This window comes from Seriola aureovittata, chromosome 10, assembly GCF_021018895.1.
Source record: "Seriola aureovittata isolate HTS-2021-v1 ecotype China chromosome 10, ASM2101889v1, whole genome shotgun sequence".
Classification (NCBI taxonomy): domain Eukaryota; kingdom Metazoa; phylum Chordata; class Actinopteri; order Carangiformes; family Carangidae; genus Seriola; species Seriola aureovittata.
The window spans coordinates 27,102,614-27,173,757 of record NC_079373.1 but is presented as its reverse complement, the minus strand read 5'-3'; the positions used below and the strand labels follow the sequence as shown (position 1 = coordinate 27,173,757).

Sequence of the window (71,144 nt, the reverse complement as noted above, 5' to 3'; positions counted from 1 at the left end):
TGATGGTTTTTATAAAACACATCTGGTATGAATTTTCACAACAGTTACACGTACAGCATTTTGTGACTATTTCTATGTTAGCTTTAATTAACAACATAAATACTAGAAATATTTAAATGTTGTCCGACAACACTGACAATGAAGGATCAAGAAACATGCTGATGTTAATCGGTAAATACTTTCACCTGTGGAGGTGGTGACAGTGCTCGAGATGATCCATCACTTATCACTGTTTAATATTTATAATTTATAATATATTATAATTTGAAAAATGAACATTAAAAAAACTTGAAACTAGCGAGTCAGACCATAAACACGAAACGTTTACTGAGGAAACAAATCAGGTGACAGGTCGGGTCATTTCCCCACAGACTTCAGTACAATCAGACTTGTTTCTGCAGCCAGTGGAGTCGCCATGACGATCAGCCGATAGAAAGCAGGTTCTGGCACTTCCCTGTGTAAACCCATAGGTATTAATAAAACTTTACCATACATTATTCAATTTTTATTCATACCCTACAAAATCAGTATTTGACCTAATTGGTCAAAATGAAACAGCCTACAAATAAAACTAAATACACACATTTCTTTCTTTTAAAACAAATCAGCAGTAAACGGTCCGTCACTGCCTTTAATGAAAGGTGATGTACTCTGAGTGAACGTGTTACTGCGGCACATTTTTAAAAGGGGAAGAGGAGGGTAAAACATCTTATATGGGGATGATAATAATAATATATGATAAAAGTATTAAACAACATCTTTAGGCTGCCAGGGAGCCAGTATCAGTTCATTCCAGCCTGTGCACACAGCTGATAATTATTAATGTGCACTCAGTTGACAATTTATTAGGAACATCCAGCTAAAACTAATATAGTCTAATACAACAGTCCTTCATGAAGATTATACTGTTTATACAGAGGTGTTTCTGTTATTCAGCCTCTTTGTTGATATAAATGGGTTGGAAAAAATAATAGAAATTTTTTTTTTTTTTAAATGGAGACATTGTAAGATGTGACATATATTTTTGTCGACAATATATTATAAGTATCACCTCGATCTCCAAAATAAGAGGTGTTCTCTTTAAAAGAAAAAATAAAAGAAAAAATAGCCGTTATTTATTTTCATATTATTTTATTTTTTCAAAGCTACAGGGAGCCACTGCAGAAGGGCTGAAGAGCCGCAGATTGTCGACCCCCGGTGAAGGTGGACAGGATGGAGGGATGAAGGACAGAGGACATGAGAATGATGGACTATTGTAAGAGATGAGGAGGGAAAAAGAAACAGAGAGGAGAGATTGAAAGGAGGAGCGGGAACGAGGACAAAAGGCAATTAGGACAAAAAGACAGATGAGAAAAAAGAAAGGAAAGGATGACAAACGAAAAACAAGGAGACAGAAGAATGGAAAAGAAGAAAGGAGGAGGAACATGGAGAGAGGAAAGAGACAAGACAAGGAATGAGGTAGAGGAATAGAAGCACATACAAGAAGCAGAGGAGGAAAGAAAGGAAATGAAAGTGAAGAAACAAAAGCAGAAAGAGGGAAGGATGTGGAGTAAAGTTAAAGGTGGAGGAGAGAACGACCAGGTGAAAGAACGTAGAGGAGACAAAGAGGAGAGGCGAGGAAAGGTAGAAGACAAATGGAGATGGAAGGAAGAAATGAAACCATTATGTGTGCGTACCTGTGTGGGCGTGGCTTCCACTCCCCCCTCCCCGCTGATTCACCTGCACAGCTGTGTCTCATCACCTCGTCAGCTCACCAGAAACCTGCAGCGCTTAGTCTAATCCTCTCTGAAACCCCTCCCTCACCTGCTCACCCGTCACCTGTCCAAGACTTTTCACAATAAACTGCAAACGTTTGAACTTTAACTTTGCCTCTGTGTCTGGGTTCTGCCGTTGGGCGGGAAAAGTTGGTCAAGGGAGAAGGAGAACGGCGTGATGAACAAACGTGTGGAAAACAGAAAGTAGAGAATGTGGGAATGGAAACAGAAAATAGACGGAGATAAGAACAGGAAGAAGAAAAACAGAAATAAAAGAAAGGAGTGAGGTAGTGGTGAAACGAGGCAGGTGGAGGTGCTGAGTTCACCACTAATCAGGTTACCTGCCTTGCCCAAGGGCATCTTGAGAAAAGTAGTTAAGAGCAAGGCATCGTTTGGACAGGAGAGGGGGAGGGGAGGAGTCACACCTGATGAAAAGTCATGTCTTTGTTGTGTCACCTTTCCAGGATCAGAGCCCGACGCCCGACGGAGGAACGGCGGTCCACAGGTGAAGCTGTGGCGCAGCCTTTGATGTGACGACGCGTGGATCAAAAGCCTCTCCACGTCAGAGATTAGCCGCCTCGCTTTGATTCGCTCTCCAGCCCCTGAGAGCTGAATATATGTGACGCGTGGGCAGAGGTCAGCGAGGCACATGAACCCCGCCGCACTCTGAAACATCGTCGTAAATTCTCTCACAGCTCCACAGCAAAGTTTTTGAGACTTAATTATTAAAGAAACACTCCAGTTCAAAATTAGAAGTCTGTTCAGTCTTCTTTTAAAACTCTCTTCTTAAATTGGCAGCTCAACCATAGACGAACACGCTGAGCTGGTTTCATCTCGGCCTTATTTCCAAGTATTGACTTTTATGAAGTTTCATTGCTCGTCAGCAGAGATCACAAAATGTCTCTGAAATTTCTCTTCTAACAAAAGTCTGAGTGTTTTTATGGCCACACGAAAACCCACTGGATCCTGAAGTTCATTATTTACCTCATTATCTTCTCTAGTTTCGACACGATGTCAAAATAATTCATGTGGTTCAACTTAAGTTGTTGCATTTAAAAAAAAAGTTAGAAAACTCAACTTGAAGATCAGCGTTTGTTTCAAGTTCTACAAGTTGTTTAACTAGTGAACGTTTGTTGTTTGAACTTAATCACTTGTTCAAATAAATTAGAATTAATTTTTACAGCCTTCATCTCGTCATTCAAATACACTTTTGGTTGATAATTGAGATTAGATTTGTGCCCAAAAACCAATGTAAATCTCCATGACGTACACAAGTAAACAGATGTAAACTGAGAGAAAAGTCAAAATGAAATGCTTTAAATCCTGAGACTGTGTTTAAGGTTAGCATGACATTCATATGGACAAGATTTTAAACATTAACACAGCAGCAAACAACCGTTTTCTATGTAAAGATACAGTGGCGTAAAGGCGTCCTGAGCAGAGAATGAAGCCACACCCCCTCTGTGTGTGATGTAATCTGAGTTTCTCTGTTCCTTAATAAACACACAGGCTCCGCCCACAGGTGAGATGTCAGAGTGCAGCATCAGGTGAGAGTGACCCTCCAGAATTTCCTTCACTGAAGAAAAAAACATGTTTTCATCTAAAAAGGCCTCAAACAAAGAAAGCCTGCAAACCTGCTGGCTCCGTCAGTGTCTTTACCTGCTCCGTCAGTGTCTGTACCTGCTCCGTCAGTGTCTTTACCTGCTCCGTCAACATCTTTACCTGCTCCGTCACTGTCTTTACCTGCTCCGTCAGCGTCTTTACCGGCTCCGTCGGCGTCTTTACCTGCTCCGTCAGCGTCTTTACCTGCTCCGTCAGCGTCTTTACCTGCTCCGTCAGTGTCTTTACCTGCTCCGTCAGCGTCTTTACCTGCTCCGTCAGTGTCTTTAACCGGCTCCGTCAGCGTCTTTACCTGCTCCGTCAGCGTCTTTACCTGCTCCGTCAGTGTCTTTACCGGCTCCGTCACTGTCTTTACACACACACACACACACGCACGTGCACACATGCGCGCACACACACACACACAGATCCAGGTTGTGTTACTTCCTTCTGTGCTGTGTGGAGGATAAATTTTACCCAGAGTTGAAATAAAATAAAAAAAGAGAAAATGTCAAATAAACTCTAGTATATTATATATATATATATATTCTAGTTTTCAGGACGATCAGGCAGGAAAAAGAAAAGAGGATTTTCATAGTGATTTGGAACTGAAAAGTAAAACTGAAAACAAAAGTTTCAAATTAAAATCATAAATGCAAAAGTTTCAGCTGAAGTGAGTGATGGAAAAGCTAAATGGAAAGTAAGACATAATGAAGGAGGAAAATCCAACAGTCATATCATTGTTTTTAAAAGTCAATCTAACAGATTTTTGTCTCAGACCGAAGCATCAAACCTTTCATTTGAACAAAGGAACCAGAAGAAACAAACAGATTTCCTGCTTCTCACCTTGTTTTCACTTCTACGGCACACACTTGTGAAAACATGACATCACTTTTTCTTACAATAATTAAGTCATTAATAATTAGGGCTTTTAAGAGTCAGCGACAGGAACATTTTCATGAAGCAGCCGGACCAAAGATAAATCCAAGCAGCAGCCGATCACCGAGAATTCAGCTGCTGTCAGAACATGAGACGACACGGGGCTGAAGATGCAGCCCAGAGCTAACCCACCGCCGCCACGGCAACACTATACTTCCTGTTTTCATCCCCAGCGACAGTGTCATTTAACACCTTCATCATATTAAACCGTCTCTTACCTCTCTCCACTAAATGCAGCCAGCGTTTTTGACTCGTGTGATTGAGACGATCTGCAGACGGAGGGCGAAGTGAATGTGACACTGATGCAGTTATTACTGTCACCGTGAGTCTCTGAGGAGTGAGACAGCACAACAAGTCCTGCAGCTTTTTTACATGACAAACTTTTCATTTATGACGAGATTTATTTCAGATGTTCGGGGGGTTTTTTTTTCTTTTCTTTTCCATCAGGACGGCGCCTCGACAATCTCTCCGTTTTGAAAAGAGTCAAACACAAACGCTGTAAAGACGGTGAGGCAGCAAGACCTAAATTAAACTGTCAAGTCAAATCAGATTCTCTGAGTTGATGTGTGTGTGTGTGTGTGTGTGTGTGTGTGTGTGTGTGTGTGTGTTTCACAGTTAGGATCAGCTGAATGAGGTGAGTTGTCATTGAAAATATGCTGAAGAATAAAGCTGAGGGTTGACAGTGGGGGATTGGGGGGGGGGGGGTCGCAGTAATAACCAAGCTGGATATTATTCCCGTGTTTTTTCCACCGGGACTCTGGGTAATGACGCTTGTGCTGCTCGTCCCGACTCGCTTTGTCCTGGCCAGAGTCAGAGTCCAGTGAACACGCTCGGCGGTCCGCCGGCGTTTGGCAGCAACGCCAAAACAGAAATCGATTTTCTAAACTTTGGAAACTGTCAGCTGAAGCAGTGGCAGGCGTTCCGCCACCGGAGGCAGCGTCGCTCAAACACATTCATGTTCATGTTCCCCGGAGGATGAATCTCTCTGACTGTCTGATCTCCTTCCTCCAGCTTCATCATCACCATTGGATGAAGGATGAACTGTAATAACTGTTTTCCTCTGGCGCCACCATCAGGTCAAACTTTTAATCTGTCCAAATTCATGCGAAACTAATGTCATTCCCATCATCCTCAGCTGTACGTTGTGTTAAGGGCTCTTGTGTTGTACCGCTTTCGGTACAGTCCACGTGTTAATTTATTTAGTTATTGTAACCATGACAACCAAGGTCCAAGGTCTCATCCATCTTTCGAGAAGCATGTTCCTCCACTCGTTTACTCAGTTTTTCTTTTCTTTCACTTGTTACCTGTGTAAGTCCCTGACATCTGTTCCCAGGTGTCCACACCTTGGTTGCTGTTCCCGCCTCATCAGAGAACCGGCAGAACCTGAGGAACCTGAAACTCATTCGGTTCGTCTAGCAGCACAGAGAGATCTGACTGGTTGTTTTTAATAAATCACGCCGGTGTGGAACAGAGAATCCAGGAGTCGTGTTCAGGATGAGCTCTGACGAGTTCATTGGACGCAGCAGGGAAAAGGTCGTCACAGTATCAGAGCCACAGACAGGTGCAGAGGGAAATTAGAACAGAACGAGGTGAAATGTTTTTCCCCTCGAGGAAAAGATGAAGCGACGGGACGTCGCAGGAAAAAGGAAGTGGTTTATTGAAGCACTCTATTGTGTCTAGTGTCGCATCACGCTGAACACCTGGGAAATGAGAGAGGAGAGAGAGTTTAATGGCTGCCAGCAGTTTTCAAGAGGCCACACACACACACACACACACACACACACACACACACACACACACACACACACAATGTTATGCTGGGAACACACTCAATCTTCCTACACACAGTTTACCTTGGATAATGGCCGCCAGCAGGCTGCTCTAATGATTAAGGAGACATCTGTAAATTGTAGCGTCTCCCAATAGACATCATGTGAGGCGTTTAGGGGACGTCTGTAAATTGTGGTGTCTATCAGACTGCATATCAAGCGTTACAGGACATCTGTAAACTGTATGGGGTTTCCTTCAATGGACTTCGCCTTCTTTCCTCTTTCCAGAGTCTGATGAACCACTGATGAAAACCAAGACGTTGCACAGCCGCCACGCACACGCCATGCACACGCCACGCACACGCCACACACACGCCACGCACACGCCATGCAGCCTTAAAGCGGAGTCTGCTGGTTTAAACAGGAGGCAGCTTCAGTTTGTTTGTGTTTGATGCGATGTGACAGTTTGGAAACTTTCCTGCTGCTCTGAACGTTTCGCAGCAGATTCAACACAAGAGGTTTGAGTTTGGAAACGCTTCAGATATTAAACTGAAGCAGGGAGGAGCCGTTATCTGAGATCAGCGGCAGTTTAGAGAGTTGCTGCTTTGTTCCAGTGAAGGTTTTCAAAGAGGATTTTGACCCATGATGCAGATGGTGGAATAACATTTACATGACGCTCTGTGCTGATGATCTGGGATGTTTCTGGATGGCACAGATATAAAGGACTGTGGGCTTCCTGCTGGTGTCTCTGCACAGGGCGCCTCAGAGGATGAAGACGAGGAAACTAGGCTGTCATCTTCAGGAAATCAGCAGGAGGGAGAAGAGGAGGGAGGGAGAAGAGGAGGGAGGGAGGGAGGGAGGGGGCTGACCAGTTAGATGCAGCCTTGTCTCACTGCTCTGTCAGCAGCACCTGTCGCACCTCTCCACGTGCAGCGCACCGACCCGTTTCCTGTCAGCGAATCACGACGCGGCGTCACACGGGAGCGAGGAGACAACTGCACTTCTCCCCGGCGAAGGGATTCGGTAATCGTTGTTAGTCGGGGGTAAAAATAAACTCCATCTCCTCGTCATGTGCACGGGTGAAAGCCCAGCGTGCTTCACACATCTGGAGCCACAGCTGTAGAGCGCGGTCGAGCCTCCTCTCCGAGGTCAGTTCACAGCTGAGCTCAGGTCGCCGTCGCCGTACGTCACGTCGTTGTTCTCTCTCTCTGACGCAGTTTCAACTTAACTCTCTGTTTATTCTGTCTGATGATGTCGTGATCCAAGTGATTTGTCTGTTTCTTTGAGGTTGTGGATTTTCGTCGCAGCTCTCCTGTGGGTGTAAATTTTAAACTTTAAACATCCTGAACATCGGTTAAAAAAGCGCCGGCTGACGACACGTCACACAACCGGAGACGTTGGTGCCGAGGAAGAAGAAGCTTCACTGAAGAGACTCAGACCGTGTCAGAGTCACAGTTTTCTAAGGTCCTTTTTATTCACAGTCATAGAAACGTCTTGAGTCATGGCTACAAAGTGTTTTCTGAGATCACAGTGAACTTGACCTTTGACCTTTGACCACTATAAGTGTATGTTTGTGTAAAATTTGAAGGGATTCCCTTGAGGAGTTGCGTTCACGAGGCTAAAATCATGTTTTGTGAGGTCCCTGTGACCTTTGACCTTTGACCATTTGCTACCAAAAATCGAATCCGTTTGTCCTTGAGTTCAAGTGAACGTTTGCACCAAGGTTGAAGAAATTCCTTCAAGGCGTTACAGAGATATTGTGTTTAGCGAGGTCGCCGCCATGGCGTGTTTGCATCTACCAGACATGACTGAGAAATTACCCACAAACACTAGGGACAGGATTCAAATCACAGATCACAGCAGGTAGTGTTAAATTCATATTTGACCTGAGCTTCATTAGCTTTTACTAGTTTCTGCTTTGAGTAAAAAGTTTTACAGCGTAGTCCCAAAGGTTTTGTCTCATATTTTAGTTTAGATTTTTAATTAAAGAACCGTCATTACCCATCATGCCCCTCTGCAGCTGTGATAACCGGCCACAGCAGAGAACAGACACACCTCATGTTCAGCTGTTCCCCTGACAGCAGCAGCGTCCGACTGAACACCGTCTCACACACAGATGAACTTTAAACCTTTGAACTGATAAAAGAGAAACCAGTGAGAAATGGACTCGGTGGTCCAGACCGGACCGGTCTGGACCGGTCCAGGGTTTCTGTCCTTCAGACTCAGTCTGTTAGTGAAGGAGCTGCTTCCCAGCAGGTGGACGGTGAAGCCTCAGAGACGTGTGCAGATGCTGGAACAAATAAGAAGGGGCTTGTTTAAAGATGCTTATTTAGTTCAAACATCCTGTGATTGAATTCATTTCCGAAGGGAGTCACATCCGGATTAAGAAAACTGGAAATAGTTGATTCTCATCATTTTATAATTGGCTTTACAAACACCTGTGATCGTCAAACAAATCCCCCGACAGATCCACAGGAGGATAAATGAATATGGTTGAAGCACCATCTCACACTCTCCAGTCTTTCATTATTTTTACTTCTCTTCTTTGTCTCGTCCCTAAGAACTAAATCAAACTGTTGTGTTGTCCCCGGTGAACTCGCTTCCTCAGCTCGGAGGTAAAGAACCTGAACCGCTGCATGAAGGGAAACAAAAGGACGAGGCTGAAACCAAGAAATATGCAAAGAAAACAGCCTGGGCTCCAAGTTCACAGGACTGTCAGAGGTCCACGTTCTAAACCAGCATGAATATTAAATGAGAGAATGTCATTTAATCTGAGGTTCGACGGCGCAGCAGGAAGGAGATGGAGACATTTCACCGAACAGGAAACAAGTCTCTGTGCTTTTGTTTTGAAGGTCAGCAGCCTCTCACATTCACAAGTAAAGGAGTAAAAAAATAAAATAAAAGCATCTCAGCTGCTGCGTCTCGTCAGACAGAATGAGTCTCCAGCCTCGGGCCGCCAGCGTGATGCATTCAGGAGCCTCCGGAGGAATAACAATATTATCACAGCTTCAGCGTTAAGTCTCTTTTCTGAGAACCAGATGGAAAAGGAGGGGAACTTATGTGACACGCTCACATCCATGGATAATAATGCTGTTTACTGTTTACTGTAGTTATGTGTCTTGCTGATGAAAAAACTGGTTTCCATGGTAACCTGCAAACAGCAGGCTCCTCGTGATGATACTGCCTTCCAAAACCTCAGAGCAATACCCTTTTATTTATCTGCTCTTCTACTTTTTATTCAAGGCTTTTTAAATGAGTCTTTAGAGTCTGAACAGTCTGATGTGTCGTGGATTTTTACTATTTGAGTAAAGTGCAGGAAAGATTGTTGGACCTTCTTTAAAAGTCATTTTATATGCAGGTGTTCAGCTGGACAGACAGAGACATTTGGCCTTTTGCATTTTAAGTGGAAGCAAAATTGGGGAAATCAGAAACAGATTAGGTCCCATAGATTACATTACAGGAGTTGAGTAAAAGTATAAATTCTCTGTCACGAGTTAAACAAGAATAAATAAAATAAATCCAGTTAGTATCAACAATAATTGTCAGAGAAATTAACCTGTGCGTCTAGAAGCTCGGTCTTACACCAGTTGGTGAACCGCTGTAGCTGCTGAGCTAACCGCTAACGCTCTCGTCCGACACGCTAACAAGTTGATGTGCCGCTTTTCAACAAAACAGGCCGTTAAAAGAGTTTTACATCGGACAGAAAGGCCTTGAATAAAGATATAAAAGAAACACAAGGTCAGAGTTTGTTGCTGAAAAACCAAATTCTGCTTCTCGTTAGTCTGAGATTCTTAATTTGTCTGCGCTCTATTCCCCGCTGGCACTTTTTCTCGGCATTAAACATAATTTCATTCAATAAAAAGTTTTATTGAAAGGGGAAAAAAGGGTTTCCTGACAGTGTGTGTGTTAATTTACAGTTTAATGAGCCGTGGAAACGTGTCTGTTCCCTCAGGACGGTCGCTCGCTTCTGCCGTCAGATCGACATCTCTAAATACTACAATACCCATGAGCCTCCACCAGCATCGATATGGAGATTCATATTTCATATTAATAGTTCCTGATATGGTTTGTTCACAATTTCAATTATTCGCCAAAAAACATCTCATCAGTTCCCCTCATTAAAAAATCCATTATCTATAAACTGCTAATTTCAAAAGCTTAATTCAAGACTCCAGAACTTTGTCAACTCATCCATATACGATTACACATTAACGATGAAATGCCGCTTCACTCAGGTGCTTTAATTATATTATATTAAAATATATGAGCGGCGGAAAAACAACACAGTCGATATAAGAAACACAGACAAGAGCAAAACCAGTCAGTGTTTGTCACCTGGGCTCAAACTAGTTGTGATGTCATAAATCCTGCAGGTACATGTTCATCATCATCATCATCATCATCATCATCATCATCATCATCATCATCCTCCTCCTGCTGAGTTTGAGGTGGAGGCACATTTACATTGTTTTCTACAGCTACTTTGTAAACTCAAATCCTGAGGGATGTGCTGCATGACTGAAATGATACCACAGAAGAAGAAGAAAAGGAAGAATCTGTGCTGTTGCCTAACGATGAAGCTCGTTTCAACGCGACCAGCTTCATGTGTGAGCGTGAGCGGGCGTAATTAAAGGTGTAATTAAAATGAACACTGTAAATATGTGCAGGTTGTTCACTGTGATGTGAACATTGTTTTCTGTGTCCTTATTGATCTTGTTGTTGATCAGTGATGCAACAACTTGCATATATTTCAGTTTTGAACCATTTTCCAAAGAAGCTGCAGTTACTTCCTGTTTATCTTCAGTCAACATGCAGTAACTGGAGATTTCCACAGATCCTCATATCAGAGGTGAGAACAGCTGCAGGACTTAACTCTCTGCCTGATCAGCTGTCGGAGAGAGGAAACCTGCTGCGGTGAAGGAGGATCTGAACGGTGTCATCAGGGAGGCAGGGATTAAAAACAGGGCAGCGTGATGGACGAGGATCTGCTCCTCCAGAGACGCACCTCAGGCTCGAATCGATTCGATCCATCGGGACAGAATCAGAATCAGAACATCGATGCAGCGAGGCTTCAACTAAAAATACTTTCCTTATACCGTAGATCAATCTGCCAGTTCATTCATTGATTAATTGATTTTTATGTTCAGTCAACAAAAATGTGTACAGGTGTTCCTAATAAATTGCTCAGTGCATGTACAGGTGATTTCCTCTTAATTGGGTTGCTAACATTAAGCCGTCAGGAATCACCAGGCTGCTAGTTAAACTGCTTACAAATAATCTATAAAAAAGTGATGTATTGATTATTAATAAAATCACTAGAAACTCTGTTTAACGCTGCTTTGTTAGAAAGTGGTGAAAATGGGACACAGCACAAAATAGAACTTATTTGTATTTGGTTTATCACATTGTTCTAATATCATTTAAGTTCATGACTTTGTCTATTTTGATTATGAGCAACGCTAATGTTAGCTAGTTTCTAACTTTAGCCTTAAGTTACAGTTTAGCTAATTAATGTTAGCTAGTTTCTAACTTTAGCCTTAAGTTACAGTTTAGCTAATTAATGTTAGGTAGTTTCTAACTTTAGCCTTAAGTTACAGTTTAGCTAATTAATGTTAGCTAGTTTCTAACTTTAGCCTTAAGTTACAGTTTAATTAACTAATGTTAGCTAGTTTCTAACTTTAGCCTTAAGTTACAGTTTAGCTAATCAATGTTAGCTAATTTCTAACTTTAGCTTTACGTTACAGATACTAACTAATGTTAGCTAGTTTCTAACTTTAGCTCCGGGCCCCTCTTCTGATTGGCTGACCAAAGTTCCAGTGATTCCTGTTTGAGCTGAATCCTGAGTCACAGACTTTTTAAGACATTTTGTCCTCTTGACTTCTGAAGTGGAAAACACATCTTTACAACACTGTTGTTGCATGTGAGGAAACTGTCTTTACATGCAGCAGTGAAACAAAACAAAACCAAACCCTTAAAATGGCAAAAGAAATAAAAAATAAAATAAATATCAAAAAGTTTCAAGCAACATGCTGAAAGCAGTCGGCCACGTTACAGGAAGGTGCTGAGTGAAAACATGCAGGGTGATTAATGCAGCAGAAGAACATGTGGAGGGAGATCAGCGCAGACACTTACATTTACATTCGCCACACAATCAGTTTAATCCCACTTCTTCCACATTGTTCCAGTTTTATTCAGATATTCAAAAACATGTCGTTTGTTCAGTTCAAGTGTTCGACAGTCGTCTAATCTCTCTCTAAACACACGGAGACAAAGAGACGAGAATGTGAGAGTTATATAGAATAAACGGATCATTTCCTCGCCGACATCAGGATCAGTAAAAAGCCCGAGGAGGGAAACCGGAGCCGCAGGCGCCACTTTGATGTCGCTGATCATATTGGCAGAGAGGGTGTGAAAGTTGGAGGGAAACTGTTAAAAATAAGATTATAAATCTCTCCTCTCCTCCGTCTGTCATCCTTTCCTTCTCTTCCTCTTCTCCTCTCCTTGTTTCCTGTCTTCTCTCTCTTCATGTCTCCTTCTCCCAACCTAACCTGACCTCCTCTATCTTTTCCTCCTCTCGTCCTCTATTTTCATCGTCATTTTTTCCTCTCCTCTTTCTTCCTTTACTTGTCCAGGCCTCCTTCCTCTTCTCATCCTTCCCTCTCCTCTCTTCTCTCCTTTTCCGTTTCCTTTGGGTCCTAATTTTCCCCTTTCCCTATTTCCTCCTCGCCTCCTCTCCTGTCTCACTAACCTCTGATCTTTTTCTCACGGCCTCTTCATCTTATCTTCATCTCACCTTGCTCCTTGTTTCCTCCTCTCTAATTCCTTTTCTTCTCCCAACCTCCAATCTTAATTTGTTCTCTCAGGATTTCCTCTCCATCCTTTTTGTCCTACTTCTCCTTTTCCTAATCTACCGGTTTGTTGTAAAGAATTAGATATAAATTCATAAATGCATGAGGTGATTATAAAGATCAGCTGTGATTGAGGCCGAGCAGAGCAACAGCCTCCACCTGCACTGACCTGGATTTATTCTCACTGGTACAAGTTGCCTTTGATTTTGAATTAATTCTTATTACAATTATTATTTTTAATGAAGATATTAACAATTTTTGCAATTTTTATTTTTTGTCTTGCAATTTCATAACATCCAAAAACTTCTTTTAACACAACTTTTTGTGTTTTAGTCGCAACAGTCCCGGAGAAAGCTGTGAAACGCTGGAGCCACTGTTATTGTGTTATTATCACGGATGTGTTATTTAAAGGATTTCCCATCAGCCACTGGGAGTAAAGATGAGGAGTATTGTCTGGTGTTTCTTCTTCTTCTCTGGCTCCCTCTCAGACGTCTCGGCTGCAGAGAACTGACACTAAATAAAAACCAAAACTATCTGTGTTTCCAGACACCAGCGGGAACAAGTGGGCGAATACGTTTGGATTTGGATGAATTAACCCTAAACATGTGTCTGTGCTCGGTGTGAGCGGCATTCATGGGGGGGGGGGGGGGGTTATGTGGCGGCTGCACGTCTCAGCCTCATCACACCAAAACAACCACGAACACGAACCTCCATCCTCAGACACTCACACACCCACCTCCAGCCACGATGGCGGCCATGTTGGAGGCTGTCAGAGTCAGATAAATACAGGTTTTAGTTCTTCCCTTGAGCGGACAGGAAGCTGGGTGTCCCAGTGCATCACCAGCTGTCAGTGCTTAAAGTGACTGAGTACATTTACTATCTGCCACCTCACAACAGTTGTAGGTACTTAGACTTTACCTGAGTATCTCCACTTCACTCTGCTTCATACTGTTACAGAACTCCTCTCCTGGATTATAATGTATTCTAACGGCTGGTTTACTCCCCTTTTATTTGACAGCACTAGATACTAAGTATTATTTATTATATTTATATTTCATAAAAGACACATCACCTTTTCACACATGAAGAAAAATGGTCTGTATTTGTCTTAGTCTGTGTCAAACGTTTCAGTCTGACCAATCAGCGTTCGTTAGCAGAGTGCTGGTGTTTCATGGGTAACATCATCTTCCCTATAACAATGAGGACATTGGTATTTTTCATTTCAGTTCTGATACATAATCAATACTATATTTGCAAAAACTAAAATAACATTTAGCCGAGAAGCAGGTGTAAAGAATTATTTTAGCTCCGCCCTCTCCTGCGCCCTCCAGGGGAATCGCAGCCAATTTCGGTTCGGTGGTATCGAACGATGACTCGTCAGAAAAGTCTCATTCCTGTATGGTGACAGTTTGGAAGCGGCGCCTCCCTCCCTGCGACACGAGGACGCGCCTGAACGTCTCTGGAGGATGACGAGCTCACGAGGGAGAAAATAACTGAGGCAGAAACTGCTGCTTGTTTTGCAGCTTGTTTCGCTGCGATGTTCCTCACAGCTGCTGATGAGGCCCTTTGAGGCGTCTGCTGAATGGATGCGACTGATTTCACAGCTCATGTAATCGTCGAGCACCAAAACCTCCCCAAACCCCCTGGGTCTCTTTTTTGTTATCATCTTTCAGGGCAGCGCCGGAACGACACGACTCCCCCTTTTATCCTGCTGCGCTAAATGTCCAAGGGTGAGTCGAAATGAGAGAGAGGAGAGGGATGAGAGCTCGTGGGAGGTCGGGGTGTGTGTGTGTGTGTGTGTGTGTGTGTGTGTGTGTGTGTGTGTGTGTGTGTGTGTGTGAGGAGGCTGGGGACACGGTGGGGGAGGGGTTTTGTCATCAGCCGTCAAAGCGCTCCAGTGTCGAACAGTAATTAAATTGTGTTTCTGTGTTAAACTGTGTCAGAGATAGTTTCCCTCTGAGCGGCGTGATAATCATTGTGCAGCCTTTGATGTGTGTGGCTGCATGTGCGCTGCGTGTATCAATGCACTTCACGGTTCCTGATCACAGAGCTTAAACACGACCTAGTTACAGAGTCCTCTCTGCAGGAGGCAACTCAGAAATTGAAAAGTTTAATTAGTGAAGAAGAAGCTGAACATGACAGAGTTCATGTCTCTGAGTACGGAGCAGGTACCGGCAAGTTTATACCAAACTGAAGACAACATCCAAACGTTTAACTTCCTGAAAAAAGAAACTGGAGTCACCTCCTCGTGCTCGTATCCCTCCGCCACTAGTTTCAGATCACATCCCTGTTTATCCAGAGTCACAGAAAATATGAACCATTTGTGTGATTCTTGAGTAACGGCTAAAAGGTGCAGGGTTCATCCCTCTGTCCTCGACTCGTCCTGCCTGTAAACCAACCTCCGCCACGTTCTGCCACTTCAGTCCCCTCCCCCTTCACATGCGTCATGTCCTCACACTGGCACCTGGACACGAGGACGGGCACGTTAACCGATGACACTTGTTTCTCACTCAAACGAACATTTTCATAAAAAAAAACACAGAGAAATTATTAATTAATTAATTATAAAACCCAACAAACATTTCTTTGAAGTTTGTTTTTTTTAAAGGTTCTTGTAAACGGTCGTCACTACCGCCAACAAAAAACAGTTGAGTGCTGTGGTATGCTCCACAGCGATGCTGACAGTTAGCCAGCTAGCGGTAGCAACATCACCGATACAACAGCAAGTCAGCTAACGTTAGCATGTCCACTGTAGCCATCAGTGATGCAAACAGACGTGTGCAGCTGGACCCTTTAGCACCATCTCGGTAAGCCCAGACCAGTATTGGCTCCATGGTCGGACTGGGAGAGAAATTCAGCCTTGGACTTGTCAGCACAATTGACACTGATGGAGCCGGTAAAACCTTTACGGATTAAAATTTACAGTCCACCCGGCTCTGGTCTGATCTGTTTGGTCTTTTTAGATGAATTAATCTTTTTTCTTTTTTTCTGGAGGGTCACTTTCACCTGAAGGCTCCACTGTGACATCTCACCTGTGGGCGGAGCCTGTGTGTTTATAAACATGGGGAGGACCAACAGTTTGACAGGAGGGACTCACATTCACTAACATGCACACGCAGCTGGACCAAAACAATGAATGGAGAAACTCAGATTACATCACACGCAGAGGGGGTGTGGCTTCAGTCTCTGCTCCGGACGCCATTAATCCACTGTATCATTATATAGAAAACAGTTGTTTGCTGTTAATGTTTAAAATAATATTTACAGAATCTTTTTAAACAAGTGTTATGATGGTACCCCCCCACACACACACACACACACACACTCTCTCTCTCTCTCCCTGAGATTCAGCTTTGAACATTGCCCTGAGAAACTTTCCCAAATTAAACCAGGTTTCCTTCCTAACATTTTGAGGTGAGTTTAAAAGCTCCCTGAGAGTTTTCACAGAGAGTCTGTGGATCCAGCCCGAGGTGGAGCTTCACATTATCAGCAGAGGTCGTCTCAGTTTGAGGACAACCTCAGCACTCATCTCCTTTTTTTTTCTTATTATTTTTAACCTTTCATTTTCATTTTCTGCTTCTCCTATTTGCATTTAACAATTTTCGCCTCAGGAAGTAAATCATAATTAAAGCTCTGATTGAAACTCCAGCTGACTCCTCGCGCTCTCTCTCCGCATCCTCCAGGTGGAGATTTCCTGCTCCAGGTATGAGGTTTTATATTTTACTATTGGCAGGATCTGGGCTCCAGAGGTGGTGGAGCTCCAGAGGTGGTGGAGCTCCAGAGGTGGTGGAGCTCCAGAGGTGGTAGAGCTCCAGAGGTGGTAGAGCTCCAGAGGTGGTGGAGCTCCAGAGGTGGTAGAGCTCCAGAGGTGGTGGAGCTCCAGAGGTGGTGGAGCTCCAGAGGTGGTGGAGCTCCAGAGGTGGTGGAGCTCCGCGGCGCTCTGCTGGTGTTCCCCATCCCCATTAAACCTAATGCAACTTTAAAGCAGCGTTCATGAGGAAGGTCTTGCAGAGTCTGAGGCTCGATCGCTGCCGGAGTTCTGTCGTTTTGATCGACGAAGGCAACGCACTCACTGCCAACTCTGAGCAGCTAAGCCTCAATTAGTTTAGCTAATTAGCTAAAGAGACGCAGCGTTGAGGCTCATCCATATTTCTTATGTCTTGAAGCTGGAATCTGAGCATCACTCATCATCACATCATCACAGAGATACCGACAGCGAGATCAGTTCTTTGTCACAGAGTGCTGGAATAATAAGAGGCGCCAGATGTGTAGAGACACCTTTTGTTTCATTCCTGCTTCAAAGTGACATCGTTTAATAGAATCCGAAGTCTAATTTCTGGTGGTGGACAATTGGACGACCACGACCACTTCAAAGGAGGCTGGTGTTGAACTTTTCTCTCTTTTGTCCAGTCGTCACACTGTCACTGTTTGTGTCGGGGCGACGACAGGTCATTAAGAAAAAACTAAATCTAATTATTAAAAGTACGAGTCCTGGTTTTACATTTATATTGATTCTGTTGAGTCTGTTATCATCCTCATTTTGTCCAAATTAACTTTCTTATCAGCGCTACAATGTCCCACCTTATCAACTTCCTCCTCCTTCTTCTTCATCATTGAACATTCGACTTTGAGCACCACAATCACTTCTTGTTAAAAGGACGAGAAACTCCGACAGCTCAGCAGGAAGCTCTCACCTTCAGCGGTGTTTAGAAACTTGTTGCACCGACTCGTCTTCGGGCGTCAATGCCATCAGTCAGCGTGAAGCTTTTTCATAACACAACCTTCTGTACACTTGGAGTGTGAAAGATGAGCGCTGCTTTGTTACAGGTTCAATGACTTTAAGGAGCAGCAGTTTCCTCACAAAGCCAATTTTTCTTCCACAGACTGAGCTGAAGCCTCAAACACAACGACGCTCCCTGTCTGGCTCTTTGATTTAAGCACAATGAGGGAGCTGCAGAGGATGTACACAGAAGAGGAGGGAGGAGCAGCTTCTCCCACAGTCTGTAAATCATGTTGACCTGCACAGACACGGATTTAAATCCTTTAGACAAACTCACTTTGTCAACTCGTGATAAACGCTGAGGGAGAGAACGTTTCATCAACACCACACCTCCCCCACTCCGACCATGCCCTCGGCCCAGAGGTAAAAGTTTTACCCCCCCCCCCCCCGTGAGCTGTGTGAGAGGTTTCATCATCACTCCTAAGCTTCACTTGCTCGCCACCAACTTTTCCTGCCGATTCATCGTTGAGAATATTCTGGAGCTTCCCAGCAAAGTTCGTCTGAAGTGAGGCAGCGCCGCTTCCTCTCTCTATGTGGTTTAGTTTCCTCCCATCATTTTCTGTCCTGTGGGGGTAAATGATGATTCCTGGTGCTGACGATGTCAGACTCCCTCTCTGTGAGGTGTGAGGCTGCTGCCGGACTCCAGAGCCGCTGGAGATCGTTGCTGTGTGAACGGCTCTGCTGGTGTTTCCCTGTCTTGTGCAGATAAACCCTTCAAACGCCGCTTTGAAATCTAAAGCTCATATAGCTTGAAAGCAGCGTTTATCGTGAGGATGAACTCCGGGGGGGGTCTGAGTCTGACGGCTGGGCTTCCTGGTGTGTTGATACACACTGTCGGTGTTGGACTGTGACTGTGAAAGTAATTACATGAGACGACAGTGATGACACTAAATATGATCATATTCTACAGCTGACTGATCTGACAGACTTTATTTTAGCTCAGCATGTCTCTCCTCACTCTTTGTGTGTGTGTGTGTGTGTGTGTGTGTGTGTGTGTGTGTGTGTGTGTGTGTTGTCTGCGCTGCAGGGATGATGCATCTTTTTCATCCAAAAAGTCTTAAAAAGCATTAATTCTGGTTTCCTCAAAGATGATTGGATGTTCAGTGAAGCGTGCAGGAGGCTGTTCAGTCCGAACCATCATGAACGGTCATTGAGTCACAGATTTGAGCAAAATCTATAATTGATTCATTCTTTTTTTCCATGGTTATTTCCATTCATCCGTGTTATTCCCCTTGTGCAGCCTGGCTTTCCACTAATGCGCCACAGGGAGGCTTTTATTGTGAAGGATCTTCAGGAAATGCAATGTAGTTGGCTCCTGTTCACTAAAAATAATTATACGAGTTTTTAAACTGAAGAGCTCCTTAAAATCCTGAGGGTGTTTCAGTGGAACGCTGCAGGGAAGCTGGTAAATGGACTTTGTCATAAACAGCTGTTTCAAAGGTCAAGAGTGAAGTTTGGAGTTGTGGGTGGAAATAAATCAATTTCATGAAACTGCAGGGAATAAGAACAGAAGAAGAAGCCTGAGTGGTGAGAGGTGAGACTTGCACTGTGAGCAGACATTAGGTCTAATTACAGCGGCTTCCAGATCATTTAAAAATGGAATATGTTTAATTAAAATAAACGTATGCATTAGTTGCCGTCTTCTTGGCTTCTTTCCATTTCCCTTTCCTGTTTCTGTACAAGCCTGAATCTTTCTTTTGCACGTCCTCAGACTGGCGGATCGTACAGGAGGGTCACGGCTTCGCCCACAAGCACTTCATCTCAAGTGGGGGCGGGTGAATAGACGCCATGGTTACCGGTGAATGACAAGTGTTCGTCCACATCCAGTGACCTTCAGCCACTTTCAAAGGCTCCTTCAGATGCGGCAGAGAAATGCACCCTCCTTTTCCTGGTCGACAAAGTCTCCAACAAAGAAACCCTGTTTGTGAGGTCATCGCAAGCTTGACCTTTGACCTATGACAGTTCCACTTTACAATAAAGCCGCACTTCCACAGCAGGAACTAGGGTCTAAAGTTGGTTCTGGGGTAATTGATCGCCCCCCCAAAAAGGTCCCAGGTCGTGTTTTCGTCCTCAAAGCGCTGTGAACAATGTCAAGTCAAATAAAACCGAACCAGTTGTAGCTACAAGTGGGTTGGAGAAGTTAATCAGGTAACAACAGACTGACGGCGTCTGTGCCTATGGAGCAGCAGACGGCAGCTCTACCTGGTTCACCTGGTTACCATGTCATTAAGGCTCGACCCGAGCCGGTGGTGTGGGTTCGAGTCCGACCCACGGCCCTTTGCTGCATGTCGTCCTTTCTCTTCTAATACTGACTGTAAATCAGCTTTATATTATATTTCTGTAATTTTGGGTTAAACTACAACAAATAAACTTAAACTAAAATATTTGAACTTTGTTCCGTCTCCCCACAAACTCACCGGCTGTAATCTCAAGACCTTTTATACCATTTTAGTCCAATAAAGCCGGGATGAAAAGACGAAGCTCGCTCTTGTCAGAGCGGATCTTTTGCATTCTTTCAACACAGGAACCTTGGAGCGGCGCAGAGCTCTGAACCCGGAGGCTGCACATTTACACGTGGATCTGGAGAGGCTCCGCCTCCTCGTGTTCTGTGTGTTTGTGTAACACAGTGTGTGTGTGTGTGTGTGTGCGTGTGTGTGTGTGCAGCGGTTGTTTGGATGCTTCCTAACGAAGGCAGAGGAATCACCTCCCGCCGACATGCGCTCTGCACGAGTCACTAATTATTATGTGGTGCATGTTTTTGCCAATAATCATCTCAGTGTGCACGATTTTACTATAAAAATACAATTCTTGAAATTCTCAGCACCAACTTAAACCCTCAGCAGAAAAACAATATCTTTAAAAAGCAGATCACACATTTTCCACTGTTAGTTTTCTGACGCTCACTGAAGGAAACGTCTTTCATGATGCTGGTGTTTAATGTTGTATGGAAGCGAAATGACAGACTCCTGCTGACCTTCCCTCACACACAGACCAGGTGTGAGCTGAGAGGTGTGCAGAGGTCACAGGTGTGAATGTAAAAATGTCTGATTCTGGTTTTAACAAGAACTTAAAGCAGCAGTTGCTACTAAAATATGTTTGAATTTGTGTTTCAGTCTGAAGAAGTGGTGACTCTACTGAGCTGCTATTTTTATTTTTTTATTTTTGCTGTTATTTCTTATTGGAATTTTATTGTTGCTGATTCTATGTCTCGTCTATTAAATGGATATATGATGCAGTTTAGTAGATTTAGGTATTTTGTGGCTGAAATTATATTTTCTCACTCACAAGCCAAACACATCGCCAGCATTTTCAAAATAAAACACAACCCCAGAGTTCTCAAAATAAAACACATCGCCAGCATTTTCAAAATAAAAGACAACCCCAGAATTCTCAAAATAAAACACAGCCCCAGAGTTTTCAAAATAAAACACAACCCCAGAGTTCTCAAAATAAAACACAGCCCCAGAGTTTTCAAAATAAAACACAACCCAAGTTTTCAAAATAAAACACAACCCCAGAGTTTTCAAAATAAAACACAACCCAAGTTTTCAAAATAAAACACAACCCCAGCATTTTCAAAATAAAACACAACCCCAGAGATTTCAAAATAAAACACAACCCAAACTAAAATGTGTCCAGCAGCATTTCAGTTTGTGCTTTTACTTCCAGTAGTTTTAGTTTGTGACTCCAACACTGAGTCCGACCTGGAGCAGAAGGAGAACTCTTCCTCCTGATCCACAGTCTCTGTGAAGAGGAGGGAAGAGGAGTGAAGAGGAGTGAAGAGGAGTGAAGAGGAGGGAAGAGGAGGGAAGAGGAGGGAAGAGGAGTGAAGAGGAGTGAAGAGGAGGGAAGAGGAGTGAAGAGGAGTGAAGAGGAGGGAAGAGGAGGGAAGAGGAGTGAAGAGGAGTGAAGAGGAGGGAAGAGGAGTGAAGAGGAGTGAAGAGGAGTGAAGAGGAGGGAAGAGGAGGGAAGAGGAGGGAAGAGGAGGGAAGAGGAGTGAAGAGGAGGGAAGAGGGGTGAAGAGGGGTGAAGAGGAGGGAAGAGGAGTGAAGAGGAGGGAAGAGGAGTGAAGAGGAGGGAAGAGGAGGGAAGAGGAGGGAAGAGGAGTGAAGAGGAGGGAAGAGGAGTGAAGAGGAGGGAAGAGGAGTGAAGAGGAGTGAAGAGGAGTGAAGAGGAGGGAAGAGGAGGGAAGAGGAGGGAAGAGGAGTGAAGAGGAGGGAAGAGGAGTGAAGAGGAGGGAAGAGGAGTGAAGAGGAGGGAAGAGGAGTGAAGAGGAGGGAAGAGGAGTGAAGAGGAGGGAAGAGGAGGGAAGAGGAGGGAAGAGGAGTGAAGAGGAGTGAAGCAGCTGCAGGTTTCAACACAAACTTAAACTGTTTTCTTTAATGCTGCAACTAAGCTTTTATTTTGTTTTGTTTGACTGATTGTCAGGAAGTCGTTAAAATGTCCAGCGCTCAGGGCGACGTCACATCGTTTTAACAAAGATACGAAAACAGAGAAAAGAAGGAAATTATCATCATCATCATCATCATCATCATCACCAACATCTGAGGCGGAAAAATGTTGTGATTGATAAACAGTTCAGACGCCCTGCGGATTCTTCTTGTTAACAAAAAACATTTCAATCAGTTTGTCGGTGTGCGTCCGTCCTGAAGACAATCACCACGAGTGTTTTTATTTCCTCACTAAACATTCACCAAGCTGCTTTCTAATCATGTTTTCTTCACCTCCGTTATTCACTGCTCCTTCTTCTTCTTCTCTGCCTTTTCTTCGTGCTGAACACTGTCAGCGTTCAAAAACTCCACAGGGCGCCGTCAAAATATTTTCTCACAAATACTCCGTGTGAAAAGACGGGGGCAACATATCCCAAGATTCACTGCATACAGGAAATAAAAGCAAACAGACAGATCACACTGTTAAATGTAGTTACTGGGTTTCAAACGATTTCCTCCAACAACCTGCCGAGCTGCAGGAAACATGGTCACAGTCTCTGAGTTACAGCGTTGAGTGTTTCTGCAGAACATTATGATGTCACAGTGAAGTTGACCTTTGACCTTTTGGATATGTCATCGCTTCATGTTATCCTTTGTAGACATTCGAGTTCAATTGTGTCAGAATTAGTGAAGGAATTAATGAGTCATGGCCAAAAACGTGTTTTGTGACACTGACCTTTGACCTTTGAACAACAAATTCTAATCAGTTAATCTGGAACTGATTAGAACTGTTTGTGCCAAATTTGACACACACACACACACACACACACACACACACACTGTTGGCACAACAACAGCGAGAGCTAAACGTTCATAATCTTAGTTTAGCGTGTTAGCATGCTAACGGTAGCTAATTAGCACTAAAGACAAAGCGCGGTTTTTATATTAAAGTGTTGGACAAACTAAAAGTTTGAACCTGAAGATGGCACCAGAGGAAAACCCGTTAAGAATCGACCATGACTGTTTTTACAATGATCAATAATGAATAATAACAGACCGATGTTGCCATAGAAACAGGGAAGTATAATACAGCAACAATAAAGGGACACAAAGACACACAAAAGAAAGAAAGAAGTAAAAAGGGCAAACAGACATCAGAGCCTACACACACACACACACACACACACACACACACACACACGCACACACACACACACACACACACATGCACACACACACTTCTCTCTGCTCTGTAGTCGGGTCAGTGTTTCACACATTTGTAGGATCTGTCGTGTATCTGCTGTTGTTGACCTTTTTAATTTTGACACTTTGACCTTTAGGTGTCGCCGTCCTGTCGTCCTCCGGTCAGTGAGCGGAGACAGGCGACGTCCCTCCGTCCCCGGAGCGCCTCACACCAAAACGTTCATGTGAAACGTGTGTGTGTGTGTGTGTGTGTGTGTGTGTGTGCGTGTGTGTGTGTGTGTGTGTGTGTGAGACTGAGTAGCCCCTCCCACACAGGCTCTTCGTGCCACTTTACATAATATCTACTTTCTTAACGTCTCTAGTTCAGAGAGCAGAACTGATCACACCTGAGCTCATCAATACTCGATTTAGCTCCAGGTGCTTTCAGCAGCGTCTGTACTTTACAGTTAGAAACCCATAAATCATAATATTATATATAATGATAATAATAATTATGATAATAATAATAAACTTTTGTGTTGCCAGGTTGTAAGAAATTCTGTCGAATCATTTCTAAAGTCTTGAGTTATAAATGTAAATTCATTAATAAAAGACTTTCTCACTTTCTAATAAGGGAAGAAAACAAGTTAATTAATGATAACTGTGAGTGATGATTGTCAGAGGTCAGAGGTCACAGAGGTCTCCCTGCTGATAATAAACACCTGGCTTCATAAAAGCAGCTCTCGTTAATGGTTTTAGTGAATTGGAGGATCGACAGCTGATTGGCTCCTCAGCTGCAGCTTCACAGGTTTTGTAAGCTGATGTAAATCACTGAGGTCATGATTCATCACGCTGCTGCTGCTGCTGTTCACTGACACCATCTGTCTGTGGCCTCTTTCTATCATCATGAAATAATAAACTTACTCACTTTTCATTGCGTTTCAGCTGAAGTTCATTTGAGTGTTTTTTTTGTCCAGCAAAAATCATAATAATAATCATGTATTTCTCCCGTGTTTGATCCATGTGTTCCTGCGGCCGACTCTGTCATGTGATCTCCTGCCTGCTGTTGTGCTGTGATTCCTCTGCAGTTCATTTAGCATCAACATAATGTAGAGGTAAAGGCGAGAGCTGCTGCTGCTGCTGCTGTTTCTGAGTGTGATGCTGGTGATAATCTCTGTGCATATGGAAACAGTGATTACATTCACTGGCCTCATTACGTCTCATTAAGAGCCGAACCGGCGAACACCTGGTGATGGAGCTGATCTGCAGCCTCGTGTTTCTCTCAGCGTTTCGTTGCTGCTCTGAATGTGAAGGAAGAGAGAGAGCGATGTTTCAGTCTGCTCGACCTCCGCGGGACGCCATGAGGTCGAGGAGACGGTTTTAAACTAACTTTATTGATTGAATGAAACGTTGAAACGAGACGACGTGAAAGAAAAATACAAAAAGAGAAAGTTGAGTCATGAGATCAGAATAAATCACATTCAGACAGACGTTTATAGTTTCATCTCATTTCTACACAATTATTAACTAGAGGAAATAAATGTTTCTGTCTTTAACTGATGGGAGGGAGTTTAATGAAACAACACTTATGTAAAGACTTTCTGGTTCTGTGGTGCAACAGGAAGTGAGTGAAGAGCGTCAAGGCGGGAGTTTAGTCACTGCAGATGTAGTTTCCCAGTCTGAACTCTTATATGATGAAATCCGATCACGGCGATGTGAGATGTCATGATCTCCAGATATGATGACACGATGATGGAACTGTCTGGGTTCGTGGGGTCTCGGCGCCGTGAGGACTGAGGGTGATGTGATGCGAGCCGCTCTGACATGAACGATGTGTGACGTCTCTGATCGATCACCGCAGAGTGACCATGTGACGTGACGGACGGTGGGTCCGTATCAGCTGCTGAGCTGAACCAATCGGACGACCCAGCAGCTCGGTTTCTGCATAAACATGAGCGGCGTGGAGCGAGACTGTGCTGCCGAGATAGAAAACAACGACATCAGTCATTTCAGAGAGCGTCCGAGAATGACGAATGTCTGCAGCCCGGTGACGGCGCCCTCTGGTCGCCACGGTGATTATGACGGGAGCAAAAGAGGAACTCATTTCCAATCCGAAACAAAACATTAGACCACGACCGTCCCCTAACGTTCACTACAGGGTCACAAGTGACTGATATCCTCACAAGCTTAATATACATATATACACATATATAAATATACATATATACACATATATAAATATACATATATATAAATATACGTATAAAAGATACTGACATGACTTTGTTCATATGTTTGAATAAAAAAGATGGTATGAGCAGGAATAAACGTCACGTCCCGTATCATCTGGTATCAGACGTTATCATCAGTAAATGTGGTTTTATAATAACAGACACGACACGGAGAGAAAACAGCTTTTCTTCTCTTTCCCTCTTCGGCTCATCAGCTGTTTTATTGTCATGATTAGACGTGTTAGAGCCGAGGTGTGAATGATCGGAGACGCTCTAACTGCTGCTGCTGCTGCAGTTTTAATGTTATTGCTCTTTAAGCCAAAATTACTCTCTTTTCACTGACGTACTTTCATCGGCTTTAAAGCCCCGCTGGTGATTTTTATCTTCGTTTTGTGGAATAAGAAAGAGAGCGGGCGTCACGTCAGACCGTGTGTGGGAAAGCGTGGCCCCTGAGGGAGCCGCCTCTCTGCAGCATCAAGGGCCAGTCCTACCACCTCTGCATCTGCAGGACTCTGATGAGACCGAGTCCACAACCGTCTCATCTGAGCCTTACGACCCGAACCAGTGCCATGTGTGTGTGTGTGTTACCATGGAGATCTCAAGATAAATCAAACACCTGTTGACATGTGCACAGTGCTGGTGGGTGGAGGTGGATGGATGAACGTGAAACAAGAGAGCGGTGTGTTCGATTCCCACGTGAAACCAGCTGTTTATGTTGTAACCATGACGACAGAGATCATCTAACATGGAGGAAGCACTTGTTTTAACCCAAACCACCATCAAACTCAGAATCTCTGAACACGTTTTTGTTCCTTTCACTCTGTGTGAGTTTCATGCTGGGCCGTGATTGGCTCAGAACGAGCTGTGATGTCATAAATCTCGCAGGCGATGAACTGAGATTTATGGCGAGCACGGAGAAACTTCCCTGCTGAGTCTGAACGTCCGTTATTCCGCGCAGTGAAGCTCAAACCTCAAGAAGAAAAAAGGCTCATTTTTCTGGACACATGAATAAAAATAGAAGATTCATGAGTGAACGCCGGAGGAAGTGTCAACATTTTATATCCTGTCCCCCAGGTGACAAAGGACAGGTGTAACAGGAGAGAGGGACAACACCTGCCTGACCGGCATACACTCAGGTGAGGGGGGGGGGGGGGGGGGGGGGTGAAAGAGAGGGAGGTGTCTCAGAGTGTGGAGGAGTGAGAGGACGAGCGCTCGGCTGAAGAGGAACAGGAAGGCTTGACACTTTCAGAATAAAGGTCAAGGATGTGGTGATCTGGGGAACTCGTCTACCACGTGCACCGACAGGAAGGAGCTCGGCGCCTGAGCTGATGGGCTGGTCGTGCTGAAGAGGCCCACAGCTCCATTATAACAAGCAGCTGTTACCACCACAGCGGCGAGGGGGGCGTTCAGGCGGCGTCTCGGGAGCTGATGAAGAGGAACCCTTCACATTTAATAAGAGTTTATCAGAACGGTCCGGAGGGAAGGAGCTCTTATTTTGAAGAACTCCTGTAAGACCGAGGAGGAGACGCTGATGAGCTTGTGTTTGTGCAGCAATAATCAATTATTCTGTTTTTACTGGTCAAAACACGAGAGCGAGTCGCAGACAATCAGAGACAATCATGTTCATTACTCGTCAATCGTCATTAGAAGAAGGAAGATTAATCAGAGGTGGATGATTTACAGTTTTGTATGTGAACAATGAAGAATCTGGTGATTAAAGGTGATTGAAGCGAAGCGAGTTTCCAGTGATTGTAAAGTACTTTTCATACACAAGGAGCTTAATATAAAACATGAAGAAGAAACGCAAACAAGAACAAAACATAAAAAATGTAAATGAATTAAAAAAAGAAAAGAACGTCTGAGCCCATCAAAATAAGAGCAGGCGGGATCTGTGAAGATAAAATATCATTTAACGTGTTTCCATCCACTGCTGTGACGCAAACGTCAGGATTCAGTTTGTCGAGTTAAAGAAACATAAAAATAAAACCAGAAGAAGAAGAGCTCCGTAGTTGCGCCTCTGCGTAGGGATACGGTCGTTTTACGCCGTGAAAGTTACTCACCTGGAGAACAGCGTCATTTAAAATCATCCTGGCTGTTTATCTGTGTTTTGTTTTAGTTTTTTCAGTATCTGTTGTTTTTCTATCTGGACGATGAACCTGTAAATGTTTTTGTTTTGAACATATCCGTCGATTTTTGTGTCAATAAAAATCCATCCGACGTCTTCATCAGCGCTGGTCTCGGACTGACTGCTGGTCAGTTAACTCGTCGCTCCGGGCGACATCGTGGTCAGATGACGGGATCTGGTCTGGGTCAGACCCGGACGTCCAGCAGGACAAAGACGGGACGGAGGCGTCCTCCTCAGAGTCGGATCTGGACGCTCAGACATGAAGCACGTGTTGATATCGCTCAGTGTGACACGTGTCCTGAGGATTTCATTATCTCTACACAGCTGACTCCATGACGAACTGAACACGTGCTGCTGCTTCACGGAAAGTTTCCCGCCATAAGAAGATCGATGCAGCCTGAAGGCGTGGAACAGGGAAACCAGCTCGCTGAGTGAAACTTCAACCTTTCCTCATACACCTCGGAAATGATTTTTTTTGCACTTTGCGCTGCAGCACTTCTTTTAAAATGCTGTGGGTGGAGAGCAGGACGCTGCCGAGCAGGAAGGAGGCGGCCATTGTTGGTCCTGTTCCTCCGTTTTGACCTCAGTGAAGGACGAGAGTCTTCTTCACTTCACACAAACTCTGAGAGTCCAACACACAGAGTCTCTGCCTGAAGCATAGGCGGCGCCACCCATTTTAAGCCAGGCCCACCCATTCAAGCCAATCAGAAGAATATGTTTTGGGGATTAAAATGTTCATCCAATTGCCAGTTTTAGCTGAGCTCATGTGAAGCTAAATTCTCAGTCAATCAGCAGCTTTCTAGCATACGTGAGTGCCCGCCCCCAGGCTGCGTTATCAGCATGTGACCCGAATGAAATGAATGAGTTAGTTTGCGCGCAAACAGTCAGGAAGAAAGAAATGTGTAACGTTACAGGTAAAGAGAAAAAAGAGAGATGGAGTTTAAGATGGCGAAACAGAGCAGCTTACTTGGTTTTTTTAACAAAAGACGCCGTGTTGAGCAGGAGGAAACTCCACTTGATTTTGACTTAAGTTCAGCTGTCCGGCCCCGCTCCCAAAGCAACGCTAATCCTCCTCCTCCTCCTCCCCCTCCTCTTCCTTCATGCATCCCCTCACAGTCATGTCAGCAAGGGAAAGAGAAAGGCAAGTAATGTTAACGGCAGTGTCTCTGTCTGTTTGTCTGTCTGCACGTTTTCTGGGGGGAACACTATTGGCAGCAGCAGACAAAGGGAACATATGATGGCGTTATGTGTTATAGGAGGCAGGGTTCAGCAGCAGCCTAGCACGTCGCAAGTTCCCCGACCCATTTCCATGTCTCTCTCTCTCTCTCTCTTCTGTTTGATCTGAGTACCGGTATGTTGTAACATTGTAGCTTGGTTGGTTAAATAAATGGAGAGAGACAAAACCTCCAAAGATATATTTCCGTTTGGATATGTTTTGTGTAGTCAATAAGAGAGAGAAATGAAGTCTGCTGAGTTATAGGTCCTTGTCCAGTTCAGCACTGAAGCTGAGGGCAGCGACACAGGAGCCACTCAGGTGCAGAGTCACGGAAGCTGTTGCAGGTTGCAGTGCGGTGCTGTGTTTTTCCTTTTTTTTATTGGCCCATCCATTTTTCTGTAGGCCCACCCTTTCACAAAATCCTGGCGCCGCTACTGGCCTGAAGTTTCCATTCTCCTAACAGGCGTACTGCACCTTGGTTGTCATGGTTACAGTAATTAACACGTGGAGTGTACTGAGAGCGGCGTACCGGTCGTTCGTCGCCATGGTCTACCGCACCTGAACTTTAACCCTTTACCTGTAAAACAAAATGATGCTTTGGGGAAAAAACAGTTCTTCCTTTCATCGCCGCTTCCTCCATCAACCTGAACAACACACACCTGAGTCTGACGGGTTCAGCCCCGCCCACTCTGAGTTACAACCTCAGCTGCGAGCTGCAGGTCACAGGTGGACGAGCTGAGGGTGGAGGCTGTGGAGGTGACAGTTTAATCTCACAGAGTCAGTGAAGAAAAATGCTCCCGAAACTTTCAGGAAGCAAAATGAAAAGGGGTGAAATGATGAAGTCTGTGTGTGTGTGTGTGTGTGTGTGTGTGTGTGTGTGTGTGTGTGTGTGTGTGTGTGTGTGTGTGAGAGGGAGAGAGAGGATGTATGTAATGACTGGTCCTGGTGGCAGCGCTGTGTATCTGACAGGATTTGAGTAACGAGCCCACAGGTCGTCTGTGCAGCAGGTTGTTATGACATCATAGTTAGGTTTTGTTGCTAGGCGACATCTAGTGGTCGTAGTGATGATGACAGGAGGAACAAAGGGGAAAGTGTCGGTGACGCAGTATAAAGAGAGACAGAGTCCACGTCAGGAGGAGCTGTTTATGTCGTTGCTATTATCCAAGTTAATCACGTTGTTATTGTTGTAACCATGGCAACAACGATCATCTAATGTTGAGGTTCAGAACGGTTAGCATAGTTAGCATCTTTTTAGAATGGTTAGCATAGTTAGCATCTTTTATCTGTTCATGTTGTTGGTTAGCTTGTAACTGGCAGTGGCTGACACAGTGTTAGCGGTTGTGCTAATGCTAACTCTCTGTACTGACGAGGTTTCAGGTTTATTGACACAAGTTGACCAAGGTGCAGTACACCTGCCGCCGTAGAGGCTGTTTCAGGAGGCACACCTGTGGGTCATATCAGAGGGTTGATGGTTGTTCAGGTTGGAGGACTGGTTGCCATAGTGACGCGTTAACACTTGATTTTCACTGGAGGGCGTTTTTAACATCTTCCATCTGTTGTGAAGTCGAGAAAAACTGAAAATGATAAATAAATAAATAAAAAACTGTAATAACTGCCCGTCTCTGTGTAAACAGACACACTGAGAGCTTTAAGAATAATTGGCTGATTCTCTCCAGACCAGCTCGTGTTGGACGTGCGTCCCTGACTCGGCCCTCAGCTGTCAGCCCGGGACTGTGCGCTGCAGAGCGACTGTGTCAGCTTGTGCTTGCGTCCTTCAGGCGTGTCAGACGGATGACTGTGAAGAATTTTCCATATTTTATTCGTGATGTCTGACCGGTGTTGGGCGTTTGAGATTCTCTTCGTTCCCCCTCAGCCCGACGCCGCACGGCCGCCTCGTCATTTACAGATCAAAACAATGTCACAACACAAAAGAAGTTCGATTCCTGTTGAAGAGCAGCTCACTCCGACTGTGTCGGTGTAATTGAGCCTCCTGACTGCGAGGATCAATCCGCCTCCCTCGCCTCAGTGTTTGCTCAGATCACTGCGCTGAACCTCAGGCCGCAGATTGTTAAGCTGTATTAATATTTACATGGCTGTGTGTGTGTGTGTGTGTGTGTGTGTGTGTTGTGCAGAGATGACAGTTCACTTGAAAATTGTTAGCTAAGATTAAAGAAATGAACTCTGTCACATGCTGATTAACGACCTTATTAACGACCGCAGGGGCTCAATGATTCTACACAACTCAAAACAAAATGTCTCCCTCCCTCAAAAACAAATATCTGTAATGAAGTCACAGAAAGGCCCAGAGGTGGTGCACACATCACTAACCAGTTTATGTTCCTCGCCGTCTGAAAAACGCATTTGTACATTTCCTTTTCCTGCAGGTAATCAGGTGGAGTCCGCTCACAGCAGCGGTTTATTAAAATACCCATGATTCATTGTGTGTGAGCAGTGTGAAGAACAGTTTTCTATTTCCTGAGACAAAAACATCACAAAGAAAACTGAGACAACAGGCTGGAAAATCACTCACCTGTTCTTCCTCATCCTGTCACCACACCCACCTGTGCACCTGCCTCCACTTCCCTCATCAGCCCCCTCAGGTATAAATACCTGCACGTTACCTGCTGCTCTTCTGGCCTGTTTATGATCCACTTCCTGTCACTGACAAAGTGAACTTCACCTTTCAGTCTGAGTCTCAGTCCACATGTGGAGAGCTGCAGAGATCCTGAGTGTCAGTGAGACTCATGGTCTGATGCTGATGGAGCAGATCCGAGCGTCGGCGGGGGGGCGGCCGGGCCTCGGCGGGGGGGTGGCCGGGCCTCTGCGGGGGGGCGGCCGGGCCTCGGCGGGAGGCGGCCGGGCCTCTGCGGGAGGCGGCCGGGCCTCGGCGGGGGGCGGCCGGGCCTCTGCGGGGGGCGGCCGGGCCTCGGCGGGAGGCGGCCGGGCCTCTGCGGGAGGCGGCCGGGCCTCGGCGGGGGGCGGCCGGGCCTCGGCGGGGGGCGGCCGGGCCTCAGCGGGAGGTCTGTGAGAGGAGGAAACGGTTCATTCAAGAACAAAAAGATAGATTTGTGATTCTAACACTTTTATATTCTGGGTTGTGAGCATTCATACTTGTGTCTGTGACGCTCTGCAGTCACACCACCACAACACGCACAGTAAAGTGCAAACATATTAAGTTTGGGACAATGTGTGCTAGAGTTGTAAGAACTTCCTGTTTCATGCCGAAACATCAAAATTAACTGCGGCACCACGGGCAGGCCGTTCAATGAAAACTCAAAAGCTTCAAAATTTAGCATCACAAAGGTCTTAAGATGGGATTGACCAAATATGATGTTGATCTGTTTAATTCTGTAAGAGGAGTTTGTTAAAGTACAGCCTCCATAAATCGCAAAAACGGCGCCAAAATCTCAGAGGAAATTCTAAATGGCTGACTTCCTGTTGGGTTTAGGGTGCAATTGAGTATATTTGACTTTCCATGTTACTTTACGTACATGAAGGGGAAACACAGCTTAGGGGTTGTATTCAGACTTTTCTCTCGTGAAGCGTTCGGAGGGTGAAGTGTCGTAGAAATTCTTCATGCATGTCAGAATTTCTCCGAACCAGAAGCTGAGTGCGATGAATCGTGTGTTTTAATGCTGAGAGGAGAGCGCTGTTCTGTGGATTGGTTGTCAGACGGCTCTGCTCTTATTTTTATAAAGAAGAGGTCACGGTGAATTATCTGCACTTTAACAAAGGATAAAGTTGCTCACACGGATAAATGTCTGTTACATCACTGTCACATGACTTCAACGTCACCCCCACTAAACTAACGTGACCAGATTTCTGAAATGAAAACCAGGACATTTCCAGCTCAATAAAATATCAAATGTTTCCACCTATGAAATATAAGAGGGGGACAGTCCTAGCTTCATGAATTTTGACCATGGCAACATTGTACTGTAATAAACTAGAGTGATGGACAACTGATAAAACGACGACTCCCTACCTTTGAAGCAGTCGTTAAGTCTGATTGTCTCTATCTATTCCTCAATTTATATTATCATAGTCCACTGCAGACAGTTGGACTTCTTCTTCTTCACTATTTTTTCAAGTTCTGACTGGTGGGGCTTTGGGTATGTTTGTTTTCATTAGTTTACTGCCCGGCTATGAACTCAGAACCAATGACTGAGCCAGATGACTTTTTCTCTGCCTAGATGTATCAAAAAAAAAAAAAAGACAAATCTGAGTGGATAACTCTATTTTCATGGTTTTAGCTTCTTTTCTGAAGCTGCTACAGCTAGCAGCTAGCCCCCTCGGGGAAAGGCTACTGTCCCCGGAAAACGGGGTTGTCTGGTCACTCTACACTAAACTTCCACATGATGACGTTTAACGTCCCCAACACCCTCTGTAGTCTCATTAAGACACTCGTTAACAGACATGAAAGCTTAAAGGAATCAGGCCTGGGGTATTTACCGTCATATTTCATGTTGTAGAATAAAACCTGAAAATGTCTTGAGCTTGAGTTAAACTACAGACCTTATTTCAGTCATGTAACAGAAACTAGTTCCTTTTTTAGCCCCACTTTTCCTCTAGCGCCATCAACAGGTCAACATCTGTATTTATCCAATACTTTTTTGAATGAGCAAACACCTGCAAAACTGACATGACGTTCCCATCAGCCTCAGCATGATAGCATCGTCACTGTGAGCGTGTTAGCATGCCGATGTTAGCATTTAGCTCGAACACTCACAGAGCTGCTAGCATGGCTACAGTCTTCATGCGGTCAAGGTGCTGTTTTAAAAAACTCCCATCGGTGGGGAATTAAATTTGAAAGTCGGTAAAAATAAAATGACAAAAAAAATTAATTGAATGTGTTGGATTCCAACCTGAAGCAAATTCCAAGTCTCTATAATAATGTGATTTAAAAGTTTCTTGATGTGAACTGAAACTCAAAGAAGGAAAATACAAAACCAGCCTAGTGGATAAAATTATGGGAATTTCTGAGAGTATTTGGTAAAACTGAATCTAAGATATTGATCTGTTCACAGATTCCTGCTCGTCTTCAGCACAGAACAACTACAGCAACAAACAGTGTTTAAAATCAGGACAGAAACAAATCTGTGGGAAATTATACGCTGTGTTTCCAAAGAGCACACACTGATGTTGTGTTTCTGTTTTCACATTATTGATGCACAAGTTGTACTTTCTTTAAAAAAACAACAACAACAAAACAATCTTCGAACAGCTGACTGCAGGTTTAGGAGAATCCAGTCTTCTTCTGTGTCCTGTCAACCTGCTCCAGTGTCAGTGAGCATGCTGTTCGATCGACTGACACACACACACACACACACACACACACACACACACACACACACACACACACACACACACACACACACACACACTTCTGATTTAAATTCTGGGCCAGACACTGATCTCTGTCCAGAAACTTCAGGGGGAACTTAAATCCAAGTGTTTTATTCATGCTCAGTGTATCTGTATCTCTACTGCAGACGTGGATCAGCAGCAGCATCGTCTCTCGCTCCCTTCAGGATCTTTGGTTCAGACCAACAGCGCCCCCAACAGGTGAACACAGGTCGTTACGACTCAGCAGAGCTATGACTCCTGAATCTGTCTGTGAGGAGGCGCTCAGCTTTTAACCATGTGAAGGAATGAGTTATCTGCAACCCTCTGAGGTCAGAGGGCATGTTCTCATTTCTTTAATTCACCTTTTACATGATACTTGCATATAAAATAATACCAGAGTTTTATATCACCACGCTCAGAACAATCAGCTCTTTCAGTAATGAGGCGCCTTTCTGTCGTAGAGCAGAGATGGCTTTTCAAATTGTTCAAACCTCTTGTGTAAATAAACCTTTACTGATGTGGGTGGATTGTTTTTGGTGCTTGAAGTGGATTCACCAAAGTCTATAGGTTCATAAAAATAGTGCAACATGTGAGTGAAATAGTCGATAAATGCCTGAGAGTGAATTTTGTAATATATATCGTAGCGTCGTCTGTCACTCTACTTCACGTACGAGTCACGTACTAAGAGTCGACAGATTCTAACGACATTTAAAGCACATTTCTACACTTTATTATCACAGAGATATTAATAGAAACATCCATCGACCTCAGAGGGTTAAACAATAATTATTTCCCTCAGGTAAATCTCCAATGGGAATGAATTGAAAATGCAACTGAAGCAACATTAAAAAATTGGCTTTAAGAATAAATTGCATTTAAAAAGGAAGGATTCAACTTCTCCACAAAAACAGTGCTGCCATGTTCGAGATCCTGGAATGTGTTTAAGCTCCAAAAACACTGGATCCTACGCTTCCCATAATGCAACTTGTCTGCGTCTCTTTTCTTAAGAGCGTGTTCCTTACAGGAAAATGTCCACATCTTTCAAACTAAGGTTCTTTCTGTTTCCAGATGAACCTGAACACCATCGACCGACATCCCAGTGAAGGAAGCTGCAGGCGACGCAGCTGAAGTAACGTCTGAGCTTCATGTGTTGAAGAGACATTTGAAGCGGCTCTGACTGAAGAAGAAGAAACACAACTGAGACGCAGCTTTTTAATAAATGATCTCTTTGTACATCACATCTGTTTTATTATTTTAAAAATAATCACATCTAAAGAATCATACTTCTGCTCAGACGGACTCGGGCTGACAGTGATTCACCTGAGCGCGTTTACAAAAGGACAGAATGGTGAAAACAGTTGCCACAGGAAAACGTGAAACATGTCGCCGCAGGTTTGTCCTGCGTGAAGCGGCGACTCAGCCGCCGCCGTCGCTCCCTCCAGAGTCCGTGTGAATGAAGAGTGAGATGGAGGATGAAGTGGAAGTAGGACACGAGGCGTTTCCTGTTTCCTCTGCAGACGGCAACAAAGACTTTCACTGCGACGCCTTCCAGCAGGGAATCATGGGAAAGTCAACACACATCTCCATCCACCGCTCAGTGTTCACACTCTTCACTGGAGACGCTTCAGATGAAATCCACCAAACTCCCCAGAGCCGACACGAGTCTCTGCATCAGAGAGACGCTCGGGAATCCTGTAAAAAAAACATCCTCAGGCACCGTGGACACACACACACACACACACACACAGACACACACACACACACACACACACACACACAACACACACACACACACACACACAGTGGCTCCAGGCTGCTTGCTTCATGTGGGCGTGTCTTCCTGGTCAGTCGTCGGGTTCGGTGACGCACTGCTCCACGATCTCTCTCAGATTGGGGTTTTCCATGGCGGCCGCCACTCGCTCCTTATCGTTGATCTGTTTGTTAACTGGAGACACAAACAGCTGATTCCTTCACTGAGCCGAGACACACACACACACACACACACACACACACACACACACACACACACACACACACACACACACACACACACACACACACAAGCACTACACTAACACAGCAGCTCCACTATTGCGACACTGTTCAAAATAATCATTATTTAATTTGGGCTTTTTAAATTTGTTCCTATTTGTCCAACAGGAAGTAAACTCAGTCCCTGGGGCAGGTCGTACAAAACACCTTAAGTTATGATTTTCCTTAAAGAGTTAAGGTTTCCTTAAAATAAAAACAGCTGCACAAAATTCCCTTAAGGTTTCTCCTTAAGTTTTAAGGTTTTTCTCCTTATCTTATCGTTCTTGTCTTGTACTTAAGGAAACACTTTTTTAACTGACTAAGTTTTTAATTTTCCTTGGACAAAACACCCTTAAGGAAAGTTTCTCCTTAAGCATTGAGGTTTTCTCCGTATCTTAAGTCTTGAACTTCAGGAATCACTTAAAGTTAAATTGTTGCACAAACACCTTAGTGATCAAAGTTCCCTTCAAAACAACAGGAGGACGAGAGAGTGGTGCAGGTGTCACAGGTGCTAATGGCAGCGAATCAATGGTCTCCATGGAAACAGAAGTCTTTCTTTGCTGCAAATGCATCAACTTTCTTTCCTTAACTAAAGAAAACTTTTAAAAGGTTCTGTGCAACACCCTTAAGTAACTCAGCTGGATGGAAACGCCTGGTGGAAACTCTGAAGGGAGATACAGTGGCGGCAAATGACGTGCATCAATGTGTCACATGCCTCGTCGGCGTTGCACCAGTTTTACATCCAACCGTGCAAACTGCTTCATGATCATCACAGACTGATGTCGTCTGCAGAAAAGCGGCAATATTAAGATATTTGATAAGAAAACTTTGTCGTTACCCGAGTTTGGGAAATTGGGATGTTACAGACAAAACTCCCAGACGATGCCTTCATGAATTTTACATAAAAAACAAAACGTGGTTGGAATCACTGCTCTGTCCTCCGGGTTTTATGAGCGTTCTCTGTTTCCACATATTTGTGGGTGAGATTTTCTGAATTCCAGCACCAACATTTGGATTGTGTTGTGGGTGTCACAGAAAAGGTCTGGAGACTCATTAAAACCTAAATCTGAACAAGTCTCATGAACGTCCTTCTTTTCAATTAGGAGACTTCTTTTATGCAGAGGTGACATTCCACCTGGACGGTTGCAGAAGAGGAAAGAATGTGATGGAGGAGACTTTCTACAGGACCATGAATATTAATGTTTCTCCCACAGACACTTTGTTGACCGTGTTTGTAGCTGACGGACGAGTGGATCCGTCACGACTCACAAAACTGTGTCAGTGGGAGGTTGTTCAATCTAAAGAAGCCATTTTCTCTTATAAATGAAAGACAGAGACAACAGAGACTCACTGTCTTCCTCTGTGGAATGGGTTCCTTCTGAAATGTAAATTTCCAGCTGAGAAGAGAGAGGAAAAAAAAAGGCTGATGTTAAAAGGCAGAATCGCACGCTGTGTTTTTTTTTTTTTTAATTCAGCAATTGTTCAAGAAATTTAATGAACAAAGTAAAGTGTGTTTTAAATGTTGGTTTAGTGCGAATGAGAAAAAGAAACCTGGTTGGGAGGAGGAGGATTAATAATGGAGAACAGTGACGGGACATAAAGAGAAATATATGACAGCAGCTTTGGGGGTTTGTTCCTCACAGTTTGAGGGAAAATGTTCCAGCAAACAAAGATTCTTTCAACAGTTTGTGTTTGTCCTTTCCAACATGCCGGAGCCCCGAGCACAAGAGTGGATGAACTTCACTGTTGAGCAAGTGGCTGGAAAGTAACTGAGCACATTTATTCCTATTTTTCCACTTCCCTCTCTCTTCTCTCTCCTGAGGGAAATGTCTGTCTGCAGCTGAGGAGCAGAGGACGCTGAGGCTGATCCACACAGGAAATGTGCTGCAAAACCAAAACTAGGAGCTAGAGGCAAAATACTATATTATACTATGCTGTGAATAAAGATGGACGTCGCCTCTGTTACGTCACCCACAGGTTTCTGAAGCTCAGAGTGAGCCGCTCCGCCGTCGCCATCTTGACAGTGTTTGACTCCACCCCCTAACTCCCAGCTAATCCAAAAATGGTCAAAGAGGAGGGGCTTGTGTGGAGCTGAGACTCCGGTTCATGACGGTTTGTCTCAAGTTTACGCTCACCTCAACTGTCATTCAAAGAGGCCACGCCCTCAATCCTCCATAACTTTAGTCCTTAACAAAATGTATCGTGTTTGTGAAGCAGCTTTAAAGCTGCAGAGACGAAGCACACAGCTGTCCTCCTGCCCTCAAACACACTGCTGACAGCCCTGACCTCTGCTGGGTGGTAAATAAACAGCTAATTGGCTGATTGTTCTTTTGTCTCTCAGAGTTTCACTCTCTGAATCATCAATGAAACAGCAGCTGTGTCCTGACTGAACCGAGCTGCAGGCGTCCAGTCGACTCCGACTCCTCCTCCTCCTCCTCCTCCTCCTCCTCCTCCTCCTCGATTAGTTTTTCACCCTTGGGTTTCAAAGTCGACTTTAAACTTCAGGGTAAAAAGTTCAGGACACAAACAGCTGTTATATCTGCTATTAACCATGTTTAACAGCAGATTAACCGGAACTACTTTCTACTAAAGAAATGATCCCTACACAGCCGTGTCTGTTTGTCTGATGTAATTGTAACTTTCACCTTCATTGTACTGAGGTGGATGCAGATATCTCAATGAATATGAAATAATGTGCATGACTGGATGCCACGAAAGCAAAGTGTGTGTTTGTGATGTGGCGCATCGACCCTTTAAAAATGGCTCTGATACTCACCTTGTGTTTGAAAGGCAAACACCTCTGCAGCTTCACTTGTAAGCACAGACCTGCAGACAGAGAGCATCACCGTCAGACACTGATCACACATGACGGAGGAAAATGAGCTGAAGAAAAGCGCAGCAGAACGCCTGCAGCCGAGATCGGCCGAGGCTGAGGGAGGCTGAGATCACGCCGACCTCAGGAGACCCCACGATTATATGTCCGTTACTCATCCTGTTAAGAACAAGCTCCTCTGGGAAAATCTGTCAGTTCATTCACACTCAGACTAAAAGCTGTGTGCAGGTAGTGAATAGTAGGTGAGTCCACTGGCACCTCGCACTCAACATCTGACTGACACATCAGCTGATATTAGCTGAGTGGAACCAACAGGCAGAAGGTCGTATCCCTCCGCCACTCAAACTAGTTCCAGTACATCCCTGTTTTTCCAGAGTCATATAAAATATCAACCATTTGTGTGAAATTTTGCCATAATCGCTGTGAAGTCTTGAGTAATGGCTACCAAGTCACCGTCACCTTCGACCTTTAGCCACCAAAATCTAATCAGTTCATCCTCGAGTCCAAGTGGATGTTTGTGCCAAATTTGAAGAAGGTCCCTAAAAGTGTTACGGAGATATTGCGTTCGCAAGGCCAAAACCGTGTTTTGTGAGGTCACCTTTGACCTTTGACCCCCAAAATCTAATCAGTTCATTCTTGTGTCCTAATGAATGTTTGTGCTAAATTTGAAGAAGTTCTGTCGAGGCGTTAATGAGATATCGTGTCCACGAGAATGTGAGGGAGGGACGGACGGACGGATAACCTCAAAACAGCGGAAGAATAAAAACATAGCGGTTATTTAACATGACATTACCTGTATTCAACGTGACGTTACCTGTATTTAACGTGACGTTACCTGTATTTAACGTGACGTTACCTGTATTCAACATGACGTTACCTGTATTCAACATGACACTACCTGTATTTAACATGACGTTACCTGTATTCAACGTGACGTTACCTGTATTTAACATGACGTTACCTGTATTTAACATGACATTACCTGTATTCAACGTGACGTTACCTGTATTTAACATGACGTTACCTGTATTCAACATGACATTACCTGTATTCAACATGACATTACCTGTATTTAACATGACATTACCTGTATTCAACGTGACGTTACCTGTATTTAACATGACGTTACCTGTATTTAACATGACGTTACCTGTATTTAACGTGACATTACCTGTATTCAACATGACATTACCTGTATTCAACGTGACATTACCTGTATTCAACATGACACTACCTGTATTTACCAGGTTATTTAAGGTCAACACTTGAAGCCTCATTAAAGACGTCAGCAGGTTCATTTGTATTGGACTGACTCTGAGCCGCTCGCTCGTTATAAAACCGGCTCAGTTACACGGAGTTATAAACTGCGAGTGTGAATGTCAGTAATTAAAGGATCTAATTGCAGAGAGACGAGGATGATGTGCGTTACTCAGCCTGCTGAGAGCCCGAGCACGCCGCTGAGAATAAAACACTTCACATCTCGTGTCCTGAATCCAGTTCACTGCGTGCACGTTCACCTTCCTGCCGTCGGCGCTCAGGCTTCAATCTCAACTCCACCTCTTTTTTTTTTTCTGTCTTTGTGCGTTTGTTTGTTTTGTGTCCCCGGAGGAAAACTGCTTTCCAGCCAAATATTACAAGAATATAAATAACTGCAAACACACACGATAACACAGGAACTCGCAGACGAGTCACACGGATTTGAATACATGAATAATAAAAGATGTTTTATGGAGGCAGGAGTTTCCATGATGTCAGTGTCTTTCTGAAGGAGTTCCAGCTCCAGTTTAACCCCCAGCTGATTCTTCTGACTGCTGCTGCCCACAGATTAGACTGATCGCCACCAACAGCAGCACCGAGGTGAAGGGTCAGACTTTCAGTTTCAGATAATGGATCAGCTGCTCAGAAACAACCTCCAACTGCCGCAGCAGTGCAGAGGGTTAAAGAGTTTTTAATCAGGCCACAGCGGGCGTTTATGTAACGACTGAAACAGCTAAATTATGAATAAAGACGAAGCCATAAGATGTTAGGTGAAGTGCAAATGATAAGAGCTGAAATAATTTGTTAATTCATTCATTAGTCGACAGAAATTATTCATTTAAGTCCCTTTTTAAATCAAATATTCACTGGGTCCAGATTCTCAAATGTGAGGACTTGCTGGTTCTGTTGGATCTCTTTAGGTTCTGGATCGGTGGTCAGACACAACAAGCCTCTGTAAATCAGTCAGCTGATCAGTCTCTGGTGAACAGGGACGGCCATTCTCTGCTGTATAGAGCTTTACTGATCAAACAATTCATTGATTCATTGAGAAAATAACTGGCAGATTATTCAATAATGAAGATAATAAATACCTTGTTAGACAAGGTCACATTAATGTTAGTTCAGGGCTGTGAAGATATAAAGATTGATTAGAATAAATCCTTAAATACTATTTTATAAGTGTTTATTTCATTTATATCCTGAGTAACTTTAAAAACACAGTGGAAGTTAAATGTTTAAAATCAGGGAACAGCAGAATATTAGAGTCAGTTAGTGCAAGTAAAGGGTTAAATTTGTTGTGTGGCCTCTTTCAAAAGCTCCATTAAGTGGTGTTTGAATAAACCGTCTCCCTGTTGCTGCTTGACGACCGTTCGCCCCCGACCAGAGGACAATTAAATCCTTCTAATTGGCACAAAACAATCAGCTTTAACATTTAACACTGCCACTAAATAATGGGGATCATGGGCTTAACGGTGAATGTGTTACTGTGGGTGAAATGGTGTAAACTGAAGAATTATACAACTTATTAGTAAAGTGCTGGTTTTTGTTACTTCGGATTGAACGTGAGAAAAAGACAGTGGGAGCCCAAAAATATAACCAGCAGATTTTTGTTGTTTTTCTTTTCTGAACCAACGCAGTGTTTGTGTGTCTCGACAGCGTCTGAGGCTTTTGAATTCATCGACAATGATCTGAGGAAGCTCTGAATAAACCTGAATGCCTCGTATGAAATATCTGCTGACGTGCGAGTGTGTGAGTTGAAAGCCTTTTGAAATAACACAATAAAACCCAAAGTATCACCCAGCTCCTGTCTGGGTCATGTCTGCTGCGGGTGACTCACCGATCAGAGTGGCCAGAGAGCAGTGAGGGACGGTTGGAGAAAACTTGATAATGATTAGATACTCGTCCTCGCCGAGCTCCTGGACCTCCACGCATTTCTCCGTCACCACCTCCAGCTCCTCCAGGGTGTTGGGCTTCTCCGGGTCCCGGATCGATCGAATCACATCTGATGGAGAGCGGGAAACGAGATGTGTCATTCTTAACTACGGCCAACTTTTAGTCTAAAATTGAAAACTAAGTGGTAAATAAGAAGTGTCTAAATCTACAGAATAAAACAGTCCTGTCCCAGTATGTGCAGTTCACATCAGGCACACCAAACTCTGTTCAGAATAGGTGTTTATAACTCCAAGTAAACCAAACCCCAATCTGAAACTCATCTGTTTAAGTCCTGTACCAGTACTGGTCCCAGTGGGAAACCTCTCTCCAACCAAATTACATTCAGAAAATAATCTGTTTTAGTTCTGCATGAGTCCAGGTCCCAGTTTGTGCTGTTAACTACAAACACACCAAACTCCGTTCAGGAAATCATCTATTTGAGTTCTGCATCAGTATAATTCAAAATGTTTGGTTCACTCCAATAAAACCAAACTCCATTATAAAATCATTCATTTATTCTCCAGTATGTTTACGTTTAGCACCATTGTTTATCCCAGTATGTGCTGTTTATACCAATCACACCAAACTCCAGTCAGAAAATCACCTATTTTAGTTCAATACCACTTTAAATCCTAGTATGAGCTATTTATTACAATTGCACATAACTCCATTCAGGATATCATCTATTTGAGTTCTGCATCAGCATTAACTCCAATATATTCGGTTCACTCCAATCACACCAAACTCAAGTCACAAAATCACCTATTTTAGTTCAATACCACTTTAATAAAAAAAACCCAGTATGTGCTGTTTACTACAGTTGCACATAACTCCATACAGTAAATCATCTATTTGGGTTCGGTACCAGAAGTGGTCCCAATACCTGCCATTCACTACAATCAGACCAGACTGTATTTGTTGAATCATGTGATCCAAACTTAGGATTCAGTACCACCAGTACCACACCAAACTCCATTTAGAAAATCATGTATTTAACTTTTCCTTCCATGATGGCACCTTGTCATTACTACTTCATACACCTCAGTTACGTTCATTACATATGCAACACTTCTGCACATGGCTGTTTTATTCGGCGCCGTTTGCGCAATTGTATTACACGTTATTTAGTAGTTTAACCGTGTTCTCTGACTTTGGACGTCTCCAGTCACTAAACCGAGGAAAGCGCCATTTTTAACGTAATGTTTGAATGGAGTCTGGTCTGCTGTTATACAAACTCTTCCGCGGACTGTTGAGTGTCTGGAGTGTTATCTCGTTAAATAACATTAAAGTAGTTCCCCTAACTTCACCGACCACGTCCCGGCAGCACGGTAGGCCTGTTCCCGGCCGCACTCACCGTACACTTCTAACGCTTTCTCCTCCATCTTCTCGGTCTTCAGGTCATTCCTGTTGAATGCGAGTCCGGAAAACTGTAAGATCTTAGTGACGGTTAACGATACAAGGCTGAAGGCTGTTTCCATTTTGGGCAAAACGCCATATTAACAGAGACGAGATGTTGGTGACTTTGACAGGAAAAACAGACGCGCCGTGTCCGGACAGCAGCGCGCGGGACTTCCGCAGATCTCTACCTCCGCGTGCAGCAACAGCAACATCCGCCCGGTCTGTGCGACCGTGTACAGATCAGCGGCGTTTCATCGCAGCCAATGAGCGGCTCCGTGTGGATTTCACTTCCTGTTTTGGTTTCAGGGAAAAGCTATCGATTAACTATCTTGACATAATTTTAAAAATAGCTATGTGATCATAGACTGTAAATAAAAATGGACGTCAACGCCGGGTCTGGAAAATGAAGCCAATACGGAAGTACCATCATGGTGACTCCACTCGTTGCAGAAAGAAGTCCGATTGTATTTAAGTCTATGGGGAAATGACCCTACCTGTCACTTGATTTGTTACCTCAGTAAACGTTTCGTGTTTATGGTCTGACTCGCTAGTTTCAAGTTTTTTCTTGATGTTCATTTTTCAAATTATGATCTTATTTAAAAGAAAATAGACGTTAAAGCAGAGTGGCTTTGGGGCGTGGCTACCGCGTCATTGACACACCTGCCTGTTTATCCGGATATGAGGTCAGAGCGATGTCTCGGACATTTGACTTGACATTGGCCCTCATTTATCAATCTTGCGTGAAAACAGGCGCAGATCTGAGCGCAGAATTGTTCGTACGATAGGATCCACGTGTGATTCATGAAACATTCGTATCTGACCAATCCCAGCGTACGAATGATCGGGTCTTGATAAATGCGGCGGCTGAATTCGATCGTCATTAACATGTTACGCCCTTAAATATTCCTGGTTCAGAGGCCCCGCCCACTAAGGTCAAACATGGAGAGAAGAGTTACTGGCAAAAAACGAAACTTTTCAGAGATGAAGATCGACATCCTGACATCCGAGGTGGCGCAAAATAAGGATGTGCTTTTTGGCGGTCTGAAGAGTGGGATCACAGGAGCTCATAAAACCGCTGCCGCCTCCTGCAGCCGCGCGCCAACACGGTGTGTCCCGGTCACCTGCCCACCACGTTTAAAAGAGATAGCTTGGCATCACAAATCACCTGTACATTTATAGAGTGGTAGTTTTTGCGATTGATGAATGCGTAATCATTCATGGATGGTGCCTTCAGACGCACATGAGTGAAATCAATTGCTCCAACCAAATTTGGAAACCCAGCAATCTGGAGATCTGCGGTCTCTGAACACGCGCTCACGTCTGACACGCGCGTATTGTTCCTCCAAAACGAGTAAATCTGATCGTTATGATTTGATAACTGTCAAAGCATCTGTTTAAATAAGGGAGTGAGTAAACATCTGACCAACCACAGTGCAACAATGATTATCTCACTAAGTGCTTTTAATTGTTGTTCCAGTTGTGTCACACCCATCGGAAAAAAAAAAAACAATTACACAATTTTGCCATGAGTTAATTTGCAAACACACATTTCTGCTTGTATTTATTATTATTTCAAATTTTAATGTGCAATACTTACATGTCATGTTAGGCTATTTAGTCTATCATATTGTTTTATTGTACAAAAAAGTGGTATCAGTAAAAAACGTGGGCTTTTTTAAAATTCAAATTTTTTTTATCTTGTTTTATTCGTTTTAAGAATCCGTTTTGATCTGTTCTGTTTTCAGACTCAGACAGATTTTGCTGCTGCACCGCAAATCCACATTTGCGTACACGAGCTCAGACCTGACGTGAGATCTGATCGTAGCGTCCGCTCACGTCCAAATTGATAAATGCCGAAGCTTGCGTGGAAACGGTCGTACGCACGGTTTTCTGCCGTACGCTCGTTTGATAAACGAGGGCCCAGGAGAGGCAGCCCAGGTGACAGTTCAAGGCAGCGACGGGGGGAGAACACCTCCTGTCCTGGGAAGGAGAGTCTCCAGAGGTGAGATTCACTTCAGATATCACTGTTTCCTCTAATCAATATCAGATCTATATTTACACACACTGCTCTCTGATTATCTCTCAGCTGTCTTCTTGGACTGAACTCGGGCTCTGCAGACTGGGCCAGTGTTAGCCGCCTGGTGGAGGCCGATCAGTGTTTTCATTATTTACTGTAAAAAATAAGATGTGGAGCTGCTCAACATGTCCTTATTTTTCCCGTGTGTTTTCACAGGCAGAATCCACCTCGGCAAGAAAAGGTAAGTCTGATAAAAACAGTTTGTATTTTGTGTAATTGTATTTCCGCACAGATCATAGTTAAACATTTAAGATGAGTTAAAATTATATTCTGTTTACTACATTTAAGTTGTCGTCATATCGGATGCATCAGAAAACATGGATGTGATTATTAATATTTGGCTTGAATATTACAATTAAAATACTTGTTTGGAAACTTGCTGTGTCTGATTTGTTCAGGAACTTATTGTGATATAGTGATGGAGTAATGAGGAGCTACTCAGTAACAGCTGTTTATCACTTCACTGACCGAAGCTCTACAAACAGTAAACTACCAGGTAATTGTAAGGTGTAACAGCCTGTTTTCTGCTGAGAGATGTGTATTAGTGAGCAGATGTTTCTGAAAACAAAACTGTTGTGTCTGTAACTGTTTCTGTACCTCGGTTCAAATTAGAGTCAAAATGATTTTGATCTTATAAAGTGATGTTCACAAATAAATTCCAGTGTCTGAAGTTGTAAATCAAACTTTGTAAACCTGTAAAATAAATCTGCAGGAGAAATGCAAGTTTGCGTATGTGAAACAATTGCACTTGTGTTGAAGAGATTTGGTTTTCTGCTCTTTATCTGTGAACACAGACGTCCACAAAGCTTTTCTTCTTTCTCTGTGTCTCTGTTGAACCTCACCACTGATCATTAGTTCAGTTTTATTCACACAGTCTCAACAAATACAAATCTCTTTGTCACAAGCACAATATTCTTTCACATGCACAAACTTGAATTTCTCATGCAGATTTATTTTCCAGGTTTACAAAGTTTGATTTACAACTACAAATATTGGAATTATTTATAAACATTACTTTATAAGCTCAAAATGATTTTGAGCCTAATTTTGTCAAATCTGATTCCAATAAATGGGATGGACAAAATATTAGGAACACCTCTCAGTATCGGGTTAGTTTATATACAGTGGTGTCAAAGTGTGAGACCACTTTCCCATGTAGCCTCACATGTTGCTCCATAGCAGCTCAAAATAAAAAGAACATAGCTATTTGAAAATGTTATGTTATTTTTTTAATGTTTTATTTATTTTTGTCTTATTTATTAGCAAATATAGTCTTATTCATCTAGATTTTTTAACTGTTTTATTTAGTTTGTTTTATGTTACTGGTGTTGTTGTATTCTGTAAATTGTTACCAATGAAAATAAAAACATATTATATTCAGCAATTGCATTTACCCTGTAAAAATGCAGAATCATGCAAAACAATACAAGTAAATAAATGAAAGAATACATTTACAAAATAAAATTAAATCAGTTTTGTTAAAAAATTCAGTTTTCACAACTTTGAGGGTTTTTATTTATTTTATTTTAATGCTGTAACAGCGTTATTATGGACAACAGCACAGAGTCAGATAATCACATTAACCAAATACAAAAAAGAAAAGATTTATAAAACTTATAAAAACATAAATATGAAAATAACACTAAAAAATTACTCTAAAATTCCTATTTAACTCAATTCAATTTCTCATGAATTTCATTTTTATGTGATTTACCTTTTGGAGTTGGTGATCAGTAAACCAACATCGTCATTCGATTGAGTTGACTTGTTTCTAGTGTTTCCCTACCGTTTTCCTATTGGTCAGCTTCAGTCAGCTGACAGGAGGACACGTGACACGTGACACGTGACCGAGCTGCTGTTTACAGGAAGAAATGTCCGAAGTAGTCTGGTGGTCTCATGATACATCCATGTTCAGGTGTCGTCGCTCCTGTCGCTGAACTCACCTCACCCCCTGCAGCCCCCCCTGCACCCCCCCCCCCCCCCGCACCCCCCCAGGCTGTTTAACAAACTGACCGTTCAGCGCGTGAAGATGCTGGAGGCGGCTCAGCGGCGGGAGAGTGACGCCATAGCGGTGGCTGTGATCCCGGAGAACCAGCACTGTGGAGAGATAGCGGACATCCTCAAGGCTCAGCTCGCTCCCGGAGGCTCCCTGCTCGGCTGTCTCCGGGGCCGGGGCCGGCTGGTGGTGTGGGACCCGGCGGACAGAGAGGCTCCTCCGGCCGCGGTGGACGGCTGCTGCAGAGAGTGAGTCCGGCAGAGTTCAACTCACACTTGTTTAGTAAAGTAAATTAAATAGTAAAGTAATTAAGAATCATGAACATCATGTACTGAGGGTAAATATGACGCTTTGTGACGTATGTTTATATGGCTGGATTAACTTCCTGGTTGGCCCCTTTTGACCCCCACCCTACATCAGTCTCATTATTTTCCCAGAAACAGCTTCTCTATCTACCAATCAATTCCTCAATCAGCAGAAATTAATTAACACCAATTTTAATCATTTATTCGCTTCTTGAAAACGATTCTGAAATGTAAATATTTGCTTATTTTCCAATTTTTTTAATGGCGGTAAACGCAACATCTTGTATTCTAACTGTTGATAAAAACAAACAAACTGCAATTTGTATTTGTGAACTTGTGCGTCAGTGATTAATGAGTTTATTTCTTACTGTTTTCTGTCACTTTATTTGAACAATTAGCTGATCATTAAAGAAAATAATCGTCAGGTGTATTGATAATGAAGGTAATTGTTGATTACAGCCTGACAGTATTTCTGTAACCTGAGGTTTTATGTAATTAATTACCTGAAAACATTAAAGCAATTTTATAAAACACGTTACAACACACAACCAGACTTTTTTTATGTAGACTCTAATGATATGGAGCCAGTGTGGGTGTTTTCAGGCCCCTGGGCAGTTGGTTATCCAGCGTTGACTATGCACAATGCTTAGAGTCACTAAATCTGATAAATTAACATTGATTGATTTATCAGTTTTTATGTATTTATTTATTTATTTATTTTAAATTAAAATAAAGGAATAATAAAAAATGAAAAGATATGAAGTGTAGTAAAAAACACTCTCAAAATAGAGAACTAATGTAAAATTGGATTTTATCCATGACCAGAAAGGTGTAGACTTTATCCATGAATGTTGTATTAACATATTTATATTTAATTGAATATTTGGATGCTCTCATTTTAAAGTTTGACTAGTGACTAATTTTACACCACGCAGATGGAAAAATCCACAAGATGTTAAAGAATCGGCTAAATTAGTTACATGACTCTTAAAATTAACTATTTTAATATTGAATTTCAACTTTTTGTTTGTTTTGTTTTCTTCCTGTTTCTAGTTTTTCCTGGGAGGAAGTGCCCGTCCACAGTCAAGGCGTCGGCAGCTTCAGACTCCTGGCCGTTGGATCTCAGTGTGACCTGAAGCTGCTGGAGGTGGAGGCCGAACGATCGGCCTCCGTTTCTCTGCTGTGTGTCTCTGAGTGTCCTGCAGACCGGCTGCTGCAGACCGTCAGAGAGCAGGACCACAGTGAGTACCACAACCAGATCTCCGTCACCAGGACAGAGTCTGGTCGTAGTGATCTGAGAATGCACATATCTAATGCTTTAAAATTACAGTTATACATATTAATAATGTATAAATATCTTTTATTTCCAGGTGTGAGTGAGCTGCAGTCGCTGCGTGTGTTGTCGTTCACTGCTGGCCGCTGCTGCGTGCTGCTGAACGCTGATTGGCTGCTGCAGCTGCAGTGGCAGCAGGTGGAGGAGGAGCTGCAGATATTATCCTGCTGCAGCCTCCAGCTGACTGACAGCAACAGACACACAGCTGTCCACCACTGTGTCTGCAGAGAAACCCTGTTCACCCTCAGCTCCACCGGACTCATATGTATCCTCCACTAGTAGATACAACTACTGCACTACTACTACTTCTGTTACAACTACCACCACCACTGCTAATAAACTATTACTAGTGATAATAATTGTAATGATAATAGTCATCAAACGAAGATAAATGGAACAAATTAGCTTAATTAGCTAAAAAGCAAACCAAAGCAAAAACCTGAGATAAACTAAAAAGCTAAAGTAAAATGAAAACATAGCTAAACTTAACTAAACTTAACTTGAAGAAGCTAGGCTTAACTAAAGTAACTAAACGAAAATAAAACAAAGTTCAACAAAAATAAACCGAAGAACTAAACTAAGAAGTTAATTATATTAGATTAAATCAAACTAGGCTCAACTACATGAAACCAATATAAACTAAGATGAATTAAACTTAACTAATTAAAACTACAATTAAATGAATTAATTAATTTAGCTAAACTCAATTAAACTACACTTAACTAAATGTAAGTAGGCTAACTAAATGAAGCTAAAGGAAAGTAAATAGCCTTACTGAAGCCAAGCTGAATCACACAAGACTAAGCTAAGACTAAGCTAAGCTAAACCAACAGAAAGAGCTTTAACAAAACTACAATAATGTACAAACAAAACAATCTTTTGTAATTTATGATTTCTAATTAATCTAATCTAAATCTGGACTAGCAGTGTTGCTAGGTGACAGGTAATTATTGTATTTGTATGATTAAGTACTGCGTTTTAAAAACAAAGCTGTGTGTAATCTATTCAAACTGGAACCATCCTGATTATTAACCATTTGTTCATTATGTCAATTAGATAAAAAATAATAATTGATAATGGGAAACTGAATATGCTAAGCTGAGCTAAAGCCATAGAAACAGAGCTAAACTAAGCTAGCAGTCAGCTAACCTCTAGGACTAAACTAGCTGTAACAAAACCTGCATGTTAACTTATATGGTAATTAAGTGGATGTTGTAAGGACGATTCATTATTTAATATTAGAGAACTGACCCTGGATCTGCCACAAAACACAGGCCTGGAGTTTGAGCACACTAAAGTAAACTTGGTGAACTACAGCACAAGCGTTCGGTAAAATGACAGACTCAGTTGAAGTGAAATATGATCATTATGGAGTTAGCGCTGGTCTGAATGTCCCAGCAGCCTTTTCTTTAACCCTTCCCTCCAGCTGTGTGTGACATCACTGACGGCAGGCTGCTGGCCAGCGTGGACCTCCCTGTCTACCTGAGCTCTGGACCGGCAGAGGACGACGTTGTCTCCTCCTTTTCTTCGCCCTCCGTCTCCTCATCTTCCTCCTTCTGCCACCTCCAGGTGTCAGCTGATCTCAGCACAGCCGTAGCCGTCACCGAGTCTCACACTGCTGTGGGCGTCGACCTCAACCACTACTTCAGGTAAAGCAGCATCATCCTTCACATGACACAAAATCAAAACAGGTCACAGCACCTACACACAACTCAACCCCTTAAAAGTTTCTATCTAACGTTGAAGTGGCGAAAGCAGAACAGAGAGGATTAGATGAAAACAAGAATAGATTCAATCTAAGACGGTTTGGGGAGTTTTCCTTCAAGCTCTTGCACATCGTCACGGAGGAAGATAAACTTCACAAGTGAATCTTTTTCTTTTGTTATTGTTTTTTTTTAATCAAATTTTCTCATGTTAATTAAAACCTCAAACACTCAGGAAACATTGTCAGAATGAGGATTCGAGTCCTGTGGGAACAGTGGAGTCTGCCCACTGAACACATTTGATCCTGATTGGAGGGAGTCATGGCCGACTGCCTGTCCGTCCGCTCTGCCAAACTCATCTCGGCCCACCGGTCTGATGTGAACTGGAAGAAGAGGCTCATCAGATCAGCTGATCACTGAGCCGCCGCCGCTGCCGCCGCCGCCGCCGCCCACTGTGACTCTGCTGCGAGTTAATTATGTTCGGCACCAGACAGAGACCGACTTCGCTCTGTTGTGAGATCACACAAAAACAAAAATTATCACTTAGATTGATATTTCTGTCTTCCAGGATGTTCCCAGACCACCTGCTCTGTGCCGCCCCCCCTGCTCGCCCCCCCCTCCGGCCCCAGAACCTAAGAGACCAGGACAGCGTGTCGAGCTCCGGCTGCAGCCTCGTCGCCCTCGGATCGACCTTCAGTGTCGACCGGTAAACCAGACTTCACTTTTATAGATTATACACTAAGAGAAAACCGGCTCTACAAGATGTTTAAGTTCACAGATGAGGAATAAAAATAGATATAAATAAATTATTTCTCAGAAACTCTGAGAACTCTATAACTAAGATAAATATAACTTTGACCTTCAGGTGGTATTGGAGAAAAGTCAGCTGATCACCAAAGTTATTCAAATTGATCCTCCAGGGACCTTGAATACATGTCGCAGATTTTGTTGTTGCTGGAGGAAAAGTCAGTCAAAGATCAGCTGGTAGAGAGGGACGGTGCCTTTAGAGAACATCAGGATGAAATCCACAATGTAAACAAGCTGGATTTTAGCAAGAATGCTGATGAGGGAATAAAACAAACACAGAGAGAATGACAGTCTGACATGGAGCTCTCTAGTTCCTGAACGAACCAATTCATTTTACCTTTCAGACTCTTCTGTAAGAACCCAGATTCATCAAAATTAGTTGTTTGAATGAATTAGTTCTGAACTTTTCTTCAATGACCTCTGACCTTTAATCCTGAACTCTCTCCTCTAACTTCACCTCTAGCTCATGGGAAGCTCGTCTGGCCTCCATGTACAGCAGAGCCCAGCAGACTCCAGGCTCCTCCTCCACCTCCTCCTCCTCCTCCTCCTCACAGCGTGCCAGGACATCCTGGTTCTCCTCCCTCCCCCACCTGGAGTCCCACCAGGCTCCGTCCTCGGCCCACAGCAGAGTCCCTTGCGGCGGGGCGACCGTCACTTTCTCCGTCCCCGAGTCGTCCGTTCCATCTCTGCTCACGGTCTCCGAGTTCTCTGCCCTCCTGACCTTCGTCTCCCCTGGCAACGCACAGACCACAGTGGCGTCGTGGGATTTGGAGTCCGGGAGCGTGAACTACTACCAGGCGGAGGGCGCGGCGGCTCCGGTTCAACGCTGTGGAGAGAGGCAGCACAGGCTGCTGCTGAAGAGTAAGTCAGAACTAATATTCTTTCACAGTTTGTTAACACTTTGTAAACAAACACGTTTCCCTCATTATGTAAAGGTGAAACTGAACGTGGATGCATCTGAAATGTTTGGTTGTAATTCCTCATTGTGTAGAAATACTGTGTGTGCAGCACCTCAGGGGTCACAGGTCAGAGTGGAGACAGGAAGTTGATTTTAACTTTGTTTTCTCTTCCATATAATTAGTTCCAACTGGTGGTTTGTTTACAACTAATTGGATCATGTGACTGCTCATGTCTCTGTCTCCCTGCTGGACTCTTCATCAATGTCCCTTGGATCAGAATGATCCTTTAACGACCCAGACTTCCACAATCAGACTCAAATATTGGGCCGGCATGAAAGAAAGGAACAAAACAAAAGATAATTGTCTCTCCGCTGCACAGGAATCAAGCTTTACTGATTATTTTACACTGTGCAGAAATGTAAGAAACAACTGAAGTAAACAAACAGTAGAGACGCAATTCGTTTTTTAATCAATTCACCAAAACAAGAAAAGGCATCGACTTCTATCATCACACGCAAAACATCAGTGAACCATGAACTGTGTCTGTCTGTCCGTCCAGAGGCCGGTGTGTTCCAGGTCTTGTTCTCGGTTTCCCAGCAGGACTTGCTCAGCAGCTTGATGTTGTTCGGCAGCGCGGCGACAGTGGACGCAGTGTGTCACCTGAACAGCTGGGGGCGCTGCTCCATCCCCATCCACGCCCTGCAGGTGGGAGAACGACACGTCGTCGCATCTGCTCCGCCGCTGCAGCGCCACGTAGCGCTGTTTATCGTCACGTACGACGCCTTTTAAAGCTGGTTTGTGTCGTTTCAGGCCGGACTGAAGAACCGGCAGCTGGACACGGTGGATTTCTACCTGAAGAGCAAAGAAAACGTCCTGAACCCGTCGACAGGGTTCAGTGCTGCCGATCAGCCGGCAGCCTCCACTCTCACAGACAGTACGGACACTCTGTCGTTTCTACATCACAATTATTTAAGAGATTTTCTTCCTTTTTAAAAGCTTGCGTTGTATTCGTTCACACATTCACATGCAAATTGTAGAGATAGCAGCTTTAATTGTTAATTGTGTGTGTGTGTGTGTGTGTGTGTGTGTGTGTGTGTGTGTGTGTGTGTGTGTGTGTGTGTGTGTGTGTGTGTGTGTGCAGGTGTCCAGGAGCTGTGTCCAGCGTTGGACCTGCTGTGTTCAGCCGTCAGAGACTCGAACAGTGAAGCTCAGAGCCGACAGTTCTCAGAGCAGCTGCTCAACATCACCATGAACTTCGTCAACACACAGATCCGCTCTGTGCTGACCAACGCACGCAGTACGACAACACACACACACACACACACACACACACACACACACAGGCCTCAGTCCTCAGCTGTAGTCGGCCCAGTTTGAAGCCGTGGTCTGTTGTGTCTGCAGATGAGGATGCAGGCGTGCAGAGCTGTGTGGACGTTCTGGATCAGTACATCACCGAACTGAGGAGCTACATGAAGAGGTTTCCCTGGCCTGCAGGGGGCGACACCTCCAGCATCGACTCTGCTGCTCCTGCTCAGGAGGAGGTGCAGGAGGACGAGTGGGAGCAGCTGCCCACCGAGGTGACACTCACACTCAGTCGCATCACTCACAGGAAAATGCTAATTTGTGTCCCCTCATGTTTCCCAACTGTCTGTGTGTGTGTGTGTGTGTGTGTGTGTGTGTGTGTGTGTGTGTGTGTGTGTGTGTGTGTGTGTGTGTGTGTGTGTGTGTGTGTGTGTGTGTGTCTTTTCACACTTTTGTCTACAGGAAGTGGTCCGCCAATCCATCCTGACCAATCAGATCCCCAGAGCTCAGGCCGTCCTGAGGAGGCGGAGCCGCCCGGAGCAGCGTCTGTCGGCTCTGAGGATGGAGGGTCTGCGGCAGGTGTTCTCCCGCCTGCAGCAGCGAGACCTGCAGACCGCCAGCACCCTGCTCACCAACATGGTCAGAGCTCGTCACTGCAGGGAACAATCCACCAATCAAAACTCCCTTTATCCTTTAATATCACACATGCACATCTAAAGGCTAACGCTGGTATGCTAACATGTTGAGGTTTCTAAGTTCAGCTGAGTAATCTGGAACATTCTGCTTCCTGTTTACCTCCCCTGAGGCGTTCCCTCAACAAACAGTATACATGATAGAATAATAACTTTAGCTAAAACAGCTGATTAAAAGCTAATTAAAGTCAAATTAACAGCAGCCTTTTGTTGTTTTTGGTCAAAGAGGAAACTGTAGTTGTTTGTCTGTTTTCAGGGTTTCAGTGTGAAGAAGCAGCTGCACAGTTTCAGTCTTTACACTGATGACAAGGACCTCAGGGAGTTTGTGGTGAGTTTGGCGTCTTACAGTGAAAATAACCGCTACGATCTTCTTCCTGCCTGAAGGCGTCTGTCTTTAATGCAGTATTTATTAAAGTAATGTCTCTGACACGTCTCCAGAACATCTCTAATTTGCTTTTTCAGTGATATTCAGCTAAAAGCGTCTGGTGCATTGGATCAAAAACTCTTAACTTGAAAAGAAAGCCAAAGACCACAGCGTTTGTTCCAGTTGATAAACTCGACACTCCCCAGTGAAGCTCACCTGGCGGCGGCGCTCTGCCCTTTATCTTAACTAGTCTTTGTGGGCTGTCTCTGATTGGCTGCTTGTCCAGGTGGAGGAGCTGTCGAGGCGGAGTTATTTCCCCGAGGAGGAGATGCAGAGTGTGGCCTTCATAAGGGAGATGGAGAGGCTGGGATCGCTGCCTGCGTCCCGCTGCCCAGGAAGTCCCACAGCGCACAGGTAAAGACGCTGACACCTGTATGAACATGTGAGTCTTTGTGCTCCTGGTGGAAATGACCCCCCCCTCCACTTCTTCTGTCCAGGCTCGTTCAGATGTCTCACAGGGAGACGGGAGCTGGTGAGGAGGTGCTGGAGGAGCTGGTGGGACAGAGGAGGTCTGACCAGGAGGGGGGGCTCTGGAGGAACCTCAGATTGGACTGGGTGAGGAACTGGGACCAGAACTGCCAGACCGCCGTCCTCCTGTCCAGACTGCAGCACTCAGGTAGAAAAACCACACCTCCGAAACCAGAACGGGACGAGGGTCCCACCGTGATTTTAAATCCTCTCTGTTCTCCTGGTTAGAGCTGAGCTCCTGTGACTCGGCGGTGTTGTGGCGTTACCTGACCGCCCTCCACGACCAGCGCCGGGTGGTCAGCTGGATCCAGAACCAGGAGACCAGCGACGCCTCCCTGTGGCCGGAGTTAGCCCCAGAGGTGGTCAACAGCAACACGCTCTGCAGCTCCTACATGAGGGAGAAGATCCTGGACCTGCTGGCCAGGTACGGCAGCTGGACGTCACTGTTCTGGGGTTTGAAAGTGAAGTTTGTGAGCTGCCTCTTCTTGCTGTTTGGAGCCTCGACAAACAAAGATTCCTGGTTTTTAAGAACTTTAAATAAGAGGTGATGATCTGGGTGGAAGCCTGACGTACTTCCTGTTTCCCTCCTCTGGGTCTGTGTCTGTATCTCCCTCCAGGAGAGGCCTGTTCATCCCCGAGGAGCTGGCAGACCTGGAGCAGCTGCTGTGGAGGCTGGCTCAGGGCGGAGGGGTGATGGCTTCAGCTCCTCCCGTCCCTCAGTACCGCACCTCCCTCGGCCTCGACCTCCACGGCCTCTTCATCACCTTCTGTCTGGAGCACGGCCTCCAGTACCTGCTCTACACCTACCTGGAGCACTACAGGTGTGTGCGTGGTATATATTCCAGTTACAGCTTCTCAGTTTGTTTGTAAATTGTCAGTCAGTAAGTTAATTAGCTGCGTCTCTTCACCACAGACTGACGCCCAGGAACTGCCCCCTCCTGACCAATCAGAGCCTGTCAGAGAGTCAGCCCTGGTTTGAGATGCTGGTGAAGATTCAGGAGATCACCAGAGACCTGTCAGGTACCTGACGGCCGCAGCATCAGCTCCTGCAGTCGGCTAAACTAAACTACAGCTAAACTACAACTAAACTAAACTAAACTACAGCTAAACTACAACTAAACTACAACTAAACTAAACTAAACTACAGCTAAACTACAACTAAACTAAACTCAACTAAACTAAACTAAACTAAACTACAGCTAAACTAAACTAAACTCAGCTAAACTAAACTAAACTACAGCTAAACTACAGCTAAGCTGAACTCAACTAAACTCAACTAAACTCAACTACAGCTAAAGTAAACTAAACTAAACTAAACTACAGCTAAACTAAACTAAACTACAGCTAAACTACAACTAAACTAAACTACAACTAAACTAAACTAAACTACAGCTAAAGTACAACTAAACTCAACTAAACTAAACTAAACTCAGCTAAACTAAACTAAACTACAGCTAAACTACAGCTAAACTAAACTAAACTACAGCTAAACTAAACTCAGCTAAACTAAACTAAACTACAGCTAAACTAAACTCAACTAAACTACAGCTAAACTAAACTCAACTAAACTCAGCTAAACTAAACTACAGCTAAACTACAGCTAAAGTCAACTAAACTAAACTACAGCTAAACTACAACTAAACTAAACTAAACTAAACTACAGCTAAACTAAACTAAACTGGTTCCTCAAATGTGAACTGAATATCTCTGATGGTCTGATGACGTCTCCTCATTATTTTGTTTTAAATCATAAATTGAGGACTTGAAAAAGGAATTAAAAGATTCATTAATAATGAAAATAATATTTAATTGCAGCCTTAGTTCAAGGATTTTTTTTAACCTAAATTTCATTTGGTTAAATTGATTTAGTTCGTTTTTTACTTTGTCTTTTTAAGTTTAATTCACTTCATCTCAGTTTCATTAGATGTTGGAAGAAGGAGTTTGTGTCTTCTGACTGTCTCTTTGTCTGTGTGCTGGTCCAGACCCGGCACTGGTCTTCCAGGCCAGTCTAACCAGCGCTCAGGTGCTGTTGCCAGGCAGCCAGGCGTCGCTCAGCAGTCTGCTGTTAGAGGGTCACAGTCTCCTCGCTCTGGCTGCCATCATGTTCGTCCCCGGAGGAATCGACCAGGTAAACACTCAAACCCTGATCCCCTCTGTCCCACTGACCGACATCCACATTAACTCGAAAGGTTAAAAACTCAGATCTTTAATTCAGGCACATCTTAAAAGTTGGAGGAGATTAATGTTTTCAAAATAAAAGTAGTTACTAATATTCTGCATTTTTTTGGATCTGGAGGAAAATCATATCGTTTGATTAATAGAAACAAGGTTTTAAATCAAATTACAAATCAAAGGAAAAGCTGAAGAAAAAAGTGTTTGATGTTTAATGAATGTTATGAGACTAATTCAGCTGCTGTGATCTCATCAGAAATATAGATTTTTTTTATTTCACACTCGTCTCCTTGTTTATCAAAACCTGGCACTCACATTACCCACAATGCACCTCGACCACAGACAGTGATCAGCAGCGTGTGGATCCTTTGATTTCTTCACGGTCGAGAGTTTTTGATCCTACACCCGTTAATTGAAAGTTATTTATTGATCAGCCTGGATCAATAAGACCTCCCACAGCTTTTACTGCGTCGCCCCCGGTTACTCACGGAAAACAGAGAGAATAATTGACTCCCTCTTGGCAGGTGGTGGCTCAGGGTGAACGGTCAGGAAGGTCAGAGCGGACCGTCGACCCTCAGCTCCTGAAGATGGCGCTGGCCCCCCACTCCAAGCTGAAGGCCGCCCTGTTCCCCGCCGGGCCCCGAGGACACAGCCCTTCCTCCGACGTCTCCGTCTACCACCTCCTGCAGGTGCGCTCACACCTGAACCATACCTGTAGTCGCTTGTTAGCATTGTACTCGTCCTGCTCTTTACAGCGGGTCGCGTGTGTCACAATGAGGCTGAAAACACAGGAAGTAACTGTACCTGGTGTGTTTTCCAGTCGCTCCACCCTCTGGACCCGTCCAGGCTGTTCGGCTGGCAGGTGGCAAACTCCCTCAACTCCACAGGTGAGTTCCAGGGGCCAGCTGCACAAAACACCTTAAGTTTCCTACTTAAGTCTGACACTTTGGGTTGATTTTCTCCTCAGCTGAGGGAGTTACTTGAAGGTGTTGCACAGAATAACTTAAAAGGTTTCCTTAGTTAAGGAGAAAGGTTAAGGCATTTGCAGGGATTTCACAGTGGGCGTGTTTCTCCACAGAGACGTCGGAGCTACCTCATTTCTCCAGCCCTCACCTGGTCAACAGGTTCGCTCTGGTGGAGAACCTGGACTTCCTGTACTACCTCCGTCACGGCCGACCATCCTTCGCCTACGCCACCTTCCTTGTCCAGCAGCTGAGTGGCTGCAGTGACGTGACGCTGCTGTGAGTGTGACGCACCTAACTACAGCTGTTCAGTACGGAAGAGGATTAGGGCCACGTGAAAAAAACTTTTTTTTTGTGTGTGTGTTTCAGCGTGCAGCACACCTGGCAGCAGGTGTACAGATTGGCCCTGCAGTGCTTCAACGTGCCGGCGGTGGCGTCTGCGGCCGTTTGTTTCTGCGAGCTGCTGGGAGTCTGTAGCCTGAAGCTGAGAGTCGACATCAGAGCCATGAACACCGTCCTGCAGCACCAGAACCTCCACAACACACACTCTGCCCCGACACAACATCTACACTCTCTGGGTAAACACAACACACACACTCTGCTGCAACACAACACACACACTCTGCTGCAACGCAACACACACACTCTGCTGCAACGCAACACACACACACTGCTGCAACACAACACACACACTCTGCTGCGACGCAACACACACACTCTGCTGCAACACAACATCTACACTCTCTGGGTAAACACAACACACACACTCTGCTGCAACGCAACACACACACTCTGCTGCAACGCAACACACACACTCTGCTACAACGCAACACACACACTCTGCTGCAACACAACACACACACTCTGCTGCAACGCAACACACACACTCTGCTGCAACGCAACACACACACTCTGGGTAAACACATTGATTTGTCTCGTTTCAGTATCTAAAGCAGTGAAGCTGGCAGAGGCGGAGCCTGGAGCAGCGGAGGAGCTGATTGGCTACCTGGAGGCTGCAGTGACAGACAGTCTGGAGCAGAAGGGCATCAGCAGGTACGAACCCTGATGTCGTAATACGTCACTTCCTGTGACTGTTGGTGGCAGAACAAAATGAACATGTGTGTCTTTGTTGATATTGGATTCTTGGTTTTGTGTGTGTTTGTGTGTGTTTGTGTGTGTGTGTGTGTGTGTGTGTGTGTGTGTGTGTGTGCATCAGGTCGTCCTACGAGGCAGCTCAGGAGTGGGCGTTGCCTGTTCAGTTCTGTCAGCTCCACGGTCTGAAGCTCAGCTCTGTTTACCCCGCCCACTGCGCCAGTGACGGACAGTTCATCCACTTCCTGTTGTTTGTCCAACTGCACAACTTCCCGCCCCAGCAGGTGAACACACACACACACACACACACACACACACACACACACACACACACACACACACCTGCACAAAAATCCTGACAAAGCTCTGTGAGATTAGTTGACGCAGTCAGGTGAATGACCATATTTGGATCTTCCTGCAGGTGAGGTCACTGGTGGCTCAGTTCAGCCCCGCCCTCCAGGCCCACCTGAGTCTGGCGTTCCAGGACCTGCAGGTGTACAGTCAGAGGAGGAGCTGTGGCTCCGAGGAGCAGGAGCAGGCTCTGAGCTCAGAGACGGCCCCCGGGTGTCCGGAGCACCCCAGGGAGCTGTTCCAGGTCCTCCTGCAGAGCCAGGAGGAGGCGGCACCCTGCAGGTACCTGCTGCAGGTAGCTCTGATGCAGCGCTGCCCGACCCTGGCTGTGCTCGCCGCCTGTCAACAGGTGAACAGACCGTTTTATTTTATAAAACTTAAATTCAGCTCATGTGTTTCGTGCCACTGACAGACCTGTTTGATCGACAGGGGGCGGAGCTGCTGCCCTCCCTGTGTGTGTGGGTGTTGACCTCCGTCGATGACGTCACAGCGGGGGAAGCCACCTCCCACCTGGTGGTAGCCCCCCAGCACCACGACTGGACGCTGCACGACCTGTCAATCATCTGGAGGACGCTGCTGGGGCGGGGCTGCATCAGGCCCCTCCTACGAGGCTTCGAGCTCTTCCAGAGGGTAAAAACACGAGAAACAGACGAGTGACCAGTTTAATGATCGACTGTCCGATTGAGTTTCTACTGATTAATCAGCGTCAACATCTGGGGCCACAAAACACCCTTAAGTCTTCTCTTAAGTGTTTAAGGTTTCCTCCTTATGTTAGTCTTATTCTTCAGGAATTACTTAAAGTTGAATTGTTGCACAAAACAACAGCAGGATGAGAGGATGAGATAGCGTTGCACGTCTTTAATGTTACCCGTTTCCCAAAAGTGCTAACATGTAAGTGCTAATGCCAGTAGACAAACCGTCTCCATGGAAACAGTAGAATTTTATCCCTGTAAAGTCTCTTTAATCGCTGTAAATGACTTACCTTAAGACCCTTAAGAGATTCTGTGCAACACCTTTAAGTGACTCCCTCAGCTGAGGAGAAATTAAACCTCAAGTGTCAGATTTAAGTAGAAAACCTGGTGATTATTGGATAAAATAGATCTGATAATAAAGGTTGAATATTGAGTGCTGCAGCTGTCTTGTGTCTCCGTGTGTCAGGACTGCCCTCTGGTGTTGGTGCTCAGGATGTTTGAGCTGTGCTGTGACCACAGGAACTTCTCCGAGGCCAAAGCCAAGCTGCTGGACTTCCAGAGGACGCTCATCACTGTGAGTCCACCAACATATCACAGGAGACTTTACACCTGCTTTAGAGGCTGGTGGTGATCCAGAGTCTCCCAGGTGAAGGACCAGGAGTTCAGGACTTAAACAGAGTTCATCCTCTCTGATCTGACTTCTTCTTCTTCTGTGCCGATCTAGTTAAAGAACGGCGGTCCGGTTCCCTCCGACGGCCTCCCCCTGCAGTGGGTGGAGAGCCAGGCGTCCGTGCTGCTCCTCACCATGCTGCAGCGCTGCTCCTCCCAGTACGACCTCCACCGCCTCCTGCAGCTCCTGGCCGACGTCGACAAGCTCCTCAAATCCAGCGGTGAGATCGGAGAATCCGTCGCCACGGAAACTGATGTGGTGAACTGTTTATTGAGTTGTAACGTGTGTATGTGTGTGTGTGTGTGTGTGTGTGTAGGTCCAGACTTCAGGAAGCTGAGTCAGCTCAGTCAGCTGCTGCAGGGGTCAGAGGTCAGCCTGTCTCCCAGGCTGCTGCAGTGCACGTCTCCCTCCGTCCAGCAGGAGGAGTTCCAGGCGGCTGTGGACGCTCTGCAGGCCGAAGGCCGCTACAGCCAGGCCAGGCAGGTCGCTCTGCTGGCCGGCCTCCCCGTCCACCGCCTGCTGCTGAGCCAGGTCTCCATGCACTTTCCTGTTTTACATTTCCTGAATTTGCCTGAGCTCATTTTTTATTCTTCCTCCATCCCTCCATCACACCTGTCCGACCTAGTTCACCTGCTTTTACAGTTAGTGATCGGAGTGTGTTCTCGTGTTTCCTGTAGCTCCTTCAGGAAGTGAACGCCCAGAAGTCCAAGACTCAGTGGAGGAGGCTGGAGACCCGCGTCAGTTTCTGGAAGAAATGTCAGGAGCAGCTGAAGACGGACGGCACTGATCCAGAATCAGCCTCCAGCTTCTTCCTGTCTCAGTCTGAGGCCGGGACCACAGACTCCTCCCCCGCCGGAGGAGAGGCTCAGGCGGAGCTGCTGGACGTCCAGGAGCGCTGCCTGCTGCTGGGCCTCGCCGCTCACTGGCTCTCCCTGGTCGACCCGGCTCCCGTGGAAAAACTGGAGAGCCTGGAGAAAACGCTGTGGGTGAGCCGGGTCCGACGACACGTCCTCACCGTCGCCATGGAGAAGGAGAGCGTCTTCAACCTGCCGCCGCCCGCCGTCACACCTGAAATGAACACGTACGAGATGCTGATGAAGGAGTTCTCCTTCTCCAACATATCAGCTCTGAACTCAGAGAAGTGCCTCAGTCTGGAGGGACTCCCGGGTCCCTCAGAGGAGCAGCAGGAGCCGGATATCGACTCCGGGTTGAGTCCAGAGGAGAGGCGCGTTCTGGCCGCGCTGATCGGTCAGTTACTGGATGACGGCAGCATCCATGAAGCCGGCCGTATCTGCCGTTATTTCTCAACGTATCACCGGGACATGTGGGTGGTGCTGCGCTGCAGAGGCCTCGCGTCCGGAGACCTGAACCCCGAACCGCAGGAAGAGGCTGCAGACGCTCCGCCGAGGAGGAGCATGACCAGCTGTAAGCTCCTCCCCCCTCCAGGCTGCGTGGAGGACTGTTTCAGAACTGTTTATTTAGAAGTTCATATTAGGTGTAACCAGTGAAGGGATGGGTTTACATTACAGACAGAGGACAATAAGATGCAATGAAGCAGCAAAATGACAAAGTAAGCAGAGCAACAGGAAACCAGATTATCCTGCTGACTGTGGGAAACATAGTTTAGTGTTTCAGTATTTAATCAGGCGACATTAAACAGTGTGAGATGAAGTAGAAAGTTCAGAACTGAACTTGAACTTTCTGTCTTTTCTTCTGTCTCTCGCTCCAGCCGCCTCGTTCAGCAGCCTGTCGTTCGTCATGCTCCCCCTCCCCGAAGACGAGGTGGCTGTCCAGCTCCAGCAACTGGTGGATCAGTGTCGCCACGGCAACAACTACTGTAAACAAGTCCTCAGCCTCTACCAGCTCTCCAAGGTGTGGTCGCATGTTGTCGTAGAGAAATAAGTTTCTTCTTTGTCTCTTTTAAACTGTGCTGTCATGAATACATCCAGCCATGTTGCTACGGTTACCGCTGACCCGCGTCGCTCCGTCCTCCCTAGGAGCTGCAGACCTCCTTCGGCGAGATCTGCAGGAAGGAGCCGCGCTGCGTGCTGGAGATGCTGCTGCTGTCGGATCAGCCCGAGCGCTTCAGGAAGGCTCAGGCCTTCATCAGGGCGCAGGGTCTCACCGCAGACGCCGTGGCCGAGCTGGTGTCCTCCGCCGTGGTCCAGGCTCTGCTGGCCTCCGCCCAGGAGCTGCAGCCTGGTGAGAGCAGGGCTGCTGGTGAAATGTCTCTGTGAACAGCAGTTAATACATTTCTGAAATTGTCACGTTACTCACGTCACTGTGTAATAATGTTCTCCGTGACTTTTTCTGTCCTTAAGTGATGGTCCGAAGGCTGTGTGTGTGTCTGTGTGTGTGTGCGTCTAACCCAGCAGAGAAGCAGGTGTTCAGGCCGGCGGAGGGGCGGGACTCTCTGATCCAGCTGATCAAACTGTGCGACGACCCGAACCTGGTGGGAATCAAACTGCTGGAAAACCTCAACGCCGTCCCACTGAGAGACCTGAGCTGCAGTACGACACACACACACACACACACACACACACAGACACACACACACACAGACACACGCGCACACACGCACAGACACACAGACACACACACACACACACACACACAGACACACACACACGCACAGACACACGCACAGACACACATACACACACACACACGCACATACACACAGGCACACACACGCACACACACACACACATACACACACACACACACACACACTATGAAATTACAGCCTCATTAGATAAAGCATCATCCACTTTAATGAGACTGAACTAAAACTCTTTAGTTTGTGAGCAACATTTCACAAAGATACAACTTGTTTTTAATGTTTTAAACGTCTGTGTCTGAATCCTCTTCATCTTCCACTTCCTCTTCCTCTTCCACTTCCTCTTCCACTTCCTCTTCCTCTTCCTGCAGTCGTGGAGCTGCTGATCGTGGCTCACGACTGTTTCAGTCTCACCTGTAACATGGAGGGAATCGTCAGGGTGCTCCAGGCCGCCCGCCACCTCAGCCACACCTACCTCGCCCCAGGAGAGCACTACAGCCTGCTGGTAAGCCCCGCCCACTCACCTACGAGAACAAAAAGGTCGTTGTCGTCCGTAGGAAAGTGTAGATAGAAATTTGACTGTGTGTGTGTGTGTGTGTGTGTGTGTGTGTGTGTGTGTGTGTGTGTGTGTGCGCGCGCGCACGCGTGTGTGTGTGTGTGTGTGTGTGTGTGTGTGTGTGTGTGTGTGTGTGTGTGTGTGTGTGTGTGTGTGTGTGTGTGTGTAGGTGCGTCTGCTGACAGGTATCGGCAGGTACAATGAGATGACGTACGTCTTCGACCTGCTGCATCAGAACCATCGCTTTGAGATGCTGCTGAGGAAGAAGATGGACACAGACAGACAACAGGTGGAGTCACACACACACACACACACACACACACACACACACACACAGAGTAATCATGCACACTGTCTGACGACGTTGACCCATGTGACCATGTGACCATGTGACCCCACATTAACCTGATGTTAACCCTCACCTGTGCCTCCGGCTGCAGAGCTCCAGTCTGAAGACGGCTCTGCTGGATTACATCAAACGCTGCCTCCCCGCAGACAGCGAGAAACACAACATGGTGGCGCTGTGTTTCAGCATGAGGAGGGAGATCGGGGAGAACCACGAGATGGCTGCTCGCACTCAGCTGAAGATCATCGAGTCTCAGGCCTGGGGTGAGAGCAGCAGAGCGCTAACGGCTAGCTAACACTTCCGTACGTGCTTGTTTTTGACCCTGAGTTGTTCTGACGTGTCTCCGAACAGTCGTCACCCCCGACCTGAAGAGCTCGCTGGTCAAGGTGTTGGGTCTGCTGAAGGACGCCGCCGAGAGCTTCTCCAAGGTTCCTGAGCTCCTCCCCCTCTGCTTCTGTTTCTGCCTGTAACACCCTGACAGAGAGATGAACTGTGTGTGTGTGTGTGTGTGTATGTGTGTGTGTGTGTGTGTGTTTCCAGGACTCGTGTGTGCGTCAGGCCACTCGCTGCGTCCGCACGGCGAAGCTGGTCGCTCTTCAGCTCCACTTCCTGAACCAGGGCTCAGACCTGCGTGTCATCAACCTGCGACCTGCCGAGCTGCTGAACACGGTCGTGGGGCTGCCGCGATGCTACCAGGTGTGTTCCTGTACCTGTACCTGTACCTGTGTTCATCCACTCTGAGGGTGGAACCACAGAAAGTTTAAAGACTAAACTCTTTATTAAGAGAACTTTCAAAGGGGGCGTGTTCCATTTAGGTTTAAGTCTCTCCCGCTGTGACTTATAAAGGCAAAAAGCCCCAAAAAATAATTTCAAAAAACATCTTTCAAAGGAGATAAAAAGGTCTCTGTATCTTTTCTGCTGCACATAAAGTCTTTTCATTTTTCTTCACGGGAAGAAGCTGCAGACGTTCCCTCGTTCTACAAACTGTATCTCACTTCACGTCAGCATGAAAACAATAAGTTCATTAATCAATCGGTTGATCAACAGAAACAAAAACCAGTATTTCCAGTTTGTTGGATCATGTGCGGATTATTGTCTGATTGTGCAGCGTCTGAATAAAGACAGTTTTGATCTTACTGACCCGTGTGTGATCATACACGTTATGGCTCAGGAGGTGAAGTCAGCTGTTCTGTGTGTCAGGTGTTCGTGGTGTCGGAGGCGTACGGCTACAGTCCAGACTGGGCTGAGATTCTGTACCAGCGGGTGATCCTGAAGGGAGACTTCGTTTACCTGGAGGAGCTCAAACAGCAGCGCCCGCTCACCTGCAGCCTGTTCGAGGACGTCTTCAACAAGTAAGACGGAGCGGGAGCCGAGTCGACCGGAGCCTCGCCCCCCCCGGTGTTTTCGCCTCCTCTCACCCGTCCCGTGTGTTCCCTGTCGTTTCAGGCTGGACGGCGCTCCCAGCAGCGCCACTCCCAACGTGAAGCGGCTGCTGACGCACTGCGACGACGTGTACAGCCGCTACAGGCTGGCCTACCAGCAGAACCTGTACGACGTCACCAAGACCATGCTGCAGGACGCCAAGACCTCCAACTACCTGAACGACAGACTGGCCAGCTGACTGACTGGTTTACCTGACTGTGAATGAAGAACCAGTTGACAAATAACCAGGAAACTGTTGATGTACTAAAGTTATTTGTAAAAGAAAAGAATCAAGAAAAACTTCTGCTTTATTTCTGACTTATCTTCTGTGGAGATTAATGACTGATAAATAATAATGAATCCATTAAATTTATTCTAATGTTTTTCTCACTGAGTCACTGAGCAGAATAAGTTTCTATTAACAAATGAAGAAGAGAATGAAACCAGATGTTTGGAACAGATGTTACAGTCACAGTGTGAACAGCTGCAAATATCTTTATAATATGATTTAATTTAATTTAAACACTGTGATGATCTGCATTAAAGACACTTTCTAAACTCTTCTGCATCAGTATCTGCGTCTGGACAGGTCTCTGTGTCGCTGTGTTTACTTACCTGTCCGACATGACCTCCCCTCCCCTCCCCTCCCCTCCCCTCACTTCACATCACCTCACCTCACCTCCCCTCACCTCACCTCACCTCACCTCACCTGTACATGTAATTGGATTAAAAGAAATTATTGTTAATGTTATTGTTGATGTTTAAGTTGTAGAATAAGAATCAGCTGTTTGTAGGAGGTTTGGATCTGCGAGAGATGCTGAAAGGCCTTCTGGGAAATGTAGTGTAGAACAAGAGTCACATGTTCACGGCTGGTTTTACTTTAATTTTTCTTATTGTCGAGGAATCACCACGTGTCGCCCCCAAACCGACGTGTTCGTCTCTCAGCTCATTGGCTCCTGCTGAGAAACACAGCAGAGATATAGTTTCAGGATTAATCCACATCTGTGTGGGACTGTGTTTCACTTCTGCAGCCGTGACGGAGCGGTGCAGTTCTCTGCTCCTCCACCAGGTGGCGGTGCAGGCTCAGGGTTCCTCCATGTTTCCTCTGTTGGACGTGAACGTGCTGCTGCTGCTCAGGCTTGTTGATCTGGACTTTCACTCCAGTTACAGATGTTTGACTTCCTGTCTGTTTTTCCCACCAGGTGTAAAATATCTTCAGTTTGTTGTTTTACTTCATCAGCTTTTGTTCCGTCTCCTTTTATTAACAGGATTTTCTGGAGCTTTGAGTTGCTGAAACTTGCAGACGCTCAGCTTTCATGTTTCTGTTTGTGTCTCATTACCGCTGTGGGCTGCGCTGGCAGTAAACTGCAGAGCGGGAGCAGAGGATGCTGGGAAACATCCTGAGAATTAAACCCATCTGTCTCTGGACGCCGTGCACATGACAGTATTACTGCCATCAGGTAAACACACAGTCGCACCTCATGATATCCTCAGTGACGACTGTGTGTTGTTGTTTTTACAGGATCTGCAGCAGCTGAGTTCCTCGCTCTGTGAGCCGCCCGCTGATTATCAGTAATGTCTCTAATGGAGACGCTCATTAAGAAAACGATCTCATTATTCAGCTCTAATTAGCAAATTAATCATGAGTTTATATCATGCTCAGCGGAGCAGAGGAAAGCTCTCACTCCGGGGATTCAGCTCAAATTTACTTGTTTATTCAAAGTTTTTACCCAGTGAGTGACGTCGTGACCTTCTGACCTTGGCGAGGAAGACGCCGATGGTTTTCGGTTTTCATCCACAGACTCTGAATGCGAGGGGAAACTTCAACACGTCTAAGGAGAGTAAGAGTTTTTCTTTAAGTCACTTCCAGCATCTTCTGCAGCTAAAAATAGAAGAAGCCGTTTCACTTCCTGTCTGGTGTGAAAAACAACTTTCCACAGAGCTGAGGACAGAATTCATCACATGAAGCGTGAAGGAAGTTTGTTGTTTTTTATCCTCGTTTCCTTCCTCCAGAGTCGAGCGAGTCCTCGCCGGAGCTGCAGCCTGTTCCTCGCTCTGCTGTCACTCACCTGAGACTCACACAGGAAGTCACCGAGCTCTCTGAAATATTCTGGCAGAGACGATGAGAAACGAGTGAACGTCAACACCTCTAATTGCTGTAGATTCAGAGCGGCGGTGAAACATGAAGGAGGTGCAGCAGACGGAGAGGGAGAAGAAGAAGCGGTGTCGTCCCTCAGCCACATGCTTGTTTGCTTCTGGCCCAGTGTACGCCCGGTCCCACGGCCCGAGTCTGGCCCATATACAGCACGATTGTAAGATGCTGCTTCCACATCTGCACTGAGTCATTACCAGAAGATAACAGCTGCAATCTGCCCAGATGTGCGAGTATATGGGCCGGACCCTTTTTGCTACCTGGGTTAGCATCGAGCGTTTCTGTCCGACGGTGTCGAAGTTCTTGACTTTGTGATTTTGTTGACGTATTATTTTCAACACTTTGGTTCGCTTTAGGACACAGTAGTAGGTGGTCGCGTTGCCCGGAGAGACTTCCTGTCCTGCGTCCGCCGAAGAGCGTTTATTTAAAGTGAAACTGTTTTATTCAGAGTTTCTCCTGGTTTAATCTCCAGGTGTGTTTGTTGTGGAGAGGAGGAAACCTCTGAGGATGATTCAGCTGCAGGTAAAAACCTGCTGAACGTCTGGTTCATGAGCGATCAGAGAAACAGTCAGAACAAAGGTTAGCATCAACCTCAGCTCGGACTCTTCCCTGAGTCTCTGTCCTCCGTACAACGTCGCTCAGACTCTGACTTTAACTGTGAAGCTGCTTCATTCACCTGAAACACAGACACTGAACTCCCATGATCCCGCGCTGTTTCACGACGTCACCCAACGCCGCCTTTTCTTATTGTTTCGTTTGAGCGACGCCTAGAAGAAGAAGTTACAGACTGTGCGTTTAACATTAACGACTCCTGCGGTTTCCAGCTGCAGCTTGACGAAGCATCACTGTCGGTTTTATTCTTGTTAGCAGCTGCCATTGTGTCGACTTCAGTAACGTCCCGTCCTGAGTCTCTGCAGACCGACTGCTCGGAGGAAACTCCTCTCTCAGATGGTAAAAAAAGAAATGTCCAAAACAAGCTTCAGAAGATTTTCACATTTAAATATTAAGCAGAGAGATTTGTAAAGACGTCGGAGCAACACTTGTGTTTGTCTGAAGAGAAAAGCGTCTCTGCTGAGGACAAAATGTTCTGGGAAACATCAGATCACACATGCTCAGATTTCTATCTGTGGGGAGGTGTTGGGGGATTGTTGGAGGCCGTGTGTGTGTGTGTGTGTGTGTGTCTCTGTGTGTGTGTGTGTGTGTGTGTGTCTGTGTGTGTGTGTGTGTGTGTGTGTGTGTGTGTGTGTGTCTGTGTGTGTGTGTGTGTGTGTCTGTGTGTGTGTGTGTGTCTGTGTGTGTGTGTGTGTGTGTGTGTGGTGTGTGTGTGTGTGTGTGTGTGTGTGTGTGTGTGTTGTTGATCAGGAGGCCCAGCAGGTCTCGTGTCCTCGGGTTCTTGCCGGTGCAGTCAGCAGAACAGTGTGAATGGGGATGTGAAGGTGTTGACTGACCGGAGGCTGTTTGTCCCTGAGGGAGTTCGGTTTGTTCATGTGTGAAAAACTTCTGCTGAACCTGAACACGCAGCGACACGCGGCGACGGCGAGGACGCTTCCTGTTGTGATCTGTAATTCAGTAATTCAAACCTGCGGTGACAAATTCAGACGCTTGTTCTTTAGTACAGGAATTACATTCAAAAGCAAATATCCATCAAGTGAGTGAATGTTTCTCATCTGATGTTAGTATCTATCTGTTGTTCAGAGTTTCACATGAAAACAGAATCATTTAATGGTGTTGAAATGATAATTATATTCAATCTAAATATTGTCACAGTTCATCTGGACCAGAGGAAACATTTATCATCTAATCACTGTTTTCTACTCGTTCAGTCGTTCTGAAACAAACAGAGAAATGTTTCTTCTTCTTCTGTGTTTTATTTGAAGTGTTGATCCATTAGAAGATATAAAAACCATCTCAGTGTAGTTTCACATCTCCTCTCTCAGGCTTCTCTCTGCAGCTCTAGTAACAACAGGTCAGTGAGCCAATCAGAAGAGAGGAGGCTCTGAGCCTCTCTTCTGATTGGCTGACTGTTTTTTGAGTGGTCCAATAAAAATAAAGCAGATTTCAGGTAAAAACACTCAGAGAAACCAAATCCTGCAAGGTTTGGATGGTGGGTCCAGGTGGGCGGGGCTTGGTGACTGCTTTGTTGTGACATCACAAAGTTCCAGAAGTCCTGACGGCTGGTTTTAAGGCTCAGTTTCTGAATACAGGCTGTGTGCATTTCTCTGTGGACTGAGGCTTTGATACTTTCACAGTATTAATATAGAAGCTAGAGCTGATCTATAATCTATAATCACACTACACATGGACACAGACCTTTACACTGGAGGAGCTTAATACTTCACTTTTGTTGCAGATCCAGATTCAGGTTTTGAACAGCTTCAATGTAAAAATGCTTGTTATCAGTGATGAGCTTAAAAACCTAAAAACATCCAATAAATCATCAAGTAAGCCATCCAGCCTTTAGAGCAGGACTCTCTCTCTCTCTCTCTCTCTCTC

At 45.1% G+C, this 71,144-nt stretch overlaps 2 protein-coding genes across 5 annotated transcripts; one reads left to right on the top strand and one right to left on the bottom strand.

Annotated features, from left to right (window-relative positions):
* Positions 1–35,417: 35,417 nt before the first annotated feature.
* Positions 35,418–43,882, bottom strand: ciao2a (cytosolic iron-sulfur assembly component 2A). 2 transcript variants are annotated; one of them, XM_056388323.1, is made up of 5 exons: positions 43,627–43,878; positions 42,178–42,342; positions 39,027–39,076; positions 37,602–37,647; positions 35,418–36,164 (listed from the first exon to the last, which is right to left on the bottom strand). In XM_056388323.1, the coding sequence occupies exons 1-5, from the start codon at positions 43,748–43,750 to the stop codon at positions 36,064–36,066; spliced, it is 486 nt and encodes a 161-aa protein (XP_056244298.1). In that variant the 5' UTR covers positions 43,751–43,878; the 3' UTR covers positions 35,418–36,063. The 2 variants fall into 2 exon arrangements, with proteins under 2 accessions (XP_056244298.1, XP_056244299.1); XM_056388324.1 differs by having other exon boundaries at positions 36,057–36,192; positions 43,627–43,882.
* A 3,674-nt stretch (positions 43,883–47,556) lies between these two features.
* spg11 (SPG11 vesicle trafficking associated, spatacsin) lies at positions 47,557–67,070 on the top strand. 3 transcript variants are annotated; one of them, XM_056387841.1, is made up of 40 exons: positions 47,557–47,991; positions 49,102–49,289; positions 49,419–49,646; positions 50,808–51,030; positions 51,653–51,790; positions 52,355–52,752; positions 53,350–53,495; positions 53,601–53,724; positions 53,932–54,087; positions 54,192–54,367; positions 54,555–54,731; positions 55,041–55,112; positions 55,435–55,562; positions 55,646–55,824; positions 55,905–56,100; positions 56,294–56,497; positions 56,590–56,696; positions 57,659–57,804; positions 58,373–58,537; positions 58,669–58,735; positions 58,927–59,089; positions 59,180–59,388; positions 59,755–59,863; positions 60,027–60,186; positions 60,324–60,602; positions 60,683–60,883; positions 61,412–61,519; positions 61,670–61,835; positions 61,932–62,146; positions 62,293–63,040; positions 63,345–63,487; positions 63,613–63,817; positions 63,991–64,125; positions 64,547–64,680; positions 64,901–65,020; positions 65,172–65,340; positions 65,429–65,505; positions 65,618–65,773; positions 66,278–66,429; positions 66,524–67,070. In XM_056387841.1, the coding sequence occupies exons 1-40, from the start codon at positions 47,777–47,779 to the stop codon at positions 66,696–66,698; spliced, it is 7,257 nt and encodes a 2,418-aa protein (XP_056243816.1). In that variant the 5' UTR covers positions 47,557–47,776; the 3' UTR covers positions 66,699–67,070. The 3 variants fall into 3 exon arrangements, with proteins under 3 accessions (XP_056243816.1, XP_056243813.1, XP_056243814.1); XM_056387838.1 differs by having other exon boundaries at positions 63,937–64,125; XM_056387839.1 differs by having other exon boundaries at positions 47,558–47,991; positions 63,988–64,125.
* The last annotated feature ends 4,074 nt before the right edge of the window (positions 67,071–71,144 follow it).

Excerpts from the sequence above, each read along its gene's own strand:
- ciao2a (XM_056388323.1), bottom strand. The coding sequence starts at position 43,750 with ATGGAAACAGCCTTCAGCCTTGTATCGTTAACCGTCACTAAGATCTTA. Across the intron at positions 37,648-39,026 it reads GTTTGCCTTTCAAACACAAG|CTGGAAATTTACATTTCAGA; the intron begins GTGAGTATCAGA and ends CTCTCTTCTCAG. Across the intron at positions 36,165-37,601 it reads CCATTCCACAGAGGAAGACA|TTAACAAACAGATCAACGAT; the intron begins GTGAGTCTCTGT and ends TTGTGTCTCCAG.
- spg11 (XM_056387838.1), top strand. The coding sequence starts at position 47,777 with ATGCTGGAGGCGGCTCAGCGGCGGGAGAGTGACGCCATAGCGGTGGCT. Across the intron at positions 52,753-53,349 it reads GCACAGGCTGCTGCTGAAGA|AGGCCGGTGTGTTCCAGGTC; the intron begins GTAAGTCAGAAC and ends CTGTCCGTCCAG. Across the intron at positions 58,538-58,668 it reads CCGTCTACCACCTCCTGCAG|TCGCTCCACCCTCTGGACCC; the intron begins GTGCGCTCACAC and ends TGTGTTTTCCAG.